General features: G+C 39.2%; 1 protein-coding gene and 1 long non-coding RNA gene across 4 annotated transcripts; both read left to right on the forward strand.

Moving 5' to 3' along the window:
• Window positions 1–533: 533 nt before the first annotated feature.
• arpin.L (actin related protein 2/3 complex inhibitor L homeolog) lies at window positions 534–18,606 on the forward strand. Of its 3 annotated transcripts, none has more exons than XM_018251090.2 (7): window positions 534–551; window positions 1,882–2,059; window positions 2,470–2,545; window positions 4,743–4,875; window positions 6,759–6,965; window positions 7,208–7,374; window positions 17,976–18,606. In XM_018251090.2, exons 2-7 carry the CDS (start codon window positions 1,968–1,970, stop codon window positions 18,225–18,227), a joined length of 927 nt encoding a protein of 308 aa, XP_018106579.1. In that variant the 5' UTR covers window positions 534–551; window positions 1,882–1,967; the 3' UTR covers window positions 18,228–18,606.
• A 14,869-nt stretch (window positions 18,607–33,475) lies between these two features.
• On the forward strand, window positions 33,476–36,690 carry LOC121401559. The gene is made up of 3 exons (XR_005966354.1): window positions 33,476–34,462; window positions 36,183–36,216; window positions 36,427–36,690. It is a non-coding gene; the product is annotated as an uncharacterized LOC121401559 (long non-coding RNA).
• Window positions 36,691–72,089: the final 35,399 nt, after the last annotated feature.

Consider the following 72,089-nt stretch of genomic DNA (forward strand, 5'->3'; position numbering starts at 1 on the left):
AGCGACCATACATTGATTTTAATAAGAGACTGGAATATGAATAGGAGAGGGATCAGTGACCCACAGTTGAAAGATGGAAAGAGTCAGAAGAAAAAGGCATATAATTAAAAAATGAACCAGTTGCTTAGAATTGCACACTCTACACCATACTAATAATTAACTCAAAGGTGAACAACCCCTTATGTTCTGGGTCTAGTGTTTATGATGTTATTACTTGGCAACTAACTCAGCAAAGTTCCAATAGAGACATCAAGCCCAAGATTGCTGTTTTTGATTTTCCAGAGTACCCACAGTTATATGTTGACTTACAAGTATATATTTTAGTGGCTTAACCAAGGGAACAAACCTGTAATTTGGCATAAATACATATTGTTGTTTTTTCCCCTCACCAGAGGTTGAAGCTAAGGGTGAATCTGACAGGATATCTTTGGAGGAGCTGAATCGCCTGGGAAACAAAGTGAACCTGATGAAGATAAGTGAAAAGCACACGCCTAGGGAAACCTTTTTTTTCACTTGAATTCTCCTTAAACCCACTCAGCCCCCTTCCTCAGGTATTTACTTATAGACCAGCCAATAATAATGTGCTCTGAAATTGCAATTTAATGTGCAAAACTGCAGTTTAAAGAAAAATATACTCTCCTTTTTGACATGAGCTTTATAAATATATTCATTTTTCCTTTAATACCTGAAACATATCACAGACACATTTGTTCTACATTATTTAGCCTGTTTACACATAAAGAATACATATCACCGCTTTAGCAATTATATACGTTATGAATAGAGAATAAAGGCAGATTGAGGACAGTCGTGTTGCATCCGATCAACGCTGCGACTTCATCTGACATTTCCATTACTTTATTTCCGTTGCATGTGATTTGACGCCGGCGTTTTGTTGCAGCGCGTCGGATCGTGCTGAAAACGTCCATGTAGTCCTACCTTTAAAATTAAATTTGATAGGGAGAGGGAGAATCAGAGAGGGAGGAAGATACCTTTGAAGCAGGCAATAAAAATTATACGCTGCAAAAAAAAAAAATGTATATTGGTAGTGCTGCCATAATAATGCTCAGAATAGCGTTTCATTTTTTTAACAACCCCCTGCAACTAATTTGTCTATCTATATTGGTATCAAGTAGTGGAATTCCATATTTTTTTTCCTTTTCATCCACTTATTTCAGCACAACTGCTGAGGATTTTTTCGTTACAACTAGATCAGGCAGCAGCACAGACAGCTATGTTCAGCTGGCAACAGACACAGGCAGTGGGAGGGGAGGGCTTCTCCAGCCACAGCAGATTTCAGCCTGTCAGTCAGTGCTGTGACCATTTCCTGTGAGAGAATGAACAGACACTCCCACCCCTCATTTCAGGTTAGACTCTCGGCACTAAGGATCTCTCTGCAGCTCTGATATATGACAGTTTTAGGAGGTAAATCGCTTTCAAAATGCTTTTTCTTTCTGCATCATTACACGTTTGGGGGATGGGTGACTACTATAATACGACGATTATATGAAATGTCTCCACTGATTATAAACAGGAATCTAGTTTCTAGGTACACAACAATAGCTAGAAATTAAATTGAAAAGTGAATCCGCTGCCCATCTGACCTTTACAGGTTTAATGAGCACTTACATATGTGTTTACACAGGAGAAAACTGCAGCACACCTCCAATTCTATAGACTGGATAAACAATTGGAAGTTCTAAATTGAGGCAGGCTGCCTAGCAGTGCGTAGCGTCATTTTAGACTAAACCATAATACTGTATAGGGGGGGGGGTTGCTTGCAAGATTCTGCATTGAGTTGATCGTTGGAGCGAGGCCTGCACGGAAAATAAGGAAAGTATAATAAGATAGTAGCCAGCTCTGTACCGCTTATTTTTACAGGTCGGCCTCCCCTGCTTTCTGGTGTACGTTGCTTTCAACCCCCTGCGGTGCCTCCTGAATGAAGAGTAGCTTGTGTTGAGATCGCTATGAGCCGGATATATCAGCATACAGCTCTCCAAAACAAACCCGTTCACGATGAGCGCTTTGATGGTTCATGGGAGCCGGGTGCTTTCCAGCGGTAATACTGCAGCCGGAGGGCCCTGGGTCATTGGGAGAATGGATGTGTTACAGGGTGGGTCTGTCACAGAGTAACGTTAGCGACTGGGGTGTGTAGGATGAGATGTATTTAACCTGACAATGTCATTGCTAATAAAAGCAACATATGTCTGTTTATATTCTCTATGAACTTCTGGTTCTGACTCCTGAAACAGTGTAGCAGAAGCAACTGATCTGAAGGATCTGCTTCATTGATTCGAGGGCCAGAATCAGAAAGGTAGTTTAGAAAAACTTAAATTTATGGATATAGGAAACTTGCTTAGAATGACCTTTTTTCTTCATTAGACAAAACTTTATTTTGGGGTTTATGTCCCCTCAAGGGATCAGACTATTTTTTGCTGCTGTAAGATAAGATTTTGGCTATTGTTGCAGGGGCACTGGGGTTCTGCTGGAAGGGACGCTGCTGGATTTCTCACGACATGCAGTGACAGACAGCAAGGGGAAGAAGGTGAGAATGTGCATGGAACTATAGCAGGACAGTACCCCATCCAAGTCTAATATTACCATAACTGGAAACATTCACACTTTTATTGATTTTACTTCTTCACATTCTTGCTTTATGGTAAAGACACACAGAGCTACTAGTAGCAGCTATGTGTTGTGGCTACAAAATGCCAAAAAATAACCTGCCATAGACAATACTGAAAATTGCCTCTTCTGACACGCACGTAGTGTCTTAAAAAAGCCAGTTATCACTATTGTCTATTTTGTAGCTGTGACAAGTAGCTGCTAGTCTTCACACACACAGAGAACTCTACTGTGCACATGTCACCACTGCTTAGGGCAGTGATCCCCAACCAGTGGCTCGTGAGCAACATGTTTCTCTCTAACCCCTTGGATGTTGCTCCCAGTGGCCTCAAAGCAGGTGATTATTTTCGAAATCCAGGCTTGGAGGCAAGTTTTGGCTGCAAAAAAAACAGGTGCACTGCCAAACAGAGCCTCAATGTAGGTTGACAATCCACATAGGGGCTACTAAATGGCCAATTAAAGTCCTTATTTGGCACCCAGGAAAATTTTTCATGCTAGTGTTGCTCCCCAACTGGTAAGGTGCTTAGGGTAAGGGCACACCTGGGGATTCGGGAAGATTTAGTCGCCTGGCAACTAATCCCCTCTTCTTTGGGGCGACTAATCTCCCCGAACTGCTTCCCCGTGTCTTCCGCCAGCTATAATGAAAAAACGCCTGCGCCAATGCCCTCGTGGCGCTTCAATTTCCAAAGTCGCCGGGCGACTAAATCTCCCCGAATCTCCAGGTGAGTAATGAATAAATACTGGATGCAGGTGGAGCTGTGACAGGAGCCCTGCCTGGCCTGAAACCAACCGTCATCACTTTGTGTTTGCTTCAGTACTTTTCATTCATTTAGTTCTTGAATACATTTAACATTGTGTGAAGTCACTTACAAGTTAAATGCTGCAATGTGTAGATTCAGGCTCCCTAAGCCAACCTCTGCACCCCTAATGCACCCATGTATGAGGTCCTTAAAAGCAGGAAACAGTTTAAAAAAAAAAAAAAAAAAAGCGGAATTTCCCTGCATGTTGTTGGTGGTTTGTGACCTAGTAACTTAGGTTGAAAAAAGACACTTGCCCATCCAGTTCCACCTTTGAAAGGGGTGGTTCACCTTTAGTATGTTATAGAAAGGCTAATTCTAAGCAACTTTTTAATTGGCCTTTATTATTTATTTTTATAGTTTTTGAATAATTTGCCTTTTTCTTCTGACTCTTTCCAGCTTTCAAATGGGGGTCACTGACCCCATCTAAAAAACAAATGCTCAGTAAGGCTACAAATGTATTATTATTGCTACTTTTTATTGCTCATCTTTCTATTCAGGCCATCTCCTATTCATATTCCAGTCTCTTATCCAAATTAATGCATGGTTGCTAGGGTAAATTGGACCTGGAGCTGAAATTGGAAAAAGGAGAGCTGCTGCATAAAAGGCTAAATAACACAAAAACCACAAATAATGAACAATGAAAACCAATTGCAAATTGTCTCAGAATATCACTCTCTACATCATACTAAAAACAGACCCTTCAATATCTATATTAAATCTGCCTTACTGCTAGTCGATCCAGAGGATTTTTCCAACAATGGTGGAGTGCATGTACAGGCTTTGGTTCAAACCCAAGTGCACAAAGCCCTTCCTGCAATTTGTTTCAGTTATACATACTTTGTTTAAGCTTCCCAATCAGAAATAAAAAGCACTGCTAGCTGCTGAGGCCTATAGCTGACTAGGCCTGTTACAAACTTTGCACCTTTTCTTACATAACCTACCATCATGCATATACGTTCTATTGACTACTCTGTACAGAATAAAGACATAGCCTGTAGTGTGCACAAAATGTTTCTGCTCTGTGTATTAGCATTGCTATATATGAATGGGAGCTGCCATATTGCTTACCTCACCTGAACCCATAGGTTTGAAAGACACACTGTTGCAAGTTTTTAGTGGCAAACAATCCTATCTTAAAATGTTGTTAAATACCAGTGATTTCTCCTGTTAGCCTGAATTGCTGTAAAATAGGACGCATTTTGCCTCCACTCCCAGCTCATCAACAACTAATGCTTGATCAGTGTATATGTAGATAAAATATTTTTCACTTGTTTCTGTTTGTAATGGATTTGTTTCTCTTTTTTTACCTTCTCTCAGGAGCGATGGTACATTCTGTATCTGAGGCCAAGCAAAATACATCGCAGACATTTTGATAGTAAGGGGAATGAGATTGAACCCAACTTCAGCGACACTAAGAAAGTGAATACAGGCTTCCTCATGTCTTCCTACAGTAGGTACTATTTATAGATTTATACTAACGCTTTCTTAGTGCAGCATTAAGTCTTGTTTGTCTTCAATAGTAGAATACCTATGGTCCAAGTGCATGCTTTATATTATTATATATATATATATATATATATAAGTCACCGAAGAGTTCCATGACCATATAAAAGCACAAGACTGAACCAGGTTCTAAACAACTTTTCAATTGGTTGTCATTATTTAATTTTTTATCGCTTTTAAATGATTTGCTTTCTTCTTCTTCTGACTCTGTCCAGCTTCCAAAGGGGATCACAGACCCATCTAAAAACAAATGCTCTTTAAGGGTAAGGCCAGACGAGGAGATTCGGGGAGATTTTGTCGCCACGTCTTTTGCTCGACTATCTCCCCGAACTGCCTCAGCGGTTTTTCCCCATAGGCTAGAATGAAAAGTCGCCTGCGCTAATGCACACGCGGCGATGCATTTTCAATAGTCGCCCAAAGTTGCCTCGTCTCCTCGTCTGGCCTTACCCTAAGGCTACACATTTATTGTTATTGCTCATTTTTCTATTCAGGCCCTCTCCTATTCATATTCCAGTCTCTTAATCAAATGCATGGTTGCTAGGGTAATATGGACACAGCAACCAGATTGCTGAAATTGCAAACTGGAGAGCTGAATAAAAAGCTAACTAAATCAAAAACCACAAATAATAAAAAAAACACTAGCTCACACTAAGGGGCCCATTTACTTAGCTCGAGTGAAGGAATAGAGGAAATAAACTGAATTTCGAATGTTTTTTTTGGCTACTTCGACCTTGACTTCGACTTCAAATCGAACTATTTGAAATAAAAATCGTTCGACTATTCGACCATTCGATAGTCGAAGTACTGTCTCTTTAAAAAAAAAACTTTGACCCCCCTAGTTCGCCACCTAAAACCTACCGAAGTCAATGTTAGCCTATGGGGAAGGTCAAAGAAAAATCGTTCGATCCATGGATTAAAATCCTTCGAATCGAAGGATTTAATCGTTCGATCGAGCGAATTGCGGTAAATCCTTCGACTTCATTATTCAAAGTCGAAGTATTTCCATTCGGCAGTCGAATATCGAGGGTTAATTAACCCTCGATATTCGAAGGATTTAATCTTCGATCGAGGGAATTGCGGTAAATCCTTCGACTTCAATATTCGAAGTCGAAGGATTTCCATTCGGCAGTCGAATATCGAGGGTTAATTAACCCTCGATATTCGACCTTAAGTAAATTTGCCCCTAAAACTTAAAGCTGTTCAGCTTTGAGTTAACTTTTAGGATGATGTAGACAATGATATTGCAAGACAATTTGCAGTTGGTTTTCATATTTTATGTGTGGTTTTTAGGTTATTTAGCTTTTTATTCAGCAGCTCTCCAGTTTGCAATTTCAGCAATCTTGTTGCTATGGTTCAAATTACCCTAGAAACCATATATCGATTTTACTAAGAGACTGAAATATGAATAGGAGATGGCTGGAATAGAAAGACGAGTAATAAAAAGTAGCGATAACAATAGTTATTAGCCTTAGTGATTTGTTTTTTTTGAAATGAGAAGAAAAAGATATATAATTAAAACTCTAAAAAATTAACGAAGACCAATTTACCAGTTGCTTAGAATTGCACACTCTATAACATACTAAAAGTTAACTCAAAGGTGAACAACCCCTTATGTTATGTTCCTAGTTTTTATGATGTAATTACTTGGCAACTAACTCGGCAAAGTTCAAATACAGACAACATCAAGCCCAGGATTGCTATTTTTGATTTTCCAGGGTACCTGCAGTTACCGTATATGTTTCAGTTATGGTATCTATTTTAGTGGCTTAACAAAGGGAACAAACCTGTAATTTGGCATAAATACATATTGTTGTTTTTTCCCCTCACCAGAGGTTGAAGCTAAGGGTGAATCTGACAGGATATCTTTGGAGGAGCTGAATCGCCTGGTTAACAAAGTGAACCTGATGAAGATTAGTGAAAAGCACACTCCTAGGGAAACTGTTGCCTTTTGGCTTCCAGAGGCAGACATGGAGAAGACTGAGCTTGAGTTGGGTGAACAATTACGAGTAAAAACTATGGGAGACGGCCCTTTTTTATGTAAGCATAAATGCCTTGATTCAATCATCAGAACCTTTGACTATGTGAGAATGCTGCACTTTAGCTGTGTCACTGGGAATTTCTAAATTAACTTATCATAAATGTATTCAAAGTTTCAAACTAATGCTTATATGTAATCTTGATTGAGAAAATGCATTAATTTTATCTCATTATATCACTGTGTATAAATAAGGAGCCAAACATTATGTTTTTATGATATAGAATTAACCAAATCGTTTTAGTTTCGTTAGCAAAGGTGGACAGTGGGACAGTCACCAAATGCAACTTCGCTGGAGATGCACAGGCTGGAGCTTCCTGGACAGATAACATAATGGAGAGGAAATCACAAAACACTTCAGCACCTAGTGAGCCCAGGGGGCAAGGAGATGGAGCGGAAGATGACGAATGGGTATGAAAAGGAAAAATAATGTGATGTTGCATCATTAGTTTTAAAAATGGTGTCCACATACTTTTGGCCTTATGGTGTGTCTGAATACCTTTGGCCATATAGTGTATTTTCTACCTAAACGAAATCCAATTTGGTAAGCCATGATTGCGTTTTTCTGTTAAAAATTAGTGTTTGCAGCATTGGCAACCTTAACCTCAGCAGACTTTGTTTGAAATTAAATATTTTAAAGGACATGTAAACCCCTCCCAACGCAAAAATGTAATCATGGAAGAGCCTCTTTGGAATCTCGAAATACCTGGTTGTTCAAAGGTTAATAGTAAGGCTGCAGCATCCTCTTAATTGCTTAGAATTCCTTCTGCTCCTCTAACCCACTCTGCCCCCTCCCTCAGGAATTTACTTTGGCTGTTGGCTAATAAGCATGCTCAGTTTTTCTCCACTGGGGTTCCCTTAGAAACTCCAGCTGTCTGATCCTATTTCTAAATCCTAAACCCTCTCTTGAGCTCAAAGTAACCATTACAGTGCTCAATCCAACCAGGACTTGTCATCATACTAAATTCTGCCTGTGTTAGCCTGCCTTTTTCAATTGTGTGAACTTTAGCGGTTGTAGGCCATATTAATAATTTTCTGCAATGGAAGAATCTGTTGGTCATGATGTTTTAATTATAAGAAATATTTAGAAAGTTGTTGAGGCAGATTGCTTACTTGGGTGCTAAATTTCAACAGTGCAGTTACACATAGCAGTCAATCTGCAATAAATTCTGATTGGTCTACTGCAAGTAATAAAATGAGAGTAAACATCAGATTGGTTGTTAGGGGAAACTGCACTGGTGGAATTTAACACCTAACAATCAGATTCGTGGAGTCATTTTATAAATTTCTGTATACTAATTAGAATTAATTTTGTAATAGCTGCTAAGGGTTACTGCACTGGTGGAATTTATTGCCTATGTTCGTAATCTACCCCATCAACTTTACCCACAGGAAATAAATGGTACATTTTGCTTTTTATAAAGCAACGACATAAGGTTCATTGCTGGAAATAAGCATTACTCATTAACTCAGTTTGCTGGATCACAGCAAACCTTGCCTCAAGGCTGGTGGCACATGGTAAGATTCTGGGGAGATTAGTCACCCAGTGACAAATCTCCTCTTCTTCGGGCGACTAATCTCCCTAAATGCTTTGGCATTTACATAGCGCTTTGTTTTCTCCGGAGATGCCTGAAGTTGTCTCACAAGGAAACTGCGGACGCTTTGGAAAAAACGAAGCACTACGTATGCCAACCCGCTGTCGTTTCTAGTTCTTGCTGACGGGAAGGCATTTGGGGAGATTAGTCGCCCAAAAAAGAGGAGATTTGTGGCCCCAAATCTTACCTTGTGCCACCAGCCTAAAGGATATGGCTAAAGGAGCCACGACTGAAAACCTGCTGCTAGCAGTCAAAGGGTGCCATAATCCTTAGCGTTTGTCCTTTTTAGGATTACAAACATGTAATTTCTGCTTTGTAATATTTTTCCCCCTTTTTTTCTTTCTTTCTAGGATGACTGAAAAATTGGACTTTTTTTTTTTTTTTAATTTCGCATTCACAACAAATCTGGCACAAGCTGCTGTGCCTGAATAGATGCCACACACCTTACCAACAAAATTATTATTTCTGTAATGATTGTCAACTTTTCAATTTGAAATCTACTTGTGAATGAATCTTCCTGATAATTTCCATATTATCAATTTATATATAGATCAGCCAATAATCATGTGTTCTGAAATTGCAATTTAGTTTGCAAAACTGCAGTTTAAAGAAAAATATACTCTCCCTTTTGACATGAGCTATATAAATATATACAGATTTTCTTTTAATGCCTAAAACATATAACAGACACATTGTTTTACATTATTTAGCCTGTTTACACATAAAGAATACTTATCACTGCTTTAGCAATTATATACATTATGGATGGAGAATAAAGGCAGATTGAAGACTTACGGGTTCAATTAAGCACACAATATATGGACTATTTTGTATACAGCACAAGCTTAAAAGAGAGAACGCTGTTCTGGATAACCGGTCCCATATAAAAAAAAGTCTACGTGAGTTGGTTACAACTTGCTAATCACAACTACTCCATGTACATTCAAGGCAGCAACCTTCTCTTGCTTGTCTTAAAGAGATACTGACACCAAAAATTAAACTTTTTTTTTTTTTTACATCTATCATTATATTGCCTTTGAAAGCTACTTATAACTTTGCCATAAAGTATATGCACAATGCTAATACCTGGCTAATGGCCGATGTTCATGTATGTGGGGGCTGCCATATTTATGCATTCTGTTATCATTAGAAACAGGCTGAGATGGGACAGTCAGGTTGGCAAAACAGTCAGGTTTAGGAACTTCAACTAACCATAACTTACAAAAACAAACCTCTCGGCAAGAAACATGACCTATAGGTAACTTTTAATGTGCATTCATTTTTTAAAAAGTAGTTTTTAGTGTCAGTATCACTTTAAAGACACCCTAATTTATATGTAATGTCTATTTTATTGTCTTATGGAAATATTATTCTGTCTAAATGTACCTGTAGTTTCTGCCATGTCTGCAGCAGCCTTATTATTATTATTATTTTTTTTTTTTTTTTAAATTGCCTATATCCCCTAACATAACTTCTTTCAGTGTTAATTCATACTGACCAGCAAGTTGATGCAATTTATTTTAGGTGCTTAAAGGGGTAGTTCCCCTTTAAAATCACTTTTATTATGTTATGCTTTGGCCTTTTTTTTTTAAGAACATTTTTTTGGGATTCTATGCCATCTCCTTTTGCCTCTTTCCAGCTTACAAGGGTCACTGACTCTGGCACCCCTGTCCCAATAATCTTGTAGTCTCCCATTCAAACTTTCTTATTGGTGGGATAAATTGAACATAGCAACCCTGTCGCTGCTGAAATTCCAAACTGGCCACTTGTGAAGCTAAATAGTTAAAAAAAAACAAAAAACAACCTAATTGTTAATTGCCTCTGAATATCTCTATCTACATCATACTTAAATGTAATTTAAATGTAATCCACCAATTTAAAGAAGAGTATATTAAAGGCCACTGAGAGAACATAAATCTTATGTGAGTGTTTACTGTTTGCATTCCTGGGAACCTGATTCTTTAGTAGCAAATAATTGGGGTTGATGTGCCTTTAATAAATTGATTTGTAGGCAGTCAGTGAAGAACAAAGCTAATCCTTATGCATCTGCACAAGCCAAATTCATTGAATAATAACAACTGGAATGGGTTTATGTTTGTAGCCTTTTATTGCTCAGTTTCCATTTTCCTATACCACCTACTCTAAGTAAACCTATAAAAGCTTTTATTTTGCACAAGCGTTGTTAACATTTTAGTCCTTACCTTTTCCATTTGCAATCTGTTAATGGTCGGTTTCTGGGTAACACTGTAATAAAGCATGGCCCAGCTGCACCTGAAATAAACACTTATAAAACAATTAAAATTGTAATTCTAACAACTGAGACGGTTCATTTACTGTCAGAGTTATTACAGTAATGTTAGCTTGGCATGCTGCTCTTTTTTTTTTTTATAAATTGTGAATTTTACATTATTGCCTTTTACTGAGCCTTTAAATGTAAAAATAAATCGGCTAATACTGTAGCAGTTTTAGTTCTTTTGTTGCAAATATTCTCCAGTATCGGCAATGAGCCATAATTTACCATACAAGAATTCCACAGCTACATTTTCTGTAAATTGTCTGTTAATCCTTGTTAATTATGTCACTTTAGCACCCGCTCATCATTCCTATAATATATATGACTGTATTCTGAGTTTGATGTTCTGTATATGTATTACCTGTTTCCCTAATAATCTCCTCTCCTACACCTGTTTATTGTATTCATATATACAAATTCATATATACTATTTGTTTCATTAAAATGTACTTATTTTCTGCCTAATATCTTAGCAGTTTTTTGTAGTTATCTCATATTTACCATTACTTTTGGGAGTTTGGGAGTATGACCTAGTGTTTTGCAAGTGTATTTCCATAATAAGCTGCTGCTTTCCAGCTGCAGAATGTTACCCATTTAGCAGACTGTACCTGGTTTAGCAACTGCTAGGAAACTTTGGACTTTTAATTGCATTAAATACAAACAACAGGTGTTAATGATACTTCTGCTGCAGTAATATAAAATACTGCACTACCTCTTTCCAGTAAGTACACACTGTACATATGAACAATGCTTGTATAGACTTAGCACCAATTAAGGCAGAAATGTCGGGTATACTGGATGTGAAATAATTATTAATTATTGAAATAATGCAAAATGTAAGTCCATTTCCAAGATATATTATTAAATGGTATAAAATCCATTATCTATAATGCTTAGGACCTGGGCTTTTCAAGATAAGGGTTCTTTCCATAATTTAGATCACTGTATAGGTATGGGACCTGTTATCCAGAATGCTCAGGACAGGGCCGCCAACAATGATTTTTTAAAAAAAACTTTTATGGGGGGCCCTGGTCACCAATTATTTTTTTTTAACTTGTAGGGGGGGGGGCTGACCACTGATTTTAAAAAAAAAAAAAAAGACTTTTGGGGGGCCCTGGCACCACAGTTTTTTTTAAATTTATAATTGGCCCTGACCATCAATAGCTTTTTAATGTGTGTGTGTGGGGAGTTACCTTTTTAAGTGCTGATGTCTGTGTGGTCTTTTAACTGTGGATGGGTGGGATCTGGGGGCTGGAGTGGACAGGGCCCAGGGGGCCCCAAAAATTTTTTGTACAGAGACCGTCATTTCTAATGCCAGCCCTGGCTCAGGAGCTAGGGTTTTTCGGATAACGGATCTTTCCGTAATTTGGAACTTGGTACCTGTCTACTAGAAAATAATGTAAACATTAAATAAACCCAATAGGCTGCTTTTGCTTCCAATAATGATTAATTATACCTTAGTTTGGATCAAGTACAATGTCCTGAAACTATTTGTTACCGACACATTCTATGATTTTTATAGGAACGTGTCAGTATCACTTTAAATAAACCCAGTAGGATTGTTTTGCCTCCAATATGGATTCACACAGCCTAGTTAGGATCAAGTACAAAGTACTGTTTTATTATTGCAGAGGAAAAAAAGTTCATTTTTAAAACTTAGAATGATTTGCTTAAAATGGAAGCTGTAGAAGTTGGCCTTTTGGATAGGTTTTCCAGATAAAGGATTTCAAACTTGTAAAAGGTACTGCTACTGAAAGCCATATTTCTCTTGCCTAATTGGGGGACACAGGCACCATGGGGATGAAGATCCTGCAGCTGGAGACTGGACACTAAACAGTTAACTTTCAACTGCTCTGGGCTTCATCCCCTGCCTCCTCCTACAATCCCCAGTTTCGTTAGTGTCCTCAGAAGGAGAAGACACATACTTAGTGGCTGGAGCAATTGATCAGGACTGCGTGTTAGGATCATGCCACATTATGGGGGCCACTGACATCACTCAAGAGCCTCTCCAGCTGACATCTACTTTACCCTATAGCCTTCCTGCTCTACGGAGGTCTGCAGGCTCGCTCCACTTTCCCTACGCTGTCTTTCCGCTCCACGGAGGTCTGCAGCAGCGCTATACACCTCATAGGTGTATATCCTTACACAGACAGTTATATATGTGAGTCTTCACATATATTATTGTTTGTGTCTGTGACAGGGAAACCTCTTCAAAAGGGCACAGTACAGCTGGCAACAGTGGTGAGTAGATTCCACCATTCTACCCTCTCTTTTTCCATGCATAGGCCCCCTTGTTCCCTTCCTATTACAGTTCTTACTCTATCTTGGCCTCTCTGTATCGCCTACCTTCCCAGATGCGCACCGCTACCTTTCGCGCCCTTTCTTCTGCTTGCCGTCGGCGCGTGCGCTCCACCGTGGAACGCACTTCCGCTTCCGCCCAGTCTCTGCCTTTCGCGGCACAGGGATCTCTCGCTCTCGCACTTGGAGACGTTCTTCTCTGGCGCCAAACATCCCCAACGGATGCTGCTTCCTCTCCCCAGCACCATCAGCCCACACTGAACCTACACGGGCTCCTGCTCACTGGGATTTCAGCGATCACGCTCCTCTAGCCCCACAGACACCTGATAGGCAAGTATTCTATTTTTTAAAAGGGGCACTACTCTTTGTAGATATGGGTTCCCCAGGGACTATAATCCCTCTACTCTCTGTCTCCACAGCACCTGCACGCTTAGGAGGCTCATAGCCTTGCATTCAGCCGGATTCCCCTGCCTCAGCAAAAAAAAAAAAAAATTCTCTCAAAAAGGAGAAAGAGCATCATGGCAGATAAGACAGAAGAGCCCAGGACCTCTAAGTCCTCAGCTCACACACGCCAAACTACACAAATCACTTTTCTAGCCTGCACCAAATGTAAGGCAAAATTTCACTCGGCTTCGGCTGAATCCTTGTGTATGGCCTGCAGACCTCCAGATACCTCGCCACCACCCTTGGCCAGTACATCTGAGTCTGAATTGATCAGGGCACTTTCCCTCTCACTCGCAGGCATCCAAAACCTGGCCCGCATCCCAGAGACATTAGACAAAGTACTAGAGCACCTCTCTCAACCCTCTAGATCCGCTGAACCCCCCTCTGGTCCCAAACGCCTTGCACCCTCGCCACCCGATTCCCCAAGGGAACCATTCTCTCCCTCCGATGAGGAAGGCCAAGTCCTATCACAGGATGACTCCGACTAGGAGCACATTGATCCAGATATGGACACCCCTAGAACCCAAAGGGAGGTGGAAGGCCTAATACAAGCAGTGCTTAGTACTCTTAACATCGAAGAGCCCGTCTCTGTTGAGCCAGCGAAAAATATCTTTAAGAGACAAAAGAAGAGCTCATACGTTTTCCCAGCTTATGAACAGCTGGATGACCTAATCAAGGCCCAGTGGAAACACCCAGACCACAGGGTTCAGATATCAAGGCGATTCTCTCAAATTTATCCCTTCCCTCAGGAGTGCCAAGTCATCTCTCAGGGGACTACTAATAGACTTTACCCTACCTCCTCCCCACAGATTTTTCGTATCCAGACTACCCCGACAACTACACAACAAAAGCAAATTCCTCATGGTCAACCAAGACCTTGTCGCAGCGGGAACTATTCAACCAGTTCCACAATCAGACAGGGGAAGAGGGAATTATTCAAACCTCTTTATGGTCCCCAAGAAGGACGGCTCCCTGAGACCAGTGCTAGATCTCAAGGATCTCAATCCTTTTGTCAGACGCTGTCACTTCAAAATGGAATCAATCCAATCAGTTTTGGCATCCATGAAAGACGGGGAGTTCATGACCGTCATCGACATAAAAGATGCCTACCTCCATATACCCATCCACCCAGCCCACCACAGGTTCCTCAGATTCTTCGTGAACGGTCATCACTGGCAATTTGTGGCACTCCCATTCGGACTGTCATCAGCCACCCGCACTTTCACCAAGGTGATGGCGGCAGCACTAGAAGAACTAAGACTACAGGGCATACCTGTCATTCCATATTTGGACGATCTTCTTGTAAAAGGCGAGTCGGCAACAAAGGCCCTTCACCACACATCTTGGGTCCTAAAGACCTTGACAGAACTGGGATGGACGGTCAATTTCAACAAATCAAAGCTCATTCCGACTCAAACGATAGAATACTTGGGGCTGATATTGGATTCCAGGAACGGAAAGCCTTTCTTCCGAGAGACAAGACCAGCACCCTCCTGGCCAGGATTCAAACGCTCCAGAGTTCTTTCAGGGTCCCTCTCAGAACGGCCATGCAAACCCTAGGCACCATGGTAGCATCCTTCCCAGCGATCCCCTACGCACAATTCCATACCAGAACCCTTCAACATGCAGTTCTGCTGCACCAACGCAGGGATCGAACCAATCTAGACCGCCGGATAGTCCTTCCGGAACAAGTCAAACTCTCTCTCGCCTGGTGGACACAGCCATATCGGACAACAGGGGGGAGACCCTTCCCTCCTCTCCACTGGACGGTTCTTACGACGGATGCCAGCTTATGGGGCTGGGGAGGTGTGCTGGGCCAGACGACAGTCCAAGGCCTTTGGAATCAGGAGGAACGTTCTCTCCCCATCAATCTTTTAGAACTGAGGGCAATTCGCTATTCGCTGGAACGCTTAACACACCTCCTCCAGGGCCATGCTACCCGGATCCAGTCCGACAATGTAACAGCAGTCGCTTACATAAACCACCAAGGCGGCACAAGAAGCCCAGCAGCCCTAAGGGAGGCACAACACATCCTACTGTGGGCAGAACAATACGTTCCCGCAATATCGGCGGTACACATACCAGGGGTAGACAACTGGCTAGCGGACTACCTAAGCAGAGAGACTATCGATCAGGGGGAGTGGAGTCTACACCAGGAGGTTTTCCAACTCCTTGTGGACAGATGGGGACTACCAGACATCGATCTGATGGCATCCGGAAGCAACTGCAAGGTCCCTCTCTTTGTGGCTCGGAGCATAGACCCACTAGCGCTCGCAACAGACGCCCTAGTGATTCCCTGGTGCTTCTCCATGGCCTACATCTTTCCCCCTCTGGCAATGCTTCCAAAAGTCGTCAAAAAGATCAAAAGAGAAGGCACCCCGACTATCCTGGTGGCTCCGTACTGGCCCAGAAGGCCGTGGTTTGCAGACATAGTAGGGATGCACCGTTTCACCTTCCTCTACGCCAGGATCTGCTGACTCAAGGCCCTCTCGCCCACCCGAATTCTCATCAGTGGGCTTTAACGGCATGGCTCTTGAAGCCCTAGTGCTCGAAGAGCAGGAGCCCCTGCGGATGCACTACCTACCATGCTCCGTGCACGTAAGCCTGTCTCTTCTAAGATATACCACAGGGTCTGGAAGACATTTATCTCCTGGTGCGAACACAGAGGCACGGACCCACAGAAGGCTAAGGAGAAGGAGATACTCTCCTTCCTACAAGATGGCTTGCAGAAGGGGTTGGCCTTGAGCTCCCTGAAGGTACAAGTATCAGCGTTGTCTGTCCTTCTCCAGGAGAAACTCGCCCTGAAGAGTAACATCAGGACGTTTCTTCAGGGGGCTATCCGGTTAATCCCACCGTATCGCTGTCCAGTACCACCTTGGGACCTCAACCTGGTACTCTCAGTACTCCAGGAGGATCCATACGAGCCTATAGATGAGATTCCTCTGTATATACTGACGGAAAAAGTGGTTTTTCTTCTGGCCATCACATCAGCTCGCAGAGTTTCGGAATTGGCGGCGCTCTCCTGCAGGTCACCCTTCACCATCATCCACAAGGACAAGGTGGTCCTCAGACCTGCTCCAGATTTTTTACCGAAAGTGGTGTCGGAGTTTCACCTTAACCAGGATTTGGTAGTGCCTTCCTTGTGTCCAGAACTAGTGATGGGCGAATTTATTCGCCAGGCGCGAATTTGCGGCGAATTTGTGCGTTTTGCCGCCAGCGAATAAATTCGCGAAACGCCCGCAAAAATTCGCCGGCGTCAACATTTTATTTTTTTAGAAAAAATGGACACCGGCGACAAAAAACGGGCGCCGGTGCAAAAAAAACGGGCGCCGGCGTCAAAAACGGGCGCCGGCGTAGAAAAAACGGGCGCCGGCGTCAAAAACGGGCACCGGCGTCAAAACGAGACGCCGGCGCCGTTTTGCGAATTTTTCGCGAATTTCGGCGCAAATTCGCCCATCACTATCCAGAACCCAAGAATCCAGGCGAGCGCAAACTTCACAACCTGGATGTTGTTCGGGCTATCGAATCATATCTTCAGGCTACCAAGGAGGTCAGACGAACTGACGCCCTGTTCATCATTCCGAACGGACACAACGGGGTGCCAAAGCAGCCAAGTCTACACTGGCCAAGTGGATTCGTGCTACCATCATCAGAGCCTACGCACTTAGGGGAAAGGAACCTCCACTTCAAGTGAGAGCTCACTCTACTCGCTCACTTAGCACCTCCTGGGCAGTTAGGCATGAAGCATCGGCAGAACAAGTTTGCAGAGCGGCCACATGGGTGTCCCTTCACACTTTCACGCGCTTCTACAGGCTACACACAAAGGCTTCAGCCGAAGCAGTATTTGGGAGGAAGGTGTTACAGACTGTTATTACCTAAACACCTATCGGGGATTACAGTGTCCCACCCTCATGGGTTGCTTTGGGACGTCCCCATGGTGCCTGTGTCCCCCAATTAGGCAAGAGAAAGAGAGATTTTTGTACTTACCGTTAAATCTTTTTCTCTTGTCCTATATTGGGGGACACAGGCCTTCCCTCCCTGTATTGGTTTTTTTTTGTCCAACTCCCGTTGGAGTTCAGTTGGGTTACTTATCAGTTTTTTCAACCTTGTTTTTAAGAGGTTTTGAGGGGGTAGAGGTACTTCTCTTCTGTTTTTGGTCATCATGCTCCTTCTTCGGTCGAAACTGGAGATTGTAGGAGGAGGCAGGGGATGAAGCCCAGAGCAGGAGGAGGAGTTGAAAGTTAACTGTTTAGTGTCCAGTCTCCAGCTGCAGGATCTTCATCCCCATGGTGCCTGTGTCCCCCAATATAGGACAAGAAAAAAAGATTTAACGGTAAGTACAAAAATCTCTCTTTATCTGACTGTTTCTATTCTCTCCATAGCAAATTGTTGGAACAATGCAAGAAAACTCAGCTTTCCTTCAACGAAGACTCCAATTCCCACAATGCCTTGCAAGAAGTCTGGATGAGAGCTGGCTTTGTACTACATTGATTCATGAATCAGAAACAGTAGTGACTACTTATTTATTTTTTCCCCATTATTTGGGATGGAATTCCTCTTCAAAAAAAGGCTTCAAAACAAAAACTTCAAACCAATCTGGAGGGCAGCCTGCGGACTCTAAATTTGATCACTAGAGGGCAGAAAGCACCTGAAAGTTTTAAGTTGATAAAAAATCAATACAACTGCATTTTTTACCTTAGCTATGATCTGTGATTCTGAATATGGCTTTTCATCTCACAGATAAGTAAGATTTTTATGAGCCCCATACACTTCTTTTCATTTTAATATATTTTATAAAAAAATAAAGTATTCAGATTAATTTGTAGTATTCATCATGCACATGTACTTACTTTATGTTTCACATGAATTATGTGGAAAAGTATGAAGCGTAATAACTTTATAACAGAATACAAATGATTCTGCTGAAGCATACCTATGTTGCTGAAGTCACAGCATAAAAGTACAATAAAGTCTAAAAAAAAATGTAAACTTTAAATAAACTCAGTAGGATTATTTTGCCATTTGAATTATTTGCTTGAAATGTACTCTGTGGGATATGGCATTTTCGTAATTCATAACTTTCTAGTCTAGATAATGGGTTACTGGATAAGGGATCCAATACCTGTACTAGCTAAGCTAATAGTGCTCCATGTGCTATAGCAGTTTCTGGGAAGGAGGGGAAAAATTTGAGGAATGATGTCATACAAATGTTACACTATGGTAAATGGTGTGATCTCCCCTGTGTCTCCAGATATTTCTAAGGTAAGTTAAAGGTGAGTTAAGTCAACTTATAGTATGTTATAGAATAGCCATTAACTTTCAGTTGGTCTTCATTGTTTATTTTTTATAGTTTTTGAATTATTTGCCTTCTTCTTCTGACTCTTTTCAGCTTTGAAACGGGAGTCACTGAACCCATCTCAAGATGAAATACTCTGTAAGGCTACAAATGTATTGTCATTGCTACTTTTTATTACTCATCTTTCTTTTCAGGCCTCTTCTATTTATATTCCTGTATCTTAATCAATACATTATTGCTAAGGTAATTTGGACCCTAGCAACTAGATGGCTGAAATTGCAAACTGGAGAGCTGCTGAATAAAAATCGAAATAACCCAAAAACCCACAAATAATAAAAAATTAAAAAACAATTGCAAATTGTCTCAGAATATCATTCTCTACATCATACTAAAAATTAACTCAAAGGTGAAATAAATATATATTTATCATATATAGTGATGGGCGAATTGGTGTAGTTTCACTTCGCTGAAAAATTTGTGAATTTCCCACGAAATTCGTGAAACGGCAAGAAATTTGCGTCTCATTTTTGATGACTGCGTCTCGTTTTTGACACCGGCGTCCGTTTTTGATGCCGGCGTCAAATTCCCAGCGAAACTGCGCCAGCGTCCAAAAAAAATGGAATTTTCATGCCAGTCTCTAGAATTTAGTCACCGCCAGCGAATCGTGGGAATTCACTGCGAATTCACGCCTGGCGAATAAATTCGCCCATCACTATATATTATATTAGCTGCTATTATATTATTGTATTAAATGAGGGTGTATGTATCATAAAGTGAAATTAGAACTGTCCACAGTCCACCAGAGTAAATTTCATCCCTCTATTTCAAACTAATTGAATTTAATAGAATTTTAGTGGCCTACTTATCAATGGGTAAAAGTGAATCCACCATAGATTAAATTGATGTTCGCACCCCTGAATTGATTGCATTCATTACTTGCTTGCAAGCAGCAGCTCTCTGTGATTCTTGCCATAAACACCAAGCTTTTGTATGTGTGGCATTTCATTAGGATGATGGCTGTGCAATAGGCATTTTAATGAAACAGCAGCTATACAATTTTGAGGAAGAAACTGCAGTAAATAGTATATGACATGGTCTGTGGACCTTTCTGGATAAGCAAGTAGATGTTGGATGGAGTGCAGCTTTATCAGCTAAGTGATGGATAGTAGATTGTAATCACTTACCTGATACCCCAGACTGATTCTCCTGTAAACAGAAAACTGACCGGGTTTCTTCTTAGCAAGCACCTACAGAGTGATCCTCTTCTTCTTTCTTCAAAATACCAGGGCCAATGCATGCACAGTAGAGTAAAAAGGTGGTTTCTTTGTTAAAGTTCAGCTCTTTACTGCTCATGCACACCCGAGTGAAGAAAAAAGATGTGTGACGAGGGTGGCTGAACCCAGGCCCGGACAGTTTTCTGTTAAAAGGAGCACCAGTCTGGGGTATCAGGTAAGTGATTTACACTTTCCTTCTCCTTTAATGTCCTTAATATATTGATTGTCTGTTTAAATCCCTTTCCAGGGGTTTATGGCTGTCTACCCCTTTCAGATATAAATCCCTGTATTGCCATCACAATAAGGGTTCTCCTATCAGAGATAGTTTACATAATCGCCTCTATAAGGCAACATTATTTGTGGTGCTACCAGAGTTCTTACATTTGTATGGGATCAGTTGTCTTGAGTCCATTGTCTGAAATATGCCACTTTCCTACTCACATTGGCAAGTTACAGACTTCTTTTTCAACAGAATGTGTTTTATTATATTTCCCAGTATCCAATCACTAAATGGTATCCTAGTAAGCAAATAATGTGTGTCCTTGGATTACGTTCAATAAACTTGCCCAGTAAGTAATAGAAACTGACGGCACTTTCTGCCACAAGTATGTGGCGAGATGCTCTGGAATTCAGCCTGCAATCCCCAGGATATGCAGTCAGCCTTATGACTTGCTTAGATAGGCATTAATGATGGCAGTAAATCCAAAATCAAGTATCTTAATGCCTTAAAAACAGGAAAAAGTGTTCGAGCCCAAACCTGTAGAATATGTGACCACATACCTCAAGCATGTTCTTGAATACAGCCAACAACCCCTTCTTGTATGTTAGTGCTTGCTTAGAGAACTGATAAGCAAATCAGAAACTTTTTTTTTTCTCAAAATAGAGTTGTAGTTAAATGAAATAACTTGCATAGGTATAGGCTCCCAATTGCACTTGTTATGTCTCACTGCCAACTAAATGCTCAGTTAAATCAACGTTTACTCCTCTTTTACCATGGACATTTTTTTGTGCTCACTTAATCTCCTCCAACACGTGCAACAAAATGTCTGAAGTACCTTACATAGTTAGCACATGCTTTTACCAACATACTCAAACACTCAAGTAACCTTCCCACTGCCAATAAAAAGGTTGTTCCCCTTTAAACACTTTTTTTCAGTTCAATTGTTTTCAGATCTAAGTTTAAAGGTGTTAAAATGGCAATTTTCTATTTAGGATTACCCAATGGCACATACTACTAAAAACGTATATTATAAAAATTGTTTATTTACATGAAGCACGGTTTTACACATGAGCTGTTTTAGGCAATATCTTTTTATAGAGACCTAGTTTGCTTGGGGGTATAGTTTCATTTGTCGGCAAACGAGTGGATCTCTTCCCGATATGCCCACATTGAGGTGGGCGATATCGGGGTGATCCGATCATGGGCCCTAGGGTGGAACTGCCTCAACGAACAGATTAGACTTTCGGCCAGATATCAATTTATCAATTGGGAAAGGCCAGCAGAGGGCCCCACTCAGTCCTTCGGCAGTTTTTATCGACCCGTGTATGGGGGCTTTAAGTCAGCAACTTGAAGGGGGACCACGTGGGACAGTGAGTTTGCAATTGATCCTCAGCATTCAGCTCAGATTCAAAAGCAACAGTTATGACCCATGTGCCCCCCCCTCAAGTCACTGATTGGTTACTGCCTGGTAACGAATCAAGTATTGAAAATACAATGTGCTGTTGCCCCGCACTGGTAAAACTGCTATGTTTGCTACAGAATTTGTACTATTGTTTATATAAACAAGCTGCTGTGTAGCCATGGGGGCAGCCATTCAATGCTGAAAAAGTAGAAAAGGCACAGGATAGACAGCAGATAACAGGTAAGTTCCAAGTAAACAGTGGGATTCTACAGGGTTTTTCTATTATCTACTATGTATCCTATGCTTGAATAGCTGCCCCGATAGCTACACAGCAGCTTAATTATATAAACAATAGTTGTGTTTCTGTAGCAAATACACCCGTTGTACCAGTGCAGGGCAACAGTACATTATATTTTCATTACTTTAAAACATTTTAAATTTTTGGTGTTACTGTTCATTTAAGGCAGTCTGGCAAGTTTACTGTTGAGCCATTATTTGGCAATCTTCATCTAGTTCAAAAGCAACATGTTGTACCAATCAGTTCCATATTGAAATGTTCTGTTTGTATAAGTATTTAATAATCCCTGTGTTGCAAACTAAGTTTACACAGGTGAAAAAAAGGTGTAGACTACAGTTGCCTTACAATTAATCTCTGTCAGTATATCATTAAAATAACTGCCACCTTGTCTGGGGAAAATCCCCACAGAAAGGGCCCTTGCACACAGGTGTTTTATTCATGGTTTTGACATGAATTTGAGACACAGGTATGAGTGCACCTAAATGCGTGAGCTAATCAAAACCATGGAAGAGTCGACAGGCACTCAAAGATCCTACGAACAGGCATATAAACAGGCATATAAACAAACTGTAGACTTTATTTTAGGCAAGAGGTAGACACACACAGCCTTATGCATTTGGTACCTTAAAGGGGTGGTTCAGCTTTTAGTATATTATAGAATGACCAGTTCTAAGCAACTTTTCAATTGGTCTTCATTATTTGTTATGGTTTTTGAAATAATTGCCTTTTTCTTCTGACTCTTTCCAGTTTTCAAATGGGGGTCACCCATCTATAAAACATATGATCTGTAAGGCTACAAATGTATTGTTGCTGACACGTTTTATTATTCATCTTTCTATTCAGGCCTCTCCCATTCATATTCCATTCTCATTTAAATTAATTCACGGTTGCTAGGTTCATTTGGACCCTGAAATTGCAAACTGGAGAGCTGATGAATTAAAAGCTAAATAACTAAAAAAAACACAATTAATAAAAAATGAAAAACAATTGCAGATTGCCTAAGAATACCACTCTCTACATCATACTAAAAGTTACCTCAAATGTGAACAACACCTTTAAGGAACTTAGTCATAAGAGTTCATCTTTCAGTACGGCAATGAGCTGCACAATCATCGTGAATAACCTGAACAACCTGGAACAAAATCTACATGGAAGAATGGGGCAAAATGACCTCCTGAGCACAAAGATGATAAATATTTCCCCCAAAACTTGAAGATAAACCCTGAAAAGGGTGGCTCCACAAAAAAAAGTGTGGATGAAATATTTATGGGAACAGCATATCTCAGGTTATATCACATTAACGCATGCCGCCTTAAAGGAAAACTATACCCCCCAAACAATGTAGGTCTCTATAAAAAGATATTGCATAAAACAGCTCATATGTAAAATCCTGCTTCATGTAAATAAACCATTTTCTAGTAATATGTGCCATTGGGTAATTATAAATAGAAAATTGCCATTTTAAAAAATAAGGGTCGCCCCTGGGATCGTAGGATTCACTGTACTCACAAACATACCAACAAACCATACATGTTAGGTCACATGAGCCAATTAACAGACAGAGTTGTGTCTTTTGCTTCCACACTTCTTCCTGTTACAGTTAGAGTTGTAGTATTTCTGGTCAGGTGATCTCTGAGACAGCACAGAGACCATCACGAAATGGTGGCTCAAGGCAAGAGATGTAAAAGGGCAATATTTACTTAAATATATATTCCAGTTTGGTAAGATTCTTTAATATGCCACTTAATATGATATGAACAATCTGTTGCTTAAGTGTTCATTTTGGGGGTATAGTTTTCCTATAAATTTAAAGCAAGGGTTTTCACCCTGCCAGCAGTACCTGTTTCCCATTGAATCTTTTCTTTATATCACAGGGTACACCATTTTAGTGTAGTATTATTTGTAACAATATTATTTAGTATTATTTGTAGTAGCATTTGTGACATGTTACTTGTCCTGGGTGGAGGGGAGATCATTTAAACACCTAAAAACAGCAAAAAATGAGTGCTCCAAGTGTAATAACATAAAAATGTGTTTATTTAAAAGTTAAAAATGTGCTCACATCAAAGCGAATGAATAAAAGACTCAATGTGAAAATCCCCTTCAGCCTCAACATTTCGCGCTCAATAGCACTTCCTCAGGAGATCAAGCGATATTGAGCACAAAACAGTTTGAAGCTGAAGGGATTCTCAAATGTTCATGAGTCTTTTATTCATTTGCTTAGATGTGAGTGTATTTTTAGTTTGTACATTTCTAGCTTTGGTTGTTAGTGTCCAAATTACCCTAGCAACCATGCATTGATTTGAACGAGAGACTGGAATATGAATAGGAAAGGGCAGGAATAGAAAGATGAGTAATAAAACGTATCAATAACAATACATTTGTAGCTTTACAGAGCATTTTTTTTTTAGATCGGGTCAGTGGTTCACATTTAAAAGACTGAAACAAGTCAGAAGAAAAAGACAAAATTAAAAAACTATAAAAAATAAATAATGAAGACCAAATGAAAAGTTTCTCAGAATTGACCATTCTATAACATACTAAAGGTTAAAGGCGAACCACCCCTTTAAGCACATGTCCAAAAGGAAACGAGTGGCAATGTTGACTATAGATCAGACCTTTTCCCCGCCTCAACATAGGTGTAATCAAAAGCCTCATTTGATCAAAGTTATCTGTTTTAATTGTAATATTTAAATCCCCCCCCCCACAGCCTGAGGACACACAACAGCAGATTGTGCGAGAGACGCGAGATGACAATGTCTGCAACTTTTTGGAAGGTAGTTGTTTTTTCTTTACTCAGCTGAATGAATATATATAAAATCATGGACATGACAACAACAACAGTTTTTTTGTTATGCATGTACTGTATTTTCTCTGTATGTGTGGTATTTCCCTTCGCTATTTCAGTTTTAGTTATGCCTACATTGTTGCCAGTCTTTTAGGAAAATTAGCCCAGCAATTTTTGATATGGTCAATGAATTAGATGTGCTGTAAGTGTGCACACAACACACAACACTCACTGTTCCTTTCATATGTAATACTACAGCACTTTATAATGATTTTTACAATACTGTTGGCATGCTTTAATCCTTTACGGCAGAGGTATTTTGCTTTATATTCCTTTGCACTAACACATATTTCCAGGTCACAATTATCTAGATGTTCTAATTCTCTACCTGCTGTTGTTTATCCACAACATCAAATAGACATTAACACAAAATCTCATATTAATTGCTCCTCCTACTGCCTCCTGTCTACCCCTTTGGAATTTTTGTGGGGATCAATACCTCCACAACTTGTTGACCCGTGTTTTAGAGTAATATCAATCAACAAAACTCTGGGCTTCTGACTGCTGCTATATTTCTTGGATCAGCCAGGGCCAGATTTAAAAATTGTGTGCCCCATGCTTACACCCCAGGCTGCACTTACCCCCTTACTCCTAGCCACTTACACCACCCTCCAACCACCACAGCAAGTCACCAATTCATAGCTGCCACCATCCACTCTGATTCGCTCTAATCTTCCCTGAGCTCTGCTTCACTGGGGACTGGGCAGGTGGGAGATATTTGTAAAAATCTTCTGCCCAGTCCCCAATAAAGCTGCGGAGGAGGAAAGCCGCCCCCAGACTTCTGCTGCCTTAGGCCTGGGCCTTTGTGGCCTATCCACACACCTGGGCTTGGGACCAGCAATAACACACCCCAAATTGCACATATAGTTTCCCTTATAGTGATGTAACTTTAGAGGAAGCAGACATTGTTGTCATGGGGGGAGGGGCAGTGGTTTTTGGACCAAGGGGTCGGCTTCCTCTATAGCTGTAAAGAAATCTCCTCCTCCCCAGCCACCCTCCTACCTGAGAGTGAACAGGTGGGTGTCAGTACTACCGGAAGCACCCGACGGTGCTGCTTACCTTCCCGGCGGTCACAATGAAAATCCAAGATGGCAGCGCCCATGCTGAACAGATGGGTGCGGCGTCGCTGCATGATGACGTCATCACTGGTGCCGGAATTTTGTAATAAAAGGGCAAACTGGATGCTGAAACCCTGCCCAATTATAGGTCTTCAATCCTGTGAGTACCTGGGTGCATTATTGTCTGTCTGATTCCTGGTTTTGATTCCTGCTGTGATCCTGACTCTGATCCTTATCTGCCAGCCTGTTTGAACTCTTGCCTGGATTGTACCTAATGATTGTGCCTGATTCCTATTTGTACTGCATACTCAAACTTTAACCCTTGTTGGGCTTCCTCCTCGGTCCTGATTACTCCCGCTGGGAGCCGATAGGACCCCTGACATTGGGGAGCAGGGGAATGAGGGCAGGTAGGGGTTGCAGTACACACCTGGCCCTCTGAAGGTTTTTTTACGAGGAACCCGGCACAGTTTAGTTATGATACTGTTGTCATTGCAACTAATTAGCAATTAGTTCTGATCAGATTTCCACAAGTTAGAAAATGAAATCCGATGGTTGGTATGGGCAACTATACTGTGTTATGAAGATGTCAAATACATATTTGGAACCCTTGGACAGATTAAACCCATCTTGATTACTACATGTCATAGTTTGCCAAAGTGGCATAGATAAGAAAGCAGTGTAAGGATAAAAGGAGCACATCATTTGCCAGTGTTATTCCACTACTGCTACATTGTGCATATCCCTAATCTGTATTATTATTATTATTATTACTATTGCTTGCAGTGGGATGGTCTAAGCCCTTTCCTTTTTACATTTTTAAGTTTAATTGGCGGTTCTGACTACAAACTGATTTATCGCCATTATGCCACCCTGTACTTTGTGTTCTGTGTAGATTCTTCTGAAAGTGAGCTTGGCCGTCTTGACCTCATACAGGTAAATACTTACTTTTGAAGCTTTCCCCATCACATCTGCTTGAGCAATCCATTATATTTGCTCAATCTGTTTGTTCTCTCTGCATTCTGTACTTGTAAGTTGCAAGCTGTTTTTATGTTGGGTAACAAAAATATTGTATTCACCATTAATTTAATTAAGTTTCAAAAGAAAAATTGTTGATGTCCTTATACTTTCAGACAGAAGTTTATAGTACCTAAGCCTTAGGTTTATATTTAACTTTCTTTCCTTAAAGGGATCCTGTCATCAGAAAACATGTTTTTTACAAAAAGCACCAGTTAATAGTGCTACTCCAGCAGAATTCGGCACTGAAATCCATTTCTCAAAAGAGCAAACAGATTTTTTTATATTCAATTTTGAAATCTGACATGGGGCTAGACATTTTGTCAATTTCCCAGCTGCCCCTGGTCATGTGAGTTGTGCCTGCATTTTAGGAGAGAAATGCTTTCTGGCAGGCTGCTGTTTTTCCTTCTCAATGTAACTAAAGGAATCTTAGTGAGACATGGGTTTTAACTATTGAGTGTTTCTCTTAGATCTACTAGGCAGCTGTTATCTTGTGTTAGGGAGCTGTTATCTGGTTACCTTCCCATTGTTCTTTTGTTTGGCTGCTGGGGGGGGGGAGGAATTGAAGTTTATCAGAGCACAAGTCACATGACTTGGGGCAGCTGGGAAATTGACAATATGTCTAGCCCCATGTCAGATTTCAAAATTGAATATAAAAAAATCTGTTTGCTCTTTTGAGAAATGGATTTCAGTGCAGAATTCTGCTGGAGCAGCACTATTAACTGATTCATTTTGACAAATTTTTTTTCCCATGACAGTATCCCTTTAAATATTCAATGAAATATCTGAGTAGAGAAATGGTTTCCAATTGACAAGCCTTTGATTGGCTTTAAGATAAGCCATGTACCAACCTCTGGGACATGGGAGTACCTATTTTATATATATAAAATGCAGTTGAATAAATCTCATTGTTTAGGAAAACCTAGGCCAATATATTATACTGACCTTTTATTGGGATTCTAGCTATTTTACACCCAATTCTATTTTCTCCTTAGCAATTTTAATCTAAACAGAAATAAAATACAGTATAACAAAATGTATAACACAAATTTGTTAAAATGTGCTTAACTGACACTGAGTGTTCATAAAATTTATGATATGTACTTTAGTTTGCTATTAAAGGAGACCTAAACCTGATGTTCATAATTCCCACCCATCCCACTCTACTCTAACCAGGGATTACTGTAGGCTTCCTTTAAAAAAATAGAGAGTTTATTGTTTTACTGTCTGCCTTTGGCATTTTAATTGCATTTTGTGCAAATTATTAAATTTTTGGTTTGTGCAAAACAAGTATTTGATAAGTATGTGAAACATGTAGTACTGTGGGCCAGATGTTAGATTTCACACAGTCATTCTGGTGTAGCACTCATAAAATATTGCTTTCAGCATATTCATAATTATGCTTTGAAGGATGAACCCCCTATTTGTCGAAGTAGCTCAGTTAATGGTTGGATTATTTTTTATATATCTGACAAGTGAAAGAAAATATCCAAGTGCATGGTTGTATTATTAACAGATCCATGGTTTATATTTAATAGATACATTTTAAGGTGGATTGTTCTAAAAAGTCCATTGATCTTTTCTTTTCGTGAAAGGTAAGTTTTGGCTATAATATTACCGGATAAAAATAGCATAATATTTTAAAATCAACAACTTACAGGACATCTATAAAGCATTCTGGGGCTCTACTAATATAAAAATAATTTTCCTAACATCTGCACAATGGTTCCAGTCTCATTCTATGGGAACTTCATCTTTATGATAACTTATAGTATAGTATAGAGACCTATTCCATGTTTGAGCTGGTATTTTGCTTGTATTCTTTAATAATTTGCCTCCAAATTCTGATTCTTTCCAGGCTGCAACTGAAAATGCTTTGAGATTGTTGAGGGTCATTGATCCAACAAATAAAAACACTACAATTTTTTTTTCTTATTATTCTTTTAATTCTTATAATTTTTAATTTCAGACCTTCTCATTCATTTTCCATCTCGATTTTATAACAGTTCACTGGTTGCTAAGGTAATTAACTCAAAGTAACAACTTAATTGGAGTTACAATCCTGTGAGGGTCAGAAACTAACGTGTAAATAATTAAAAAAACTCTGAAATCTTTACCGTACCTAAAGTCAAATTTAACTTTAAGTATCTCCTTTAAAGTGATACTGACAGGAATGTGTCAGAACTGCTTCCTGGTACTAATCGAATGTGTTATAACTTAAACATTATCTCACACCAGCCTAAAATTTGGTGATTTTTTGTCGACCAGCGTCCAACCCTAACCTTCTGCTCCCAACCCTGAAACCCATTTAACAATGTGCACCATCCTTATATATATATATATTCCTGCATCCACCTTGCCCCAAGTTGACATCACTGGAGAGGCCTAAATAAGTGCTGGCCGCTAGAAGAAGGGCAATATTGGTGGGAGTTTACATTGTGGGTTGGGTGGCACCAAGATCAAAGTTTGGACATGATGTGCTGTGCTGAACCCCCTTGACTCACAGGTCCTGTGGGTTTGGCCTGGTCCGCATAATACTACTGTGCCAGTTGCTGATACCTCTTCAGCCATAGTTATGCTTCTGTGATGGGGATTTCTACTTTAGTAGCCATGGCCAATACAGGTAAGTTAATACTTTAGTCGCCGAGACCATCACAGCTAATTAAAAAGGTAAGCAATGTGCATTAGATTATTCCCATAAAGCATGTTAATGTTATACAGGTATGGGATCCATTATCAGGAAACCCATTATCCAGAAAGCTCCGAATTACGGTATGGCCATCTCCCATAGACTCCATTTCATCCAAATAGTCCAAATTTTTAAAAATGATTTAGTTTTCTCTGTAATAATAAAACAGTACCTTGTACCCAACTAAGATATAATTAATCCTTATTGGAAGCAAAGCCAGTCTATTGGGTTTATTTAATATTTACATAATTTTGTAGAAGACAAAATGTAGGTATGAAGATTCAAATTACAGAGAAATCCATTATCCGGAAGCATTCTGAATAACAGGTCCCATACCTGTACTGATATTCAGAACAGGCACAAGTCTATAAATACTATAAATACAGACTTCCAGAGGAGGTAGTAGTGCATAGTAAGGTCACGGGTGTGGTGAGCAGATGGCAGAGTTTAACCAGAACCTGACCTGTATAGGATGTGTGGAAACCAGCCCAAACCAGTCCAACCTGTGGGTAAACTATGGGTCCCATGGGTTTCGGCCAGCCCACACATCACTATTTCCTACATCTGCTTTAGGTGATGCATGTCCATAGATTTCTATAAGAAGTGGTCACTGTTGCATAAGGACTTCTATAACAGCCTTTAGCCTTCAGTGGGTTGCTCAACTTTATATTGACTTTTATCATGTTGTAGCTAAACCTATTCTAAGAAACTTGTCAGTTGGTCTTCAATATTTGTTTCATATATTTTTTGATTATTAGCATTCTTTGACTGTCTTTGTCCAGCCTTCAGCAGAAGTGCTGTCTGGTAATTGTGGTCCTTTACTTTATTATCTTCCATTCTGACTGTCAGTAGGTTGCTAGGGTGAATGACTCTTAGCAACCAGGTAACGGTTTATTTTCCAAGCCTGAAAGCTGTAGAGGAAAAATTTAAAAATCTATTATCCACAATGCTTGGATCCTGGGTATTTCTGAGTCTTCCCATACTGTGGATCTCCATATCTTAAAGTGATACTGATGCTAAAAAAACTACTTTTTTATCAGATTTATCAAAAGTTGAAGTGAATTTTCAAAGTAAAAAATTTCAAATTTGAAGTAATTTTTGGGTACTTCGACCATCGAATAGTCCAACTTCAATTCGAAGTTGAACGTCGAAATTCGAATATCGAAATTTATCATGTACTGCCTTTTTAAAACTTCGACCATTCGACACCTAAAAGCTGCCGAAGTGCTGTTTTAGCCTATGGGGGACCTCTTGGAACCTGGTGGAGAGATCAAAGTTCTTTGGGGGGAAAACTTTGAATCGAAGTAGATCGAAGGCGCTAGGCCGTAGGCCGAATACAGACCACTTCGACCCCCAAAAACCTTCGACCTTCGACCTCTATTTGGTTGGTCTTTTTGAATTCAAAGTTCGAAGTTTTTTTTTAACTTCGAACTTCGACCCTTGATAAATCTGCCTCCAAAAGTTACCTATAGGTCATGCTGATTGTTTTTTGCTGAGAGGTTTGTATTTGCAAGTAATTATGATTTGAAGTTGCTAAGCCTGACTGTTTTGCCAACTTGACTGTCCCATCTCAGCCTGTCAGTTAGAGTTTTTAATGCTAACGGACTCCTGCTGTACAAATATGGCAGCCCCTTCATAGACGAACTCGGGGAGTCAGATGGGTAATGTGAAAGCTTTGAGCAAATACTTTATGGCAAAATTATAAGTAGCAAACAAAGCCAATATTATGATAGATGTAAAAATGGCTTAATTTCTGGTGTTAGTATCTCTTTAAGCATGCTAGAATTAATTAAAACATTATATAAACCTTATAGGATTGTTTTGCTACCAATATGTATTCATGCAGCTTAGTTAGGATCAAGTACAAGATTATGTTATATTGTTACAGAGAAAAAGGAAATCATTTTATTATTTGATATAGTTCTCCTATAATTCAGAGCTTTCTGGATAACAGGTTTCTGGATTCAAGATCCTATTCCTGTAAATAGAAAAAAATGAAAGCCAGCTGCAGATTGTCTTGCATTTTGTCTATCTATACTGTATAAACAGTTGAACTGCTCAAACAGCTGAACAATCCCATTTAAAGGGGAACTTTGAATATTAGTTCCAGCATACTGAAATAAGAAACTTTATACATACAATCAATTAAAAATTCGGTACCATTTCTGAAATATACAAGTTTATCTTCACTATTCCTCTGTCAGCATCTGTTTCTCCTCATCTGTCTTCATGCAGCAGTATAACTGTATTAGTCGATAACAATTTGAGACAATTTTTTTTACCAATGTTTGTGTTGCTTTAAATCTGATTTGGCCCAAGGAACATACAGTTGGAATCCATTGTTCAGTATTGGACAATGAAACCTATTTGTCTGTATTGAATTGTTGAGCGCTTCAAAGCTTAAGAAAACTCAGGCCCTCAAACATTCATCTGGAAGAGCTTAAGTCGGAGCATCAGCTCCTGTTGGCTAGTAGTCTTATTTGTATTACCTCCAGGTTTTTAACCCATGTTTATATTTGACTCAACTATTGGATTAAGCATGGTGCACAGTTCACTGTTAGTAATAACAAAAATAATCCTTTAACGTAAGGTTTATTTACCTTACATTACATTTAATTCTTCTGAAACATCTCTGTCATCATCTCCAACCGTTTTTCACCAAGGAAGCACATTATAAAAAGCAATTTTATATGATGCCACATTTTATATACAGCAACTCAAAATGTATGTCTCAAAAACTTATATGTACTCTACTACTTATTACTACTGCTTATTAATACTGCTTATTAAACCCTGCTTACAGTGACTGTTGTATAGATGATACTACAGGTATTGGATCTGTTATCAAGAAACCAATTATCCAGAAAGCTCCGAAATACAGAATGGCCTTGTCCCATAGACTCCATTATAAGCAAATAATATTTCCTTTTTCTCTGTAATAATAAAACATTACCTTGTATTTGATCCCAACTAAGATATAATTAGTCCTTATTGGATGCAAAACAATTCTATTGGGTTTAGTTAAAGTTTGAAGGAAATATAAATAGACTTAAAATATGGATATCCCAATTACAGGAAGAACCCTTATCCAGAAAAACCCCGGTCTCGAGCATTCTGGATAACAGGTCTCATACCTGTACCTTTTGAATAAATGAGGATCCTCCTTTAATTATTCTTTAACTACAAAACCCTAGGTTTCTTAAACATATAAATTGCCTTATCTGGCTTTATTGGCAGACTTGGCCTTTTATATATTCAGCATGGATTTCATCTCAGTATTTGGTTTTCATTTCATACCCCAACAATATACAAGCAAGTTTATTGGCTCCTAATGAAATTGACCTTTGTTCATTGGGTGAATTTGTTAGGGAGCATACTGTATTTAGTAAACTCCACTGGGGCAGTGACTGATGTGAATACTGAGGACACATGGAGGGGGACCTGCATTTTGTCAGATGGTATGGAGTAAGATATGTTTTGTGGAGTACATACCTGTATAACAGAATCATTCTGCAATTAAAATTAGGTTATTTTGTACAAGTATGGGACCTGTTATCTAGAATGCTCAGGATCCGGAGTTTCCCGGATAAGGGATCTCTCTGTAATTTGGATTTTAATACCTTAAGTCTACCAGAAAATCATGTAAACATTAAATAAAACAATAAAAACACATAGGCTGGTTTTGCTTCCAATAAGGATTAATTATATCTTAGTTTGGATCAAGTACAATGTACTGTTTTATTATTACAGAGAAAAGTCTCTGGCAGAAGAGTCTATGGCAGACAACAACCTTTCCGTAATTCTGAGCTTTCTGGATAATGGTTTTCTGGACAACGGATCCAATGCTTGTAGTAGCATGTCAATCAATTTTTCTCTCACCCAATCTCTCGGCAGACCTAAATTTTTCCCATTTATTGTGGAGATCGACCTATGTAATCATAACCTGGGCCTGCAAAGGCCATAGGTTAACTTAGGTAGGGGAATCATTTTTATAACATGAGTTTTACCCACAAAACCCAGAGAATACCATATTTTTGTTAACTCTGAATAGGTTTAAATGCATTAGATGCATTCTGCATGTATACAGTTTAGCATTAGCAAAAAATGGCAATTCTAGAAGGACATGTTTAGCAATAGTTGTAGGGTAGTAACTTTATGCTTGAAATGTCTTGTTTATAGAGTAGTAGAAAAAGCAGCACAGAAATACAGTTTCATGTTTCTCTTTTTGCATCACTGATCACTATGTATAAAAAGGTATGCATTTAAAAATGCTGAGATGCATTTGTGAATCCGTGCATAAACATCTATATATGGAAATGTAAAATCTGGCATTGCTAATAAAGTTTCAAAACATATAATACTAGCAGCTAAAAACTAAAGTCATTCATTTTTGCCAAGAAAACAGTCTCATTATTTAGCCAAGAAAATAGATTTAATGTCCACTACCTGTTTCAGATGATTTGTGAGATTTCCAGTTATATTTGTCCTTAATAAAAGTTATATGCTGTAAACATTGAATGTGCACTCGGTACTTCTGTTTTGTTCTGTTGTTCTGTCTTTAGCTACATTACATAGCACTATTGGACAGACTCCCTTTCCAGATCTGCTTGATTCAAGTAAATAACATTATGTAACCAAACATTGCACTGTATCTAAATACAAAGATAACTTCAGAGATTTGTTTCTTATTGCCTGCAGGATTTTGCAGAGACGCTCGACAAATGCTTTGAAAATGTATATGAACTGGACCTAATCTTCAATGTGGATATGGTATGTCAAATATCATTAATAAAGATCTGGCCACTAAAATAGACGCTACTATCAATTGCATTGGGCTGCCACCACCGAGTAAATCCTTCTTATGGAAGTCTCAGCCTTGCCATCCATAATATCCTTGAGACTGGATCCATCTTCCATCGGAATGACAGTTCTCTTTAAAAAATGTGCTACAGCCACATAAATTTGGGAGGCACTTTCCATTCTTCTAACTCCTCTTTCCCTTTGTCCGGTAGGACAGAAAAATCAATAAAGGGAGGAGCTACCAGGGTTTTTTTATTGGCTATTAAGAAATTGGAGGTGTGGTCAACTGTCCTATGCTTTTTTAAGGGGTGGAATAAATCTCATGCTGCTGCTGCTGCACAAGATGCAAAGAAAATGGGCACAAGCTTTCATGTTTGTTGCTGTTTTGCACCCTGGGTGCAGGTCTGTAATCTCCAGAATAGAGGAGCAATATTTACTTAAAGGTAGAGGAGAACAGAATTTAAACCAGGATGGGAAAATTTGGGGAAAGGTGCATATAAAAGGAAAAAAGAGTGGAAGTTGGCAATAAAGAGGGAAGTAGAAGGAAGGAACACAAAGCCATTGACTAGGAGAAAAATATAACATGGAAAATAGAACAATAAAAAGAATAGAGAGGAAACAAAGATAGAAGAACTTGAGAGCATAGAACAAACAGAATTGGAAATGGCTGTATGAAATACTTTTTTCTGCTTTTACTGGTAAGTGCTTAGCACCCCAGAACTGCAGTGGACTAGGATTCTTTCAATAGCAAAGTCTTAATTTTGTTGCATCCTGCACCTGCGTGATTGCCAGAGCTGAACTCACACGTGATGGTACTGTGAATTCAAATCTTCAAATAGTGCCCTATTTTATCCCTAAGTGCATGTTAAGGTAAGGCAGGAGTGTCCATACTTTACTAACTTAAAGTCTACTTTTAATGGTGTTGTCCCATTATGAACTACATACATAAAAGCATTGTTAGCATTCTGTTCCATGGAAAATATTACTTAAATATTGATTTATGAGAGAATTTATATTGCAAAATTTAACAAACAACTATTTCTTATGTAACCTTAATGGTGATAGAAGCCTGGGAAGATTATGCACACATAGCCCTTTGTTCAGCTACAGAAAAGGTAATACACTTAAAGACATTTTGTCCCCTGCTGAACCACGGACACCTAAAAGAATGGATACAATCTTTAAAGGTAAACCAAACCTAGGCACTTTTCCTTGCCTGAGCTGTGTGTGCTGTTCATCTATTATTAAAGGTGCAGTCGTTCAACATCCCACTAAAGGAAACAGCATACCCCTAATACATTATGCCACATGCAATACTCAGTGGGTGGTCTACATGTTAAAATGTCCCTGTGGAAAAGTCTATGTGGGCCAATCCTAGAGAAATAATAAGACAGAATAAAGGAACATAGAGGTGACATTAAAAATTTCAAACCTAACACCTACACATTCACCTCAGTCTCACGCCACTTTAATGAATGTAGACACAACATGTCACAACTTGGCAGGTGTTAGAAGTGGTCCAAACACCATAGAGAGGGGGCAATAAAAAGAATATTCTGCTACAAAAAGAGGCCCTGTGAATCAAAAAAATGTCTGCAATGGTACCACAGGGCCTAAATGATCAATGGAGTGTTGTAAGCTTTTTGTAAAAAAAATGTTTAATACTAAATTTGTTCTCCTTCTTTAACAGATAGTGCTGCCTTTGAAAAAGATTTCTTCTATGGGTAAGATACTTTATCGTTACGTATAAGGGTTGGCAGCTTAGTAACTTTGTTTGGATCATTAAGTCAGCATATTTGCAACATAATGTAACACTTTTATTACTGTGTTAAAAGTATGCCTTAAAGTGTTTTTGGCTATGGTTACTCTTACAGGCCTTTAATGAGCAGTGCAGAGGTTAAGAGTATGTTTTCTCTCACTTATTCCATTTCCAGCAACAACACACAAGGATTCAAAAGACTTTGATGAATGTTTTACACATTGGACTTACACTTGGGACTTTGAACTTAATGGACTTCTCACAAGGGGTTAACGCTGTTCATTGTGGAGGTTAGGCATGAAAATCCTCCTTGCAATTACCTCGGAACCAATAGGAACAGAGGGGGGAGGAGTTTATGGTTATTTATTGAATGTTTCACTGTTGTGGTTATATACTTGAAAAAGAGCTACCTAGCTCGAAACATGTTGTGTGACAGTGAATAAAGGCACCTATGCAGCTACAAGCGCTTATTGGTTTTCTTTCCCCACTTCGTTTGCTTTATTGGATTCAGCTTTGGATGGAAGCAGGGGTTTAAGATACCTTCAAGATTATACAACAAGGGTTATATATACCAGTTTGCTACTTTGGTTAGACATAGAAGTCTCTGTGATAAAGTAGATCATGTGCAGGTTATGTGGGTATGTGGCATTATCAGCTATTTATGGAAATATGTGGAACTAAGGATGGTCTAGCACAAAAACTTGTACTTAGGGAAATAGTAGGGTGTTGCAGGAATTTGATCTATTTGTGGGGTTATGGTATGTTTTTGTGATGAAAGTTTTGGACACTGGGTAATGTAAGATTTTTTAACACAGTTTGGGGTACTTTGGGCTTGATTCAATTCAATGCGATATGGTATATTTCATATGATAAGTGCCCTTTTTTGCATGTCTGCTATGCAATTCATTGTTACCTATGTTTTCACTACCTAACGGCCTATTGAAAGCGCTTACCAACTGAAGTCGTTTACATTAACTTCCGGTTTACCTTATGCAGAAGGTAAACCGGAAATGCCCTTTCTCCTATCTCTAAAGCCTTTTCGCCCTCTTTCCGTCTTCTATTCTGACACATGTGCCTTATCGCACAAGTGTTTGAAAGGCAATTACAGCTTTCATTATATTTCATTTACAAAGTACTTTCAAATATTCTATTGTTTTTTTACAGGATATTTATTCAAAATATATGACTTACTTATTTTTATTTATTCCATTTTCATTCATGTCTTATTTTTTTTTTTTTTTACACAAGTGTGTGTGTGTGTATAACACTTGGCTAGTACTACATCAGTTTATTTGTTTTGGACCCTAGCAACCATCCAGTGTTTGAAACAGCAGACTGCAAGTTGACCCAAACCCCAATTAGTATTCAAACCTTCAAAAAGATATTGATAGGCACATTGAATTGAATCAAGGCCTTTATTGGAATTGCATTTCAGTGTGCTAATGTGTTTGGTGCTGGAGCAACAGTGTAAAATTGTATTTCTTTATCTTAAACCATCCCCTCATGCTTTAGAGCACAGCAATAAACTGATTTGTGATGCCAAAGGAATGTTGTGCGCAATCTGTACAAATAAATATGCCATTACTAGAACCTTGTTTTATACATAGTCTTTATGGCTGCATAGATAAAACATTATGCTGACATGTATCTTTTTCCAATTTATAAATCTAGTAATATTTGTGCTGAGCTTCATATCTTTTATGCCTTGGGCAAGTTGCCTTATCTCAAGTTGCTCAGTCACTATAAAAATAGATTTTAATCTCTCCTAGCTGCAGCATGAATGTAGTTTAGTCATTAAATGATCTGCTATTCTATTCATAATTAGTTTATTTTTCTATAGCTGTTCAGTAAGATATATTGGTATAGGTTGGTCTACAGTTAAGCTGGCCATAGACGCACAGATCCTGTCGTATGAATCGAGGATTCGTATGATTTTCGGATTGTGTGTGGAGAGTGCTGACACGGCAGAGATCGGTCGTTTGGTCGATCGGACAGGTTTGATTTTGACCCGACCTATCCCGCCGGATCCGATTGCACATCGTAATCGGATTGTTCGGCCGAACGTTCAGATTACCCCCGATATAGCCATGCTCATTAATGGCATATCGGGGAAAGATCCGCTCGTTTGGCGATGTCGCCAAACGAGTGGATCTTTGCGTCTATGGCCACTTTTAGAGTCTTGTTTATCTGCAGACTGGTGTTTATTAATATAAATGAAAGCTGCACTATGCAGGTATGGGATCCGTTATCCGGAAACGCGTTATCCATAAAGTTCCGAATTACCGAATGGCCATCTCCCATAGACTCCATTTTATCTGAATAATTCAAATTTTTTTTAAAATGATTTACTTTTTCTCTGTAATAAAAAAAACAGTACCTTGTACTTGATCCAAACTAAGATATAATTAATCCTTATTGAAAGCAGAACTAGCCTATTGGGTTTATATAATGTTTAAATGACTTAAGGTACGAAGATCCAAATTACAGAAAGATCACTTATAGGGAAAGCCCAAGGTCCCAAGCATTCTGGAAAATAGGTCCCATACCTGTACACAAATTTGAAATTACATAGTAACATAGTAAGTAAGGTTGAAAAATTGTTCCCTTGAGGGCCTCATTTATATATAAAAATGGTAGAATGATTGCTTAGTGTTTAAAGAGATACTGACACCTGAAATTAAACTTTTTTTTGCATCTCTTATAATATTGGCTTTGCAAGCTACTTCTAACTTTGCCATAAAGTATTTGCATGATGCTTTTACATTACCTGTCTGATGCCCCATGTTCCTGTATGAGAGGGCTGCCATATTTGTGCAGCAGGAGTCCGTTAGCATTAGAAACTGTAACTAACAGGCTGAGATGGGACAGTCAGGTTGGCAAAGTCAGAGTGTCAGAGAGTCAGGCTTAGGAACTTCAACTAACAATTATATACAAAAACAAACCTCTCAGCAAAAAATGATCAACATGACCTATAGTTAACAATCAATGTACATTCATATGCTAAAATTCATTTTTTAGTGTCAGTTTAAGCAATCTGAACTCTGACATCTTGTGGTAAACATTAGATTAGATGCCTGTATCGTGCAGCTAGAGAAGGCCTTACTATTTCTTATACTCGGATGACTCTTCAACAATAAATACTTACAACTTAGACAGCTTATACTGGTAAGGTGCTAACTACATGTCCTACACTCTCCAACAAGTTTAAGCTATATTCATAAATCTATTTATATATAGATGTATAGAAGCAGGGCTTGTTCATCCTATTTATCCTATTCTAAACTACTTTTTCATTTTTAATAAACTCTGAATTTCTTGCTTTCTCCTTCAATCTTTTTCCAGCTTTACATGAGGGTCACTGACCCTGGCAGCCAATAAAACTATTGCTCTGTGAGGCTACAATGCTATTGTTATTGTTACTTTGTATTCCTTTGCTATTCAGCTTTTCAGTCTCTCATACAAACTGCTGCCTGGTTGCTAGGGTAAATTAAAAATCAAAAAGTAATTAAAAAAATAAAAAATGAAGATCAATTGCAAATTGTCTAAGAAGATAACTTTTTAAATAATACTAAAGGTTAATTTAATACATATTAATAAGACATCCCTCTAACTCAGCCTCTGACACTTCATACATCTCACCTGCTTTTCAAATACACTATATATATATATATATATATATATATATATATATATATATATATATATATATATATTCTCTATGGCCAAATATATCCAGACACCTGTCTGTTTGTCTAATTCTCAAACAAGGGGTATTCATATGAACAGCCACTGCTCTTCTGAGCAGGTTATTCTACTTTATTTTGAAACATTGTTTCCATTTAGCCTGAAGTGCATTAGTCAGGTTAGACACTAATGTTAGGGATCAAGTATGGCTTGCATTTGGATTTTAATTCATCCCACAGCTGTTCCCAGGGCCGGATTTACATAGCAGACGCCCCAGGCCCATTTCCGTTAGTCACCCCTGTCTCCTTGCCTTCACATGCACAAATTTTTATCATCAGGTCTGGAGCACTGAGGATTGGCCCACCAGAAATTTAAAAAACTATTGTATCTCCTTAGCAGCCCCAGAACTTCCAAACCATTGTGAATGTGGTTGGGCAGCATGCTGCCCCCTAAAATCATGCCGCCCGGGTCTTTGCTGCCTTTCCACAAATCCTTGCATGGTTGTTCCATTGGGTTGAGGTCAGGACTTTCTGTATTCTAGTCAAGTCCGTACACTCCCGTCTAAGAACACCTGTTGTGCATGGACCTTTCTTTGTGCACGGGGAATTCATTATTGTACTACAACAGGAAAGAGCCTTCCCCAAACTGTTGCCACAAAGTAGGATCTACTGAAATTCCAAAATAAATTATTGTAATTAAGGTTTGCTTTCAGCCCAAATCATAAAAATGCATTATGCATTCATGCAGGTACTGAGTCAGACTGGCAAGCCCAGGGCCCACCAGGGCCCACCAGGGCTGTTGTCTCAGAGCCCCCTCTGGGCCCTCTGCCCTTCGCCGCAAAGCCCCTTCCGGGCCCCCAGCCACAATTAGTCAGCAACCCCCCCCCTCCTGTGAGCACTGACAGCCCCATTCTTACCCTGGGCAGGTAAAATGCAATTTATTGCTCCAGAGAGCACATTTCCACTGCTTTACAGTCCAGTGGTGATGATCTTTACACCATTGCAAAACTATACTTTCAGAATGCTTGGCTTTGCAAGTGGTGATGTTAGGTTTGTTTGTATCTGAGCATCCATATAAAGATTTCCCCACAAATATGTGCTGACACAAATGTGCTGACATTACTTCTGGAACAGGGCTGGAACTAGGGGTAGGCAGATTAGGCACGTGTCTAGTGCACAAAGCTGGGGGGGCACCAGGCATGTACCTTCTCTTCCTCCTACCCCTAGTCCGGTCACATCTCTCTTTTCTGCCTGGCCATGAGGGACTGTATGCTCGCGCCTATTCGAGCATTTGTCTGACCCTATTCAGCACCACAACCAGCCAGGTTGCCTAGGGCTGGCTCCTGGTCTGGAGTTGTTCTGGAATCAGATTGGAACTCAGCCTTGAGTGTTCCATGTAATTTTAGAATGTTTGAATACATTTGGGTAAAAATATATGGATATATGTTTCCCATGTAGTGTATATGTATACCATAATATCTCTCCTCCTGCTCCCGTGCTTTTATATGGTCATTAAACTCCTTGGAAGGTTTTATTATCCATTTATTTAACAACTATAGGTTGTGTTATCCCATTTATATTACGTTTTCTTTCTTCCACTTCCTCTCATTCTCCAGAAATACAGCCCATGGATAATACAACACAGAAGTGCAAATATTTTCTCTCTACATATGTTCTTGTCTAGTTAAACTACCTTTACATTTATGTGAAATAGCAGCCTTGCATTACTACATTAGAATAGATTAGATTCAATGAATGAAATCTACTGTCTCTATATGTAATATCCTCCGAAATCTAAACAAAACAGGTTGTGATAAGTAATAATGTTCGTAAGAATGTAATTTTGTGTAGGGCAGTTTTCAGTATCTTCCTGCTTGTTTTATGCTGCATCCACACAGATGTGCTTTGCATTCACCCTGAAATTCCAACATAAGGCCGACATGCTGATGCAGTCCATTAAGCAGGACCATTAAGCAGGACCGTACACATTCATCTCAATTCCTTCAAGGAACAGTGTTTTAAAGTAATAAAAATATCATGTAGTGTTGCCCTGCACTGGTAAAACGGGTCTATTTGCTTCAGAAACACTACTATAGTTCATATAAACAAGCTGCTGTGTAGCAATGGTGGAAATTGAAAAACGGCTATATGGCACAGGTTAAATAGTGGATAACAGATAACACCATTATGTTCTACAGAGATTATCTGATGTGTAACCTGAGCCTTTTCTCCTTTGAATGGCTGCCCCCATTGCTACACAGCAGCTTATTTATATAATACAATAGTAGTGTAATCGCCGCCGGCGAAACGTGGAAATTTGCCACAAATTTGCACCAGGTGAATTTATTCGCCCATCACTATATACGAGTGCTAGAGGCTCTAATTTTCTCAATGATATAAGCATTAAGCATGCTGTGTTAGTGACAGCGCATATCATTTCAGTAGGAAGTGGAATATAGTTACTATAGTAAGTAACTTGGGGTTGCACATTAATACAGGTAGCTATGATCAAAACACTGCGTGTTATTGCCCTGTTATGAATAAAAGGAGTTTAATTTCCTTGTCCAGAAAATAATGGTTATTTTTACAATGGCTTCAGCAAATATTTGATAAGATTTGATAACATGTAACGGGCACTGCTTTTCTTTTTTTATTTACCCAGTTCTAGCAGTAATTGCAGGCAATTACACAGGTCAGCATAAACATTAGTCGTTAATGCTGTGCTTTCCTTTGGTGGGGCCATTCAAGGCACGTGTGTCACCCTAGCCTAAAGCTATAAAAATCATACTTAGCAGATAACAGATATGCTCTGTAATAGAATACAATGGAATTCTACAGAGTGTGTCTGTTATCTGCTATGTAACCTGTGCTTTGAATGGCTGCCCCCATGGCTACACAGCAGCTTGTTTATATTTTAAAGCACACACAAGTTATACCAGTGCAGGGCAACATTACATTAGATTTTAATTATTTTGTGAACGCTTTAATTTTTTGCTGTTACTGGTCCTTTAATCTGTGTCTCAAGAAAAAAGTTAAGCCAGGAAATTAGCTTTATGACCCAAAATTTTAATCAAATGTGTACTTTTAATTTTAGGAAATCATAGCATTGTCTTGGTGGTTGTGGTGGCTGCCTAAAGGGAATCACATGGACCTATGTTATGGCTGTCAAATTAAAGGAGAACTACATTCAGGTTTAACCAGGTGTCCCCTCTAATTACCCTTTTGCCCTCTTAACCACTGCAACAAATAAATACTCACAGAAACAGCCTCAGTACTTTCCTCAGAACTGCTCTCGTACATGCACAGAACGATTAGTAACCTCTGTCACTGACCATTTCTGAATCTTTACTCTCTGGCAATAACAATAATATTCCTTGCTTAGTATTCTCTTGGTTGACAATAATCATCACAGAGCAGAATACAAAAAATAGAGACCGTCAACCCCACTGTGCAACTCTGCATTTTCAAGAGAGGTACTGGGGAGGGGGACCAGTGTAGGGGTCCAGTGTAGAGGACCAATGGTTCCATTTTAAGTTTACTTCTCCTTTAAAGGGTTTGTTCACCTTTGAATTAACTTTTAGTATGATGTAGGGAGCGGTATTCTGAGACAATTTGCAATTGGTTTTCATTTTTTATTATTTGTGATTTTTGAGATATTTAGCTTTTTATTCAGCAGCTCTCAAGTTTGAAATTTCAGCTATCTGGTTGCTATGGTCCAAATTACCCTAGCAACCATGCATTGATTTGAATGAGAATGTGGAATATTAATAGGGGAGGGTTGGAACAGAAAGATGAGTAATAAAAAGTAACAATAACAATAATTGTGTAGCTTTAGAGAAGATTCGTTTTTAGAGGGGGTCAGAGTCAGGAGAAGAAGGCAAATAATTCATAAACTATAAAAAATAAACAATGAAGACCAATTGAAAAGTTGATTAGAATTGGCCATTCTATAGCATACTAAAAGTTAACTTGAAGGTGAACCACCCCTTTAATCATATTAAAGCAAAATCCTGTTCAAGATACTTAGTTGACCAAATTCCACCTCTTTGATTAATTTGCTTTAGGGATTGACCATGGAGAGCCATCCCTTTTGCCTTCAGGTTGGCCAATGACACTAATATTCCAGTTTTCTGGGAAATAATGTTGTCTTGAATTTCTATTTTTTGCAATGAACTTTGATGCACTTTTATATTGTTCCTCTCAATTAAATGTAGCAGGGTCCTGTACATAGAGCAATTTGTTGTTTGATAAGCTCGCTTGGTCTGTTTGGCCATGCAGACTTCATTTTCCATAAAGTGTCCAAGACCATAAAGTGATAGAACAAATAATTATAAACAAAATGGCCATTGTGTTATATAAACTAGGTGGTGCTGCTGGGTAGGTTTTCCAGCAAGAGGAACCTCTGGAGCTCTGGAGGTAATTTTGTACTTTTTCATAAACCTTACACAGAGATAAGGAGGCACAAATTGCAGCATTCAGAATACCAAATGATATTCATGCCAGAATAACAGGCAACAAACTGCAACATCCCCTCTCAAGAGTCATGAAGACATTTAGGGTGATTTGTTGCCTGCAGGAAATCTGTGCTACCCATGGTTGACAAATCACCAAAAATACCTTTCAACATGGAACAATGAAGGTCATGGCCAGTAAAACACATCAGTCAGTGCCCAATGATGATCACCTTTTGTTCAGCTCATTTTGTTAAATCCTGAACAAATATTCTGTTTGTTCTCAGTTCAGAATGTGCTCACTAGAGTGCATAGATGTTCTAACCCTATAAACATCCTATATGTTTCCTAGTGCTTACAGTGCTTACAGCCATACTTCCACACTCTTGAGATCTTCAAGCACTAGACAATGACTTAGAAAACACAGAATCAACAGTAAAATTGAACCTTCCTCTGGTAAAGATATACAAATATATTAGACCAGAATATTAGATATTACACTTATGTATAAGAAATCATTTTGGATATTGTTTGTAGATTTGTTAACTATGAAACTGTGAAAATAAATTAAAAGGAAAATTCAGTTGGGCTTATGTAAAAAAAAGTGCATCATTTATTTTATTTAGAAATAATTATAAATGTATTTTCTTACACCGGCATAATGGATTCTACAGATTTAAAGGAAACCACAATAGTCTGTCTGTGATCACAGGGACAATTCACTCCCCCTAGACTCACAGTGCAACACTATTACTCTTTTGCCTTGTTCCATGGTGAAGTGTTGGATTCTGGGATTTGAAGTCTCTCTGCTTTGCAAACTGGGTGTTGCATAGATTCATAGAGGGGAGGTGTTAACACTGTGAGCCTTAGTGGGGTGCAGAACCGGTCCTTCCAATCATCATGATTGTGAAAAAATGTGAATATGCATATTTGACCTTAAAGTTGACCTGTCGCCCAGACATAAAAATCTGTATAATAAAAGTCATTTTCAAATTAAACATGAAATCCAATTTCTATTTTTTATTAAAGCATTCATAGCTGCTGTAAGCTCATTTAAAAATCTCAGCTGTCAATCAAATATTGTCTGCCCCTCCTCTGTGCCCTGGGAATAGACCTGACAATATATCACCAAACATATTTAAGAAGACCTATTTTGACTGGCCGTTGTCGTAAAAGAAGCTTATAGTCAGTAGATTGAAAGCCACATTAAACTGATTTACAGTTAACATGGAAGTGTCAGAAAAAAGATTCTGTAACCAAGTCATATGAGTAAGTGCCCCTAGTAGTTATTTCTTGGTGAGTTTCTCTATAAAGGACCATTTATTTCAGGTGATTTTCATTAGGGATGAATCACTGTGAGAACAGCACGAGTGCAGCTATAGCAAATAAGGGCAGATATATATTTTGCTTGTAGTTAATCTCTTGTCTTTGGGCGCTATAAATTATTTGGGTACAAGAACTTTCCTTCACTGAATATTTTCTTCTATACATACTAATGTTATCATGGTTGCTCTGATGAAGAATCATCAGGATTATCCGAAATGAGGAGCTCAATAAGACCACAACTACTTTTTGCAAGTATTGTGACTAATTAGCAATTAAAGTGGACCTGTCACCCAGATACAAAAATCTGTATAATAAAAGTCCTTTTCAAATTAAACATGAAATCCAATTTCTATTTTTTATTTAAGCATTCATAGCTTAATTACTTTCAATTCAGCACTTACTAGATGTCTCTGCTCTCCCCACATTCCCCCACTTCTCTTTACCATATAATTGTGTAGCCAGGGCATGGGGATGGACATCGGGTCCCCCATTCTGGTGCACAAAAAAAATTCTGAGATGATGCAAGGCTTGTCTTAATAACAGTGTCCACAAAATGGCTCCTGCCTGCTTGCTATCAGTTTGAAATCCCAGACTGAAGGAAACAAGATTCAAATAATTTATATAGTGTAATTAAAGTTCATTTTCCTTGACTAATCTGATAAAATAGGATTTTGAATAATTTTTTTGGGTGACGGGTCCCCTTTAAGATGCATACTGCAAAGCTGCACAACATTGCAAGTTACATGCTGAATATAAATTTAATATGTGCCAATTTTTAAAGAGGAAGGAAGGTGGGAACTCCCTTTAACATGTTAGTCCGATCATTTTAATGTGTGGGGGATGCCCCAATACATCCCTTTTAAAAACCTGCTCTCTATATTTAGCAATTCATCATTGCTTCACCATATTGGGAAAATCTTGGCCATAATTCCAATTGAACTACAACTCACAACCTTTTTCTTAACCTTTAAATTACAAGCATACACCACAACCAAGGAACAGTTATTTGAATTTTCTTTACAGGAAAAGTGATTACCCACCTGGATTGAATATATTATTGGTTTTATGTATATTTATTCTTAAATTATTCTTTGTGCTTCCTGGCCAGCCAATGTTTTAGAGATTATATAAGTAATAAATTGTACTTTTAATATAATGGTTACACAATCCACCTTCTTTTTAATTTTTTTATATTGAATTTTATCCCCAATAGGACCTTATAGATTGAACTTGTGCAGTCTTGACCAGTATAATAACTTTTGCCTCCTTGTCACAAAACTCTTATTTGTTAGTGTAAAGTGTCAAGCCAATCCTCTTGAAAGCAACATTGGTTTTAATCCACCTTCCATTGTGAAAACATTATTTGTTACAGATAATACTACAGGAACAATTTGTTATTTCTTGTTTAAAATGTAATAAAATCCAGATGTGTTAAATACAGTATATCAGCCAAGACTTCCACCACCAAGGGAAGATTCAGTCTAGTTTCCAAAGCCTTCACATGAGAGAATACTGAACTCCAGGCTTTCCATTAAGATTACATGTCATTTGATCTGTAGAAATTTGGAAATGTCAGTACTATCACAATGCTTCTTTGGCAGCAGATACAGCAGCAAGCCTTTTTTGCATATATTTAGCAGGTGGGACACACTAATGAAGTAACATGGCAGGGCCCCCCTAAAGGTAACCCTTTGTGGTCCCTATTGTGTGGTGGGGCCCTGGGCACCAAATCTCTGGAGGGGGCAAATTTTTTTACATGGATGTTTAAGGGGGCCCTGGCCACCAATTTTCTTATAACGTGGGGGGGGGGGCCTGGCCTGGCCCCCAATTTTTTTCCCCATGTGAGGTCCTAGCCACCAATATTTTTTTAATGGGGGGCCCTGACCACAAATGTTTTTTTAAATGGGGGGGCCTGACCATCAATATTTTTTATTAACATGTGGGAAGCATAGCCACCAATGGGGTTTTTTTTAAGGGTAAGCTTGGGTGCATGTGGGAAGCACATGATCAATCAGGGGCAGATCATAAATTATCCCTTTGGACTTGGCCTCTGTAAGCCACTACTGACTGAATAGTGTCAAAATGTCAAAAACAATATGAATGAAGGAACTTGCATACAATTTTGCCATAAATCTGGTGCCCATTTGATAAATATGCAGCTAGTTCAATGTGGGAGTGGCATCTATAATGGTATTTTGGTGCGATTCAGCTTTTGCGAGTAAGTGGGATATGTTAAGGGAACTCTGGAGTAACCCTATATGTAAAGAAAGTGGAATGTATCCTTGTACCCTGTTCCACAATGGGCATACATACAAGTTTGCTTTGGTAGTTTCTATGCTGGTGTTTCTATAGGGGCAACTTTGTGCTGATATTTAGTGCTTTTGCCTTGGATTTAAAGGAATATACTGTTTCTTTTTTCTGTTCCATAAAGTGTTTTATTATACATAGAGATGTCATGTATTTACATAGTTGAAAGGTCAATGTGTCTGCCTTAGCTGAACTGTATCCATGTATTCTGATAAATTAGCGAAAGGTCTCTCCAAGCAGCAGTTTAGTAAATGTTATTGAGCCTTTCAGATAAAGCAAAGTTGATCCGTTTTGTCTTACTGAGCACAGGAACTGATACTGAGAATATATGTAGAATATCTGCCATGAAGCAAGATTGGGCTTATGTTGTGCTTATGTGGAATAGTTGTACCAGGCTTCCTCCCTGAAATACATAAAGTTGCAACACACTAAATTCAAATGTGAGCATCGATTATAAAGTTAAATGAGGAGTACATCCTATAAAATGCATGTGTAAAGTGGCCATCATTCCTTCCATTCCAGTCATGACAATGCAGGCCTCATGCACTCTCCAAGGAACTACATAGGGGTATCTTAACCCCCTGTCCAGTTATAGTGTTTTAAATTGCTTGGACTTTAAAAACACTACTCCAGCTGACCAGGTTGAAAATACATGCACTCGCACAGATAATGAAACAGGGGACCAGGGCATTAAACAGTCCCCTCTCTTTCGAATGCACGTAGCTAATTTTGCTAGAGCAGTTGCACTTCCATTGTACTTTTTACTTGTACTTTTTACTCCCACAACCCCCCTTTTTCTGTATTCCCAAGAAACAAACAATTCTTATTAGTTGAATGATCTCCTTCTTATCTGTAATAATAAAACTGTACCTTGTACTTGATGTTCGGAAAGCTGCATACCTTTCCAGTTGCTCTCCTGTCATTTGTAGGCTTGCAAAGTGAAAACGTCCCATTTCCATTAGCATAAGCCGACCCCTCTGGCTCTGTGAGTGGACCCTGCCAATGTCCAGTGAGGTGAAGGTAGTGCATGTGCCTCCTTCATTACAAGACATATTTGCATATTGTTGATACGATTATGCAGCAAGGCAAACCAATAGCTGCATTGCCCTTTCATCACTGAGAGGTAGACAGTTTGTGCTGATGCAGTTAGTGGGGTGGGCTTTAGTATGCCTGAGTGGGAGCTATTATGGTATATACAGCATATTATACATTGAGACGTCACATATTTATATAGTTAAAAGGTCAATGTATCTGTTTACTCAGTTGAACTGTATCTTAACCACTCTGATACATTAGCTAAAGGTATCTCCAAGCAACAGTGAGTACAGGAACTGATACTGAGACTATATCTAGAATATCTGCCATAAAGCAAGATAGGGCTTCTTTTGTGTGCCAGAAAGGCAGAAGAAAGTCATATGAGCAATATTAATACCAGGAAATCAATTCCTCCATGTGAGAATGTAAAGGCATTGATTTCACAAAGATGACAAGCAGAGTTTGAAAGTTGAAAAAAATCTTGTTTTTGGGACAGGTGTCTGCAGCTGAGCATAAATATGATTACTTTTGTCTATTCTTCTGGTACCATCGAAACAATGTAGCAGTTCCCAAACACCACTTCTGGTAACTTTTTCTGGTTTTTAAAACCGGAAATTCTGCTCTTCTAGTGCAGAAAGTCCATCTGAGGTCTGCGCATTACCAATGCGCAGGGCCGCCATTAGAAATCATGGGGCACTGTACAACAAAATGTTCTGGCTTCAGGTCTTTTTGCGGCTTTGTGACTTTAATTTCAGCTCCTTTGTGGCTTCGGGACATTGGCTCCTTTCGTGACTTCGGGTCTTTTCACGGCTTCGGGACTTTGGCTCTTCTGGACTTCGACTCTTCAGGACTTCGGCAGTTCAGAACTTTGGCGGGTTTGGCACGGCTTCGGCTCTGTCAAGGGGGGGCCCGGCTATTTCGAAAATGCAGTACAGCCAGGCACCCCTTTAGGCCCAGGCCAGGTACACCCTGTGCCCACCAGATGGCGATCCTGCCGATGTGCCCCCCCCCTTTCCGGCATAGTAAAAAGTAAGTGCTGGGGTGAGAGAGGTGGCATTGCAAAAGCTGCCTCAGGGAGGCACAGGGGCTAGAATTGCCTCAGGGTTGCAGGTTCCAGTACTTAATTGTGTTGGTAAACTCATGTGGAATTATGGATAAGCGGTGCTGATTTTTATGGGCAGCGTCGAACTGGGGGTGTCACATCAGGGCCCCCCCTCTGCCACCCCTACGGGCCCCCTTCTGCAAATCCCCCTCTGCAACCCCCTGATGTGGCAGCCCCAGTGGGCCCAGACCCCCCAGTCCACCCTTCCCCCCCCCTGTAGTGCATACCTTCTTCAAGCACGTTATTTCTTCATGCAGCAGAGGGGGAGGTTAGCAAAGGCTCTGCCAGTTATGGGGAACCAGTCTGACCCTGGTTATAGGAGTAGAATTGTTGCATTAGAGTCGGTTAAATAACAATTGTCCCCTACTCCTACAAATAATGATTTTTAAAGAATACTAAAGCCCAAAGACTGTGGGTGCTCCAGGGACGTGTCTATTTTTACAAGAGTAGCTCTGCACCCCTTAATTACCAGACACCAGGGTTAAAATAACACCTGCTTCAGCAAAATATTTCTTAAAAATGCTGGATAACAAGAAGATCTTGTTTGATCATATATATATATATATATATATTCATATGTCACTAAGTTTACATGGTTCATCTTTTGCCAGCTTATCCAATTAATGACCTTATATCAAACAATTTGTAGTCAAACAAATTCATAGTCACTGGGATTCCTCAAGGCACCATCCACCTTATCTTAATTTATTGCACATTTATTTCAGGATATAGACTTCAATAGATACTCTTATCTTTCTTTAATTACCAACAGTATAAGTGTCACGAGTGCTCTGTATCTCACTACAATTTGAGCCAATCTGTGCAACATCTACCCTATGATGTAGGCAAGTGTGACTTTAGCCTTTAAGTAGACCTTTCCCCTTTCCTGACTGCAAACTTCTTTTGGTACCATTCATGTAATACATTATAGGAAAGGAAATTACATAATTTAGGTGACATTTTTAATACTTCTTTATATAACTGATGATGTTATGAACTGGCACTAGAACTGAACAAGCCATTTGCTTCTTGAAGGAAATCCATTTTAGTTAAAGGGGACCCGTCACCCAAAAAAATTATTCAAAATCCTATTTTATCAGATTAGTCAAGGAAAATGAACTTTAATTACACTATATAAATTATTTGAATCTTGTTTCCTTCAGTCTGGGATTTCAAACTGATAGCAAGCAGGCAGGAGCCATTTTGTGGACACTGTTATTAAGACAAGCCTTGCATCATCTCAGAATTTTTTTTGTGCACCAGAATGGGGGACCCGATGTCCATCCCCATGCCCTGGCTACACAATTATATGGTAAAGAGAAGTGGGGGAATGTGGGGAGAGCAGAGACATCTAGTAAGTGCTGAATTGAAAGTAATTGTCTGCCCCGCCTCTATGCCACGGGCATAGAGGAGGGGCAGACAATATTTGATTGACAGCTAAGATGTTTAAATGCGTTTACAACAGCTATGAATGCTTAAATAAAAAATAGAAATTGGATTTCATGTTTAATTTGAAAAGGACTTTTATTATACAGATTTTTGTATCTGGGTGACAGGTCCACTTTAAGAACACAAGTGCATACATGACAATGCCCTTTACTTTCTGCTGGTCGAGTAAAGAGTGCACAGATAATGATATCCTTCTGCCACTTAAGTATGGCATTGCCCTCCTGTATCTCGCAGCCAGGTATGTGTCTTGGCGTTTGTTCTTCTAAGATCAAACTACCTGCTTCCATTAGTCATTTATAATAGTCTCTCTTTTTGTGTTCACAAAAATACACTCCTTCCATCAACAAAGCATTGTTTTATATGTCACTTGCTGCAGCTAAATAAGGGAAGATGATATCCACCTGCATTTTGTATTTGCAACTGCCTTATACCAGCAACACACTGAGGTATAATTAGATTAGAGTATATTTCTGGCAGGCAAACCTACCTGTAGACACAGGGCCATAGCTGTACCAATATCAGCCAGACTGCACAACTAAAAAAAGTGTTCATTTTAGTGATATGTGGGCCAGAATGATACCTGGCGGGTTCAGGCCGACCTCACTGCATATTTTGTGGGTCGTGGGCGGGTTTGAGTTGAGCTTTTTTTCCTGCTGTCCTCGCTCACAACCTTAGACTGCCAGTGTCTGGCTTCCTGTTTTATAGGTGTGCGCCTACCCCTTTTGTGATGTCATTGGCAGGGCGGGTTAGCGCAGGTCTATAAATGGAAGGGGAAAGCCGGGCACTGTACTATCTCACATTTGCTATCAAGATGATGAGCACGAAGCTTTCAATCAATTGCAGTTAACACAAAGAAGACAAAAGTATTTTTAGTGTAATTAATGTATAAAAAATGTTTCTAAGCCCTCCCTCCCTGGAAAAAGTATACATCTATCTCTAATCAAAATAACTTTCTTACACAAGCCATTTTTTTTAATGGTACTTCCCTTTCGAAAAATCTGAGCATCTGTTGCATCTGTTTGATTCCAGGTTTTTCTCAGCATTATAATATATAGTTTATTCTGTCAAAATTAGACAGCCATCTGCAAATTGTATTGAGGCCCAAAGCCACCTGCCAGTGTCAAGGATTTCTCCACAATACTCATTTTTTGTTGTTCCCATGTTAGCTATTTATACCTGGATTCTAAATTGTCAATACCTTAAAAAATAAAACTCTTCAGATCATTTGGAAGAGGTAAGCTGGACACACAAAATCCACACAATCTGTTCAGTTTCTAACTGAACTGTATAATGATCTGAGCTGGCATACACCCCAAAATGATCACCTAATGATGCAATTGAAATCTCAATTGAGTGCAGTTCTGCCATACAGGTGTGTGATTTATCTGGACTGATCTCAGACTTCTTGGTAAATAGATCATATATCCAGAAAGTTTCCCCATTTGTCCACCATTATAATACCATAAAATAAAAAACTGCCAAATAAAAAAAAAACAGCTTTCTTGTATTTCGAGCGGCCAAATCACACACCAGATTTCATAGTTAACTGATATTTCAAAAATGTTGCATCTGTTCAGAAATAAAACACTGAATATTGTCTTCAACTGACATTTTTCAGTAAAATCAAGGTGCCTTAGAGGATATCATTTTAGTTTTGTTGGCTTGACTTTATATTCAGCAAGTAAGTCCAAAAGAGGCTGGGAACAGCAGGAATAAAGGCCTATTTGCCATGTTTACCGCAGAGGGGAGCTGCCCTATTGTCCTCACGATAATTCCTGTCTGCACGACAGAAATGAAGCATTCGAGTTATGTTGCCACATGCAGGTTGAGCTCCTGGCTATGTAACTGACTGATTAGTAGGATAGCTGGAAAATGACAGAATATATGCGTTTGTCCTTTACTCTACTGTGATTAATATGATGCCTGGGGGATTTCCCGTATTTTAATTCTAACCAAAGTGTTGTGCACAAGCCTACTATTAAGGTATGCTGAATGTTTGTTTTCAAGCTATTTCAGACTTACGGCTTTTATTAATAATCAGCGAACTTTAGAAAGTTATGCAGCACTGTCATGTAAATATAGGAATGCAGTATAGTCCTTTTATAGTGCACTTGAAAGTATTGTTTTCTTTTAGAAAGTTGTGCTCCACTAAAGGCTAAAATCAGTAGTTGTGTGCGTCTCATTGATTTTTAGAGTTTTGTCTTAAACAAAAAAACCCAGTCAAACAGTCATAGCCTGTGGTTTGTTTCTTATAGGGGCATAGTCACCTTAGGCTCATTACAAATGTGTTTCAGTTAATGGCAAGTGGTTGTCAGTTGAAAAGTGCGTTATAGCCATCACAAAACACACAGAGGTCAAAACACACATCTTGTTGCATGATATTGCCATTCTAGATTTATTTGTAATATGTCTTTGGCTTTAATTAATAGTGTTGAAGATGGTCATTTGTTTAAAAAAAAAAATTCTATTTAGTCATTATGTAGCTCGACTTGTCAGGAGACCAAGACCAGTCACAGCGGCAAGTGCCTGGCATTGCCTGAAGGCAAAGTCTGAGTTGGAAAAGCCGTCACAACAGGGATGGAAAGTTTTAGAGTCCCGCTAACCACTGATGGAATCATTTGTATAGGGAAACTTCTGAAGAAACTAGGATACAGAACTGTCAGTTTGTAAATGGATGACCAAATAAACTGTACTCAAAGGGCCTTGACACTTGGGCATTTTGTGATTCATTCAGTTTGGGGCACAGGTTTGAGCTCAGCATAGTTTTATACACTTGATAAGTGTTTAACCAAATATTAAAATAGAGAAATGTCATTTGAACAAAAAAACACTAGTGTTAAAAAGACTCTTATAAATGCAAATTGGCAGTTGTATAGAACAGAATTTGGGCATTTATGCAACTGATATCTCCTACTTGGCAAATCATATTTGTTCTCCAACATATATATTTGTTTTCCAACAAATACGGTTTCTCCAAAAGTTCTAATATAATACAGAATTTCTGATCACGGCACCTCTGTGTTAACTGATAGATGTATTTATTTTCTTTATTTAACACACCTTTGTCTTTCTCTGGGCCAGGCTGGATTCTCTGCAGCTCCTGCAAGGGCAGTTTCGGCCATGAAGAGCATGAACTTTCCAGACCTTCCATGAAACATCAACATTGGGCACCTCAACATCAAAGTTCCCAACCTCTCCCATTTTGCCTGAAAAATAAATTGTGTAATGGTGCCTAGATTAGGATTAAGGTGTGTTCGAGATATCAGTTTGTATGAAAATATGTATTTAGTACCTTCAAAAAGGGATTAAGAAGCCACTGTATTGAACAGTGTGGCCAATTGTATATATTGTACAACTTCTTTAAAAGTAACTTTTCTATAATATGTAGAGCAATAATAAGTGCAAAATAAAAATGGATGTCAGGTGTATACACATTATAGGCAACTAATTAGAGGGGGGAAGAAAAATGTATATAAAGGCAGCCACAGAGGTGCACAAATGAATCTGCTATTTCAACTCTGTTTTTAAAGGAATAGAAGACTAGACCTTTACCTGTATAAACAAAACTACTTTTAGTTTGTCAGGATTCATGAAAATCTAGGTATTAATTTCATTTGAAGTATTCTGCCATCCCTGGTTGTCATAATCCCTGTTCTGTATGTAGCTAATACTACCGTTATCCTACTTTAGCGACCCCAAAGAGCTGTTGTTCAGAACACAAGATTCCCAATAGCAGCTGTTTGGCTTGTGGCTGTAAATGTTGCTCTGTGCTAGTCACTGAGTAATCATTTTTATCAACAAGGGATACCATTGTTTAACCTAACAGTTTATATAGAAAATTGCAGATGTTAAAAAAGAGGAAGCTGAATACAACTGACTACTATATCAATTGAGCCGTTGTACATGCAGATGTATGGGAAAGTGTCCAAAGAATTCTAATTATATAAAATGATGTGCAGCAATCTCTTTAAAAAAAATAGGGATGCACCTAATCCAGGATTCGGTTCGGGATTCGGCCATAAACAAATTAGGGGGTGGAGAGGGAAATCGCATGACTTTTTGGCACAAAACAAGGAAGTCAAAAATGTTTTCCCCTTCCCACCTCTTATTTGCATATGCAATTTAGGATTCGAATTTGGTTCTTTATTCGGCCGAATCCTTCACAAAGGATTCGGGGGTTCGGCTGAATCCAAAATAGTGGATTCGATGCATCCCTAAAAAAAAACCTTCCTGTACAGAACACTGTGCTCTGATGCAACGCTCACCAGCAGTGTCGGACTCGCCCACCGGGATACCAGGAAAAGTCCCGGTTGGCCAAGGTGTCAGTGGGCCCTTATGTTGCTAGACATTTGGCCTGTTTCATGGCCATTCCCAAATTCTATGAGAACAAAGAGGCTAAATAGATGGAATAATAGATAATAGTATGTAAAAGAAAGAGACTAGGAGAATAGAGGTTGAGTGAGGACAGGAAGAATAATAGTACTAAGAGTGGGCACCTGGTCTAAGATTAATTGGTGGGCCCCTGGTCAAAATTTCTTGGGTGGGCCCTGGTGTCCCAGTCCGACACTGCTCACCAGCATCTTCAGTATATGTATGTATGTATATTTTTATATTTGTAAAGCCCTCCTTGAGGGCAAAGCACTGTACAGCACAACAATAAATTAGTAGTAACAAACAAGGGGTCATTGGAATAAAAAGTAACAATAAGTGCATTATTAGAAATACAATTCACATAAATATAAAAAATATAATTACAATACAGATTAAGTGCTCAGTGTCAAGGAAACAAAAGGCTAGAGGACCCTCCCCCGTAGAGCTTACAGTCTAAATGGGAGGGTAACATACAGACACAATTCAGAGGGGTATTAAGGTGCTGTGGGTTAGAGTTTGTTACACTGTTATAGCCAGTTTTCCAGCATATTTTTTTGCTGGCCAGATCATTTTAAACTGATGATATAGAAGAAGTCTGTTGAGCTTTTAAGGGCCATAAATCAATCAGGGCCCACCAGGGCTGTCAAATCAGAGGCCGCCGTTCTGCAGGGCCTCCACCACTCTTGAGCCCTGACCCCACCCCCAGCCACCTCCATGGCCCCTGCCCAACCGCAAACCATATCTGCTCCCCTAACTCCCCCCTAGTGTGTACCTTCTCTTTTCTGTTATCGATCGGGGAGAGGAGAGATCCAGGAAGCACAACAGCCGTGGGGAGTAGGTATGGCCAGGCAAGGCCCACCAGTCCAACCCTGTCAGTAGCTTTCTAGTTTGCAGTTTCAACAATAGGGTCCAAATTACCCTAGCAAACATGCATTGATTTGAAAAGGAGACAGGAATATGAATAAGGGATGGCCTTAATAGGAATAATAAAAAGTAGCAATAACAATACATTTGTAGCCTTACAGAGCATTTGTCTTTAGATGGTAGTTTTAGATGACCCCTATTTAAAAGGTCTGAAGAAGAAGCCAAATAATATAAAAGTTGAAGAGGTATTGTCGAGGGAAAACATTTTTTTTTCAAAACACATCAGTTAATAGTGCTGCTCCAGTAGAATTCTGCACTGAAATCCGTTTTTTTTTAAAGAAATTTGGAATGGGGCTAGACATATTGTCATAGTTTCCCAGGTGCCTTCAGGTCATGTGACTTGTGCTCTGATAAACTTCAGTCAGTCTTTGTTCGCATTGCTAAAGGTACTTTTTCCTGCTTGAGTGCTGTTCTCATGTCTACCACTAAGTGGGGCTAGGGAGAACAACCTAGGTCGTGGTCAATGGGAAGAAATGGGAAAACAATAAGGGTCAGATTTACTAAGCTCGAGTGAATGGTTCGAAGTGCAAAAAGTTTGAATTTGAAAGTAAATTTTTGGGTACTTCGACCATCAAATAGGCTATATTCGACCATTCGACTTAGATTAGAACGATTCAAAGTAAAAATCGTTCAACTATTCAATAATCGAGGTACTGTGTCTTTAAAAAAAACTTTGACTTCATACTTCGCAAAATTAAAGCTACCGAATTGCAATGTAAGCCTATGGGGACCTTCCAAGTTTTTTTTGGTTGAATAAAAATCCTTCAATCGATCGCTAAAAATCCTTCGAATCGTTCGATCGAACGATTTCTATACGATCGATCGATTGAATACGGTAAAAATCCTTCGACTTCGATATTCAAAGTCGAGGGATTTTAATTTGAGGGTAGAATTTTGAAGTTTTTTTAATTTCAAAATTCGACCTTTAGTAAATCTGCCCCTAACTGTCTCAAAGCAGTTCTATCCTGAAGTGCTGGCACCTTCTCAAATCTCAGAATTAGACACAATGCAGTGAGATGGCATTCTCCAAACCAATATTACAGCTTAAAACAAATACATTTGTTCAAGAATAACATTTTAAATGGTAGAGTGGATTATTTGCAATATAAACAGTGTAAATAGAAATAAAAAGTAAACCATAAAAATCATGACAGAATCCCTTTAACTAAAAAGTGAGCCACTCCTTTAAGCATTTCTGCTGGTTTTACAATATTACCCAATTTCCTGATCAAGTTATTTTGTTTTCTTACACAAGTACTACTCAATGATGAGATTAAACCTCTTAGGATTTAAAATGATCTAGGGTGTATACTCACATATCCTAAACCACTCAAGTGGATAAACAACTGTGGTTTGAAGTGTTGCATACTAGCTGTGTTTTGAGACAAATGTTGAAACCTAAAGTCAGTACAATGTTGAGAACACAAAAGCTTCCAGTAAATGTTTAAATGTTTGATCTTGTTTTTTGTTCCTCTCCTTTTGTAATGCATACATGCACAGTACTGAAGGGGAGTTAATGATGAGCATTAATAGAAAAGCTTAAAGGAATTGTTCAGTGTCAAAATAAAAACTGGGTAATGTGTAAAATTGTAATGTGTAAAATAAAAATGTTTCTAATATAGTTAGTTAGGCAAAAATGTATAAAGGCTGGAGTCACTGGATGTCTAATATAATAGGCAGAACACTACTTCCTGCTTTGCAGCTCTCTTGGTTCCCACTGATTGGTCACCAGGCAGTAACCAATCAGAGACTTGAGGGGGGAGGCACATGGGTGATAACTGTTGCTTTTGTATCTGAGCTGAATGTTAAGGATCAATTGCAAACTCACTGAAAAGTTATGTCTTATGTCCAATGTTTAAAGTCACTGACTAACTGAGTAAGAGAGATGTGAAGCAGGAAGTTGTGTTCAGTTATGTTAGACATCCAGTCACACCTGCCTTTATACATTACAATTTTGGCTAACTAACTATATTAAAAAACATGTTAGGTTTTGAAAATCTATTTATCTAGTTTTTATTTTTACACTGAACTGTCCCTTTAAAAATTGCCCTTTCTGGACTGGAAGGCGGCATGTGTTTAACAGTGGGTTTGAGATGTATAATTTGCTCAGATCCTCACTTAACTACTTTTCCTACGATCAACCCATTTCTACTGAACTTTTTTTTTACCTTGGAAACAGGAGAGTTGTGGCTTTATGCAAATGCACATTAAATACAAATTTGAATCATTTGGTCTAGTCTAAGTAAGTCAGTTTGACTTCTATGAAGTTCACCTCCTAAATGTCCCATATACATAAAGTTATGCTAAGGATAGGATAAATATATATATATATATTGAGAATTCACTCAAATATAGAAAAGGAAATACCTTTTTCAAAGGAGGATACAGTGACACCCAATATATTTGAACTTGTGTTTTATTCACAGCAGACATACATGTGTTTGAATTTAAATGCAGTATCTGAATGGGTTATCTGATAAACTGGTGAGGATGAATAGGCTGAGGCATGATACATTTCATGAACTATTTTCTTTGTTTAAAGGATAAGTAAACCATTAAAATAAGTGAATGTAAAATTGACGAGGGTGCTATTCTAAGCACTTTTGCAATGTACATTCATTATTTATTTTTCTTTAATTCGAAGATATTAAGGGATACATGTACTGTTAATATGAATGAATTTTGTTACAGCGCCACCTGGTCAGCTTAGAACCAGTCTGACCATCAAGTAGTCAAGGAAGTTGTCCGGAGAAAGAAAGAGGCTTGCGCTGATTCTTCTGTTTAGGAAAAAATAGTAACCTTTCTCATTCCTTTTCTAAGCAGAAGAACATCAAAGCAGGGAGCTTCTGACAGCATGCTCATAGTCATTGCTTAGGAAGTCTAGGTTGCTTCCTGGACAATGCAACATTTCAGCCGGTAATGTCATATCTAAATGGCACAAAACAAATGCCGAATGTGATACTGAAACACTCATGGAGGATCATTTCTTTCCTATCAACTGTGGCACAAAACCTCAAGCACTAATTTCATTGGCCAGTAAAATTGCCTGGGGATTACTGACTACAATCTAGTTCTGATCTTAATTTATAGTCTCTACAATCTAGGGCTCATTGATTTAAAGAGATAAACAAAGGAAAAAACATACTTTAAAAACATATAATTATGTCAAATCAAGCAATGTCCAGAACCAATGAGACACTTTAATAAGTTAATATTATTAGCGAAAATACTATATATAAACATTTATTTAATAGCTTACCATAAAAATGTCATGGGACATATTCTAGTGAGAGAAAGAACAGAACTGTTCAGCACCCTGGACAGCAGAACTGTTAGGCCAGGGGGCTTTGGATATATATAATGGAGCCAATAGCTACATTTTGTAATTTGGCCTCATTTGATTTCAAATTCAAGATGGGTTCTTAATAATGCCAAAGTAGAAACTATATGCTAGATAGATAATGAAATATACCCATGTGAGTAGATAGCTTCTATGGGTTATAACACAACACTGCTATAAATAAACCCCCTTATGTAATAAAAAGTACACAGTTTGCCAAGGAACCAACCCATAGCAACCAATTATGTTATAAACAGGTGACCGGGATATTCTACCTGCTGGTTGCTATAGGCGATAAGAAGTGTAGCAAGATTAGCACTTTATATGTCATAACACCCAAGGACTCTTAAAAGGTGAAGAGCTCACCAGAATTTATAATATATATTTTTGAATATGTTCACCTTTAGTGATTTATCCATGAAGTTAAATCCAACACTGCAGAGTAAAATATTGGAAATTTATTAGCAAAGTGCTAATCCAAATCTACAAGGGGTGCAGGGGTGCAGGGTTGGGCACACTAGAGACGCACCATTGTGCAAGATTGAAGCCGGTAGAAATATTTCTTGCACAGAGGTAGATGCAACTGTGTAAGATCAAAGACATAAGTGATGGTGGGGGGGGAGGAGTACTGTCACAAGTGGCACCCTATACCCAAAACAAATGTCAAGATCCCGGTCACGGCTCACTCTTCAGTCTATAGCAGCCGCCTTTGGCTTTGGGAGGAGCCCTCAGCTACTCAGATGCCACCATGACTTAATGTGAGAGGTGCAGGATGACAGCTCTGGGTGAGTAAAGGGGCCAAATTGTAGTGGTTAGGAAGGCAGGAGGAAACACCAGTCAATAAGAGCAATGGCTACACAGAAGTGTAGTAGGAAGGAAGCAATGGTCAGTCCAGTACAAACGTAGTCAGTTAAGAGGCATGGGTCAGTCCAGGCAAAGGTTACTCATGATCAGATAACAGGCAAAGTTAGTAACAGGACAACAATTCAGAAGCGCACCAAGGAATTATGGAACAACTTACAACGACCACTGAATCACACAAATTTTCGCTCCAGTGATGTGCTGCATAACCATCTGTGCGTACAGTACAGACATACAGAATAAACAAACCTTTGTGCAGGCATCTGGCGAGTACAAAGAGACTGCGGGCATACCCACGATGGCATCAACAGACGTCTCTGTCATTGCCCCACTGGACCACCAGGTAATCTTAGATGTACGTTACTGCTCAGATGCATAACATTGATAACATTTATTAGCACTCAATTGTTTCTGCCATTTAGCTGATTAGATTGCCAGTTTGTCCAGATCCTCTTGCAAGTATGACCTGGGTGGATTTAACTGGCATGCATAGCTTTGTGTCACACTTACATGCATTACTAACAATGCCCTCCTCCAAGTAATTTATGAAAAATTGAAATAAAAGTGGAACCAATTTTCACTAACTTCCACTAAGAACCCTACTCCAAGTAGAAAATGCACTATTGGCATTACCCTCCGTACATATTTTTGTCAGTTTCCTTTCAATGTACACATAGCATAACCAACATCAAAAGACCATAGATTAGCAAGCAACTATCTATTTGGCACTGTATCAAAAGCTCTGGTAAAAACCAAGGAGACCACGTCTACTGCAGCCCCACCGTTGAAGGTCCTACTTAACTTCATCATAAAAAACAATCACATTTGTTTGATATGAACTTTTTCTCTTAAATCCATACTGATTCCTATTTATAATGCGATTCTCCAGAACATAATCTAAACTGTGATCCATAAACAAGCATGAGGGTGTAAAGCCTTTTGGAATATTGGAATGAAAATCAGGTGTCTAGTGTCTTGATGGGCCATCTCCAGCTCAGACTATGATGTCTAAGCATCTCGACTAGGTTCATGGTCTAAGGATCTTATATGTAACAAGGAACTACCAGTAGAACGGCTTTCACAGTATTAGAAAATACATTTGTTCTAGGGCTGATAAGCTTCAACATAACAGCCAACAATACAATACAAGGGCTTTATGGCTTAATGTTTATCAGGAGAACTTGCTGACTTACAGGAATAACTTGTATCAAGTAGCTAAAATTGTTTCTGAGTAACTAACAGCAACCCAGTATCTGCTTATTTATGTTTTTTTCTAATCTGTGACTTATTCAAGTTTAAGCATTTCTGTTTGTTTTGACAGCAAATAACCATGTATGCCCATGGGACGGTTTACCCACATCCTCTAGTTGCTTACATTCATGACAGTTTGAATGTACTTCCAGCTCTGCTTAAGAAAATTGGCAATTAAAAGGTTTGAGATCACCTCTACTTGATGTTTGTTTAGGCAGTAATACAAGGACACAGCACCACTACTACTGTCTAGCAAGAACGCTCAATGTTAAAACAAGTAGAATATATGAAATATGTCTCAAGTTGGTCTGTATTCCATAAAGATCTAGTGTGGGGGGGGGCAGCACTTTGACTTTAAAGTTTGACTTTTTTGAGTTAATCTGTGATGCAGATGATGCAAGGTCATGGGTCACTGCGCAAGCTGGTAGGAGTGGAAGGATCAAATAAGGTCAATTCCCTGTGTTTTATGTATACTGAAAGTCAGCAATAAAACACCCAAATCACCTGAATCGTGGCCACTGAATGTCATATGAGCTTGAGCTTGGAAAAATGCATATGTTTTTCACTTAAAGGAGAAGGAAACCCCCAGGGCGCTAAACCCCTCCCCCCTCCCCTGTGCTGCCCCCCCTCCCTCCTCCCCCTGGCCTACCTGTCCCCCTGGGCAAATGCCCCTAACTTTTTACTCACCCCTCTGCGCAGGTCCTGTCCACGGAGTACGCAGTCGCCATCTTCTCCCACGCGCGTCTTCTTCCTGCTCTGATCGGCGTTTTCTGGCGCATGCGCAGTAGGAACAGGTACCGGTACGGCTCTACTGCGCATGCGCCGAATGTCACGAAGTTTTCCGATTTCACTTCGTGACATTCGGCGCATGCGCAGTAGAGCCGTACCGGTACCTGTTCCTACTGCGCATGCGCCAGAAAACGCCGATCAGAGCAGGAAGAAGACGCGCGTGGGAGAAGATGGCGACTGCGTACTCCGTGGACAGGACCTGCGCAGAGGGGTGAGTAAAAAGTTAGGGGCATTTGCCCAGGGGGACAGGTAGGCCAGGGGGGAGGAGGGAGGGGGGGCAGCACAGGGGAGGGGGGGAGGGGTTTAGCGCCCTGGGGGTTTCCTTCTCCTTTAAAAGTGTGCATTGTCAAAGTATGTAGAACTGTTTCCCAATTGACTTATGCTATGCTGCAGTTATGGAACATACTTAAATTTAAATATCGTCTGGCATCAAACGCTTCGGCAATGGTACCTTTGCATGGAAACACTCTTTTTCCCCCGAGTCGATCCAAGTCGGCCTTTAATTGGTGGAAAGACAGGGGGGTACTTACCGCCTACCAGCTCACTGATGGATCTAAACCGCTGCCTATGGAGACACTTATTCAGAAGTATCAGGCGCCGCCAACTGAGACATACCGGGCAATGCAACTGTCCCATTTTGCTACACACTTCTGGCACAAGAATATGGTCTCTAGAACATTTTTAGAGGTCATTTGCATGACTTCCCCAATGTGTAAACGAGTCTTATCAACCATTTATAACCAGTTGAACCATGCTGTTGCACCGGACAAACTTCAACACATGCTGGACTGGGAAACAGATTTGGAGACAACGTTTTCTCCGGAAGTATGGCTCAAAAGCTACTTAAGAATTTTCAAAGGGAGCTATAATGTCACCATAGTGGAAACCTCACTTAAACTCTTTCATAGAGCGTACTATGTTCCGGAACGACTTCATTGTATATACCCCACTGTTTCACCTCAATGCTTCAGCAATTGTCCCACTAGTGGGACGGTATGGCATACCTGGTGGAGCTGTCCTGTGACACAAGCCCTATGGCAGCAGATATCTCGGATATTGACTACACTCTTTTATACTCCATTGATCCCTGCCCAGAAGTTGTGCTCCTTGGACATAAACTGGAGGGCATGAACCATTCGGCACAGCATCTGACTCAACATATCTGTATGGCAGCTAGGATTCATATTGCGGCACAGTGGAAATCACCCTGCCTTGCCTTATCTAAAGTCTTGGACAAGATAGAGTTCATCCATTCCAATGAACGTTTGAAATACCAAATTGATGGCCAAATGGAGAAATACACCGAGATCTGGGACACTTGTATCCTTCATAAGGAGTCGTTCATATCCCTTTGAGTTTGAATGGGGCAATGGGCAGAGTTCATTTCACTCTCCTTGAGTGTGTGTTTAACTAATGTGGCAACAACTTGCTCTAGAGATACCAAATGTGACATGTTTAGTGCTAATTTTCAAATAATCAGTGGATCATTTTACTTATGGCTCATTTTCTTTTCATGTTTTTTTCTCTTTTTTTTTTTCTTTATTGTGTTTTTTCTATATCTTTTCCCCTGTCAAGCAATATATTGTACCATGCATTCATGTGTTGTGCATTATGCTGTTTTATATACAGTCCTTCGGGAAAAGTGAAATCTGATTTCAATAAAAAGAAAGTTGACAAAAAAAAGTGTGCATTGTCAAATGAACATTGAGTCAAAATCATCTATGCTGGCATTTTGACATTATTCCAACTGACAGAAACTGGGGGTAGTTGGAGGCAATTTATAGAATGTTCATACTCCGTTTTGACCATGGAAAAACTATGGCTTGCAAAACTACACATTTTACAGCACTGGCACAACAGATGAATTGGAGTTTTTGTATTGTACCATGCTTATATACCACAAGGGTGTCCCTTAGGAAGGGTACATAAATCTGCAACAAGGGAGTGGGTTGATGCTGAAGCTTTCTTGTATATTTTTGGGCAGTTATTAAGCTTTTCTGCCATAATTGTCTTGTGACTGTGACTTTGCTGTTGATGTGATTCAATGTCAGTATTAAAAAAGTTTTTGTTTAAACCAAGACATATAATGCTTTTTGGTGTTGATAACAGGACTTATTTCACTACTGAGCTCTGGGATTCTGGGATTTTCTCTCTAGTGCACGGCTCAGAGGCAGTTAGCACAGTGAAAGGGGCAGGCTTAGTTCTGATTAGTGTATAGCTAAGTGTAGTATTTTTGCAGCTGTTGGCTATTCGCCAGCCCTTTCTTGTAAAAAAAAACCTATATGAGTATTTAATAATTGAATTGGGTTTCTTTGGCATTTTTCTGTCAGTGGAGAAAAAAAAGCTAGCTAGCTAACCCATAGCAAGCAATTAATGCTTTGATTGGGTTCCTTTCTTTAGACTAATGAAAGTAAATTATAGATTGGTTGTTCCTGCTGCAATCTTTAACAAACCCCATTCTATTAGCTCTTGGAGTGGTTAGCAATTGTGCTCAGTGACCACTAAATGGTCAGTTCAACTAAATTGTCATTAGTGTCAAAATGACATTTTGCAGGACAAATATCCACAGGTTCCCTAATACCCCGAAAATCAGTGCTTCTGAATTGAAGATTTACCTGCTGGAAAGCAAATGAAGAAGTGTAGTGTTCCAAACAATGCACTATAGATACAACTGCATTGTAGAGATTGGAGCTGGGCAGTGTTGTAGGAGAGAAACTGAAGTGAGGCTGGGGAAATCCAAAGCCAGTTCGAGGTCAGTGTTAGGGTAGGCAGCAAAGATGGTGGACAGGCCAGGCACAATCTACACAGCCAGTAACTGTCTGAGGATTGAATTCAAGCAGGCAGCATCAAAGTCCTAGATCGGGACCAGGTCAGGTCAAAGCACTGGAAATTCACGTCATGCTAGATCAGGCGCATATAAGCAAGTACTGAGAGCCTATCTATAAAAGTCCCTCATTACTGAATTGTTTGCACTTGGTTTAGGCTGGAAATAATGCAATAGCAGATGGTTATGAGGGCTGTTAACAAACTCATTTAAAGTCTTCCATGTTCATTTATCTATTGCATAGACCAGGGTTCTACTGAGACTGGAGACTGGCACATCCTTTCCCCCAAAGTTTTTGCAGTATTGCTTCACCTTCCTCCTCTCAGTGACACACTGGTGGAGCTTTGAAGGTCAATTTTGTTTGTTTTGTTTGTCTGAGGGCTCTAATAAAGCACACCTATGCCATAAGACAGATATACAATAAAATAACAATGTTTTTTTAGGTTTGATGTGCCCTTTAAATGCTAATGAATCCATTTAGTAAACTAGTCCTTTATTTCTGCTGTCTAAACTGAGGTGAATTCACTATATTGTTCAAGCCTCTGATTAATTATCACATTGGATTTATGTTTCCTCCTGGCTACCCCCTGAGCCTGTTATCTGCTCATCGTTCCAAACAAACGATTCTTGTTAAATACCTGGCACCATTCTTTGCCTCTTCCTGTGCTCTTAATGCTTTTGTTCTCCACCTGTGTATTCTTTTTGTTTCAATGGAACTTCTGTTGGGCACTTGGGTTCAGATTTTTAACCTCTTGCCCGACTGAATTTCCTGGAAAATATGCATTGCTACATCCAACTGAACAGGTTAAAACGTATTTTGAGCTCTTTAATTCTAGACTCTTGTAAAGAGGAAAGTGGTCTTGTTTTTGAAGGTGATTTTACACGTGAAGAACCGTCAGGCTATTTGCCTCGGTCAATATTGACTGTATAGTATGTTTTAGTTTATACTTGTTCTTATAGAGGAAAAATAAGAAAGCCCCAATGCCACCCACTACTCAGAGGAGGAACATGTAAATACACACACTTATGCCAGAAGTTAGAGGTAAAGTAGGTTATAACAAAACCAAAGTTAAAGAAGAGGGATCATCTTGCAATCCAAGAAAGATGGATCCCAGGATCTGTTTTAGGTTTTTAACCCATGGAGTGAGCTAATACTCATACTCAAGATCATAAAACCCTTGTGACATTAAGTTGGAAGGGAAATCTTGACCAAATAAGGCAACCTTCACATGAACTGCTTTCTACAAGTATTGATTCACTCTATACTTCCCTCTATAAAAATATTGGCATTTAAAGGAATTGTTCAGTGTAAAAATAAAAACTGGGTAAATAGATAGGCTGTGCAAAATAAAACATGTTTCTAATATAGTTAGTTAGCCAAAAATGTAATGTATAAAGGCTGGAGTTATTTGATGCATAACATGTCAGTCAGACACTACTTCCTGCTTTTCAGCTCTCTTGGTTTACACTGACTGGTTACCATGGTTACCAGGCAGTAACCAATCAGAGACTTGAGGGGGGCCACATGGGTCATATCTGTTGCTTTTGAATCTGAGCTGAATGCTGAGGATCAATTACAAACTCACTGAACAGAAATGTACCATGTGGCCCCCCTTCAAGTCGCTGACTAACTAGAGTTATAGAGCTGAAAAGCAGGAAGTTGGATTCTGGCTGTTTTATTCGACATCTGTTCACTCCAGCCTTTATATCTTACATTTTTGGCTAACTAACTATATTAGAAACATTTTTTATTTTGCACAGCCTATCTATTTACCCAGTTTTTATTTTCACACTGAACTATTCCTTTAAGCCCTCCATTAAGCTCTTAAAGGGGAACTTTGACCCTCCCATTTTTTTTAGCACAATGAAGGAAACTGGAATTCTAAGCAGCTGGATACTTTGAACTACCTGATACACGACATTATCTTTTATTCTTTTCCTTCAGTATCTAATCTCTCCTTTCCATTACCTTCCTATTTTGCGTGACATTTTCCTCATGGACTTAGGTTGTTCTCCTTGCCCTTTTCTTTTACTCTGTGCCCTTCCTTCCCCTTATATCTTTATGCAGTGTGATAACAGCTATCCTAAAGATAATGTTCTAGTAACAGCTTTGCTATTCATCCCAACAGGTTATCAGAGGAAGGATGATGTGGATGGTTTTATCAGAAATATATTGTAAACTAATAGAGGTGAATAAGGGCTATCTGTTAAAGGTAATATATGTACTTTATGTGTAATATTTGTTTTTCATTTTTATAATCACAAACAGATGACAAAGCACAAGGGACTGACAATGCACAAAAACAGTTCTTCCTTGTACATCTGGATTTTCACATAAGGATACACTTCCATACTAATGTTAAGCAGAATCAGCAGCAAAGCAGCAGCTAGAAAGTAATAACAACAATTCCTGCTAAAAAACAGCAACCGTGTCCATCGCTGCTATTGAATTGCATTTTACTGTTGTTGTGATACTGTTAGTAGATGCATGCTAGAACATCACCAGGAATTTTGATTCACTCCAATATGACAGCAAAGAGAAGCAGCATAAGTAGCCCTAGACTCCAGATTATTACTTGATAATCCACCATACAGCATTTTAATCAGGTGTACAGTAACCCTTAAGGAAAAGATTGGGAACTATAAAATCGATTTATCAACTTTTCATGAATATGCTAATTAGTGGGACATTTCTGGAACAAGCAAATAAGCATCTTATAGAATTTGCAACTGTCTGACACCTAGACAAAGTACTGTGCTTTTGTTGACTAGCCCCATATAGGCCAAAAAACCAAAGCTGGGTTTTGCAGCAGAAAGCAAAGTCATCGGTGTAAAGGTTTAAACAAATGGCAGACACATTAAAGAAAGTACTCGTTTTTTTACTCTGCTCAGAAATGGAATTGTCTGTTTTGCAGACTAAATCAAGTTGGTCTTTTTTAATTTGATATCATTATATTGTTCAGCATTCCGATGGATCCATGGTATTTTTAATGTATCCTTTATTTTTCTTTGTTAGATTGCAAGACTACAATAAAGGACAGCAAAAAAGGAACCAAGCAAGTTTAATAACCTAAAAAGGGTAAAGAAGGTGGGGGGGAGGGGAGAGTACAGAACAATACAGACAATCCATAGTATTTTTAAGCAAAAAGGCTACCATAATTGTTTTATTCATTTTTCCTGTTTACTGGGGGAAAAATTTACTTTCTTGTATCTTCTTTTACTATATCTTGTAGCAGTTTACACAAGCAAATGATAATATCCTGACTTTTCCACCAGGACATATGGAACATGACATATAAAATTCACTGTCTATATTATTTGATACTGTCCGGTTCTATGTAGCACTGATCTACCTTTATTTCTGGGGATGTAACCAACACAATACAATAATACAAAGAACATTTGGACCACAATCACTTTTGGAAGTGAAGGGGGTTAAATAATAAATTTGTCTGTCTGAAAACTGCCTTTTTTGCATGTAGTGAGATTGCCTGTTGTATTATTGTTTGGTTTAATTCACTCTCCCATGCTCCACAATACAAATGATCTTTTTACATGCACTAATTTCTTCGGCTCATTCTTCTGAAGATTTACAAGCATGTATAAAACTGGGATTGTTTCGCTATAGTTTAGCCTTAAACTGCCTTATCTGTCAAGGTCAAGAACATAATGCATTCTTGGTGTTAAGAGAAGAGGGATATTACAAAATCCGGTGCTGATTGACGTGACAAGTATTTTCAAGCAGGGGAGAGGGAGTGGTGACAGCCATGGTCCAATTTTCTCCTTGACTTGTCCAAGTAATGATTGCTTCCATTGCAAAACTTTACAGGCAAGTCTAAAGGCTATGTCTTCGACATTATTCATTATCAGAACATTTCTTAATGTGTAATCCATCCCTAACTGTAGGATTCTGGCAAAGCTTTCCCACGTCTGAATACACCAGTACTGTCTATATGGAGTTATTTAATGCACAGCAATGTGGAGAGAAAGCTAATCACCTACTTCATAGTTCGATTTATTTTGCAAAAGGTCAACAGTCCATCAAGCTGCCATAACTCCATATTGGTGTCAAAACAACCCAATTTGCTTTACAACAAACTTACACCCATACGTAATTAAAGTCACTAATTTTGCCCTGGAGCAGTAACCCATAGCAACCAATAAGATGTTTGCTTTAAAACAGGTGACCAGTAAATGCTACCTGCTGATTGGTTGCTATGGGCTACTGCACCTAGGCAAACTTAGTGCCTTTTATTACATACCCCCCTTAATGTTTAAATATTTTTAGTGGCCTTGGGTATGGTAATCCAAATTATTAAAAAACCCATTATCCAGAAAACCAATCATTGTGGCCCAAAGAGCCCATACCAGAACTGTTTTTACTGTAGGTATCCAACAATTTTGCTGAATTTATTTATAATATTGCTAATGAAACCTTTTTTCACACAGGAACCAATCATGTTTGAGTCATACCTAATTTTTTTCTTTGAGTGAATGATGTGACTCTAAGGTTTCTATTTTCTTCTCACATTTATAATGTTAGGAGCCCATTTTCTTTTGCTACATACAATACTTTTTGTACTTCTGTCACTAATATGAGGTCCTGTAAAACCCTTGAATCTTGGAGTCCCTGGCTTTACCTTCCTGCTTGGTAATACGATTCACCTGTTGCCTAACTGTCTAGAGGAGGGACTGGGTACCTAGCACTTTGTTGCTTGAGGCATTCAGCTAATGGCAATAGTTCATGGGTGACCCTATTAAGAAGATCAAGAAGAAGAAGCGGACCATTACTATACTAGTAATGCTTAAACAGCAATCACTGGTAGTTTACTAACTCCTTTCTTCTAGATGGGACTATACCCAAGGGAGTGCATTGAAAGCAGAAAAACGGTAGCATGCAGTGCTATTATTCTGCTGTGCCCAGCAATAGGAGAAACTAATAAAACATGTGGTCAAGGAATGTGCATTGATGATTCCTTTTTTGTTTTTCATATACAATACTGGTGAGTTCAGTAATACTTGTATTATGCTTATCGGATCTATTATCTGGAATTCTTGGGATCGTATTATGCTTATGTAGGGGCTCTGGGTTTTAGGTATGGTAACTCAGCAATTCAGCCTTAGTATTTGGACACATTTAGTGTACTCAGGCAACTATGTCTCCCCTTCCTGGGTCCCCTGGGATTTACTTTAGACAATGGTTACTCTGTAGGTGGCAACATGTAGAAGTATAAAGGGGTTTAGCCCCATGTGCTTGGGGTCTTTCCTGGGACCTCACCTCTTTGTGAGGTTGATACAGGTCCAGGGTTCATCTGTTTAAATTTAGATTAGACCAGATAGTGGTAGTAAAATTTATTATAGTTGTTTAAGAAGCAAAAGGAAAGCTCAGGATATATAGCGAGCAGTTGTCGCTCCAACGAGGAGAAATAGTGCGGTTAATACCCCATGGTATGTGCACCACTAGCTCAGGGACATTATCGGGTGAGTTGAGGACCAGGTAGGGTGCCAAGACACAAGACCCCAGGCTGTGAACTCTTATGAGCAGTACCTAAATCTCAGAAGGAAATTACCCAGGAGTGCAGTATCGGACTGGCCCACCGGGATACCAGGAAAACTCCCGGTGGGCCCAGGTGTCAGTGGGCCCTCAGGCTGCTAAACATTTGGCCTATTTCATGGCCATTCCCTATTTCTATGAAAACAAAGTGTCTAAATAGATGGAATAATAGATTACAGTATGTAAAGAAAAGAGACCAGGAGAATAGAGGTTGAGTGAGGAGAGGAAGAAAATAGTACTGAGGGTGGGCCCCTGGTATAAAAACTTTTGGTGAGCCCCAGGGCTAAGGTTTTTTGGTGGGCCCCTGGTGACCCAGTCCGACAATGCAGAAGTGTGATCATTTGTATGCTGTTTATTTACCCTTGAGAGGGATTGTGACTTCTGCATTTGACTTTGCTGTGCCTGAAGCAACTGAGAATATTTCTACTATATTGTTTCTGTTTATAAACCAGTTCATCTGCTGCAAAAAAAAAACGTATTGTGACTAGAGTCTTTCTACTTGAAACAACCCACGTTAACGGAATTTGCTGGGAGTTAATCAAGTAGGTCAGTGGCACAGCAATAGCAGCCC

This window comes from Xenopus laevis, chromosome 3L (assembly GCF_017654675.1).
Source record: "Xenopus laevis strain J_2021 chromosome 3L, Xenopus_laevis_v10.1, whole genome shotgun sequence".
NCBI classification, from domain to species: domain Eukaryota; kingdom Metazoa; phylum Chordata; class Amphibia; order Anura; family Pipidae; genus Xenopus; species Xenopus laevis.

Coding starts and splice junctions, on each gene's coding strand:
- arpin.L (XM_018251090.2), top strand. CDS start 1,968: ATGAGCCGGATATATCAGCATACAGCTCTCCAAAACAAACCCGTTCAC. Junction 4,876..6,758: donor CTTCCTCATGTCTTCCTACA/GTAGGTACTATT, acceptor TCCCCTCACCAG/AGGTTGAAGCTAAGGGTGAA. Junction 6,966..7,207: donor GGGAGACGGCCCTTTTTTAT/GTAAGCATAAAT, acceptor AAATCGTTTTAG/TTTCGTTAGCAAAGGTGGAC.